Here is a 58,649-nt window from a genome sequence, read left to right as displayed (position 1 = left end):
GGGATACCCCTGTGTGGCAGGGCACTCCTTGCGTGCATCAGCACTGCGCATGGGCCAGCTCCACACGGGTCAAGGAGGCCCAGGGTTTGAACCAAGGACCTCCCATGTGGTAGATGGACGCCCTAACCACTGGGCCAAGTCCGCCGCCCGAGTTGGTTTCTAAGGTGGTAGAAATTTGGATATATTTATAAACTGAGAAGGAAGAGAGAGAAGAGAGAAGGACTGTTGAGACACAGAAGGGGAGAATAGTGTAATAATATTCTGGGGAGTCGCGATAGATGGGTGATGTGTGGGTGGAGGGATTGGACTGGAATAGAGCCTAGAGACATGAGGTTAACATAGCTATGGAACCATGTACGTTTAAATAGGAAGCTGAAGGAAATCATGACTGACTGGCCTCAGTTTGATTTGTTAAGACCACAGGGGTAGGGTTGGGGGATTCTCAAGGAGAATGATGACAGAGAGGGGACTGACCAAGAAGATGGAGTGGCATCCCTCTGCGCCACCTCCCCACCATCTTTCTCCGAGCCAAGCCCAGCCACCTGCATGAGGGTTAGGGACATGCCGGCAGACGAGGCAGAAAGCTATGGCATAAGGGAATTGAGACTGTGTGCTGGTCATTTTCCATCTGCCCTTCCAGACGCACCTCCACCCTCTCTATCCACATGGAATGGCCGTCATACAGAGCTGACCCACGTGGACGGCACGGGCGGACCCCCTTGGCCTCTGACTTCTACTTTGGTTCTCCCTAAGGGAGGCACCAGCAGGACACTAGAAAGTGTTCTGGATGTCTCTTCCCTGCTTTGGCTCTGGCAGCGGCTGTACCCCTCCACAACTCCAGACCCCTTAGGCATGTTCTGTGGCTCCTCGCTGGGTAGTCAATGGCTTCCTGCAGCCTGAACCTCCCCTGTTGATTCCTCCAACCCTACCCATACCTCTAGAAATAGTCGCTTCATTAAATTATCTTCATGATCCCAACTGTGGTCCCTTCTGTTTCCTGCTGGGACTCTGACTATTAGAGTACACCAGTGAAAGAGATCAGATGGTCCAAAATAAAGCTCTGACTGGGCATGGAAGGGAGAGAAGCCAGGAGGGGCCTGGAAGACTGGCAGAAAACAGATGGATCAAAGGCGCGGAGCTCTCTCTGAGTCGATGCTACAGGTGATGGCCTGCCAGACCTGGAAGGTGGGTGCTGGGATCAGAGGGCAGGACACTGGATTTTGAATGCTGAAGACAGTATGGATTGTGGTTAAAAACAGGGGTTTTAAATTTGGGACTCAGAAAGAGCTGTGTTAGAACCCTGCCTCTCCTCACTTTACTAAATGTGTCAGCCAGGGAAGAGATGTCACCTTCCCGAGAGTATGCGGCATCATCTGTGAAATGAGGATCCTAGTACCAGCTTTGCAGGTCTGTGTGAGGGATAAACACATGTAAGGCATTTGACACAGTGCCTGGCACATGGGACACGTGCTCAATAAATGTTGGCTCTGTATGTCTCACTTCCAGGCAGTGACTAAGTCCAAGGAGTGGTCATGGGAGGGGATGGCTGGAGTGAGATGAAGGTCAGCAGAGATGACGTAAGAAAAGAGGGTGAGGCTAGGTAATTGGAAGAATGGGTCATTGTGTGGCAGCTAAGTATCCTAGCAGGGTGGCAGGGCATGGGGTGGAGAGGAAGTCTGTGACCAGTGCTGGAGTCTTCTGGAATAGGGAGAAGTGACCGGGGAATCAACAGAGGTCAATGAAGGGAAGTGGACATGGCTCAACTGATAGAGTGTCCATCTACCATATGAAGGGTCCAGGGTTTGATCCCCAGGGCCTCCTGGCCCAGGTGGTGAGCTGGCCCACGTGCAGTGCTGCCACATGCAAGGAGTACCCTGCCACGCAGGGGTGTCCCCACGTAGGGGTGCCCCATGTGCAAGGTGTGTGTGCCCCGCAAGGAGAGCCACCCCATGTGAAAAAAGCACAGCCTGCCCAGGAGTGGCGCTGTACACACGGAGAGCTGATGCAGCAAGATTACAACAAAATAGAGACGCAGTTTCCCAGTGCCGCCAAGAATGCAAGAGGACACAGAAGAACACAATGAATGGACACAGAAAGCATACAACGGGGATAAAGGGGAAATAAATAAATAAATCTTAAAGAAACAAAAACAAAAACACAACAGAGGTCAATGAAGAAGTGAGATACAGGGTGGTAGAACCTGAAGACGTCAGCCCCAAGGAGACAAGGTTCTGTAAAGCCAGGTTAGAGTGGGTGTCTGCCTCGTCTGAGCTCCCATGGCTCCTTGAACAGGTCTTTGAGATGCCCCCAGTGATCAGCTCCCTAAGCCAGAGCTCGCCAAGGGAGGAACTGGACTGGACCCCTCCTGCAGTGCCTGAAGTAGAAGCGTGTATTAGCAAATGCTTATTGAATGACTTGTGCATGAGGAGGAGGGAGGAGAGGAGTCCCCCTCTCCATCCTGATATACCCTGGGCTTTGTTCCCTTTATGTCTGCATTCTCTTTACTTTTTTTTTTTTTTTTTAAAGATTTATTTTTTTATTTATTTAATTTCCCTCCCCTCCCCTGGTTGTCTGTTTTCTGTGTCTTTTTGCTGCGTCTTGTTTCTTTGTCCGCTTCTGTTGTCGTCAGCGGCTCGGGAAGTGTGGGCGGCGCCGTTCCTCGGCAGGCTGCTCCCTCCTTCGCGCTGGGCGGCTCTCCTTATGGGTGCACTCCTTGCGCGTGGGGCTCCCCTATGCGGGGGACACCCCTGTGTAGCACGGCACTCCTTGCGCGCATCAGCACTGCGCATGGGCCAGCTCCACACGGGTCAAGGAGGTCCGGGGCTTGAACCGCGGACCTCCCATGTGGTAGACGGACGCCCTAACCACTGGGCCAAAGTCCGTTTCCCTCTCTTTACTTTTAATGACCTAATGCTATTTTAAGAAAAAACACACTCATGCCATTTCAACAAACATTTCCAGAGGCATACACATGCTATTCCATTTACCTGGAATACCCTTGTCCACTCTACCCACCCGAAGACCTCCTGTTCCTCCTTCAAGAATGAGCAGAAACGAATCATCAGGTAGATGGAAAATACAACACAACAGTATACCACCACATAGCCATCGGAGTGTCAAAACTAAAGGGGGGGGGTGGACTTGGCCCAGTGGTTAGGGCGTCCGTCTACCACATGGGAGGTCCGCAGTTCAAACCCAGGGCCTCCCTGACCCGTGTGGAGCTGGCCCACGCACAATGCTGATGCGCACAAGGAGTGCCCTGCCATGCAGGGGTGTCCCCGTGTAGGGGAGCCCCACGCGCAAAGAGGGTGCCCCATAAGGACAGCTGCCCAGCGCGAAAGAAAGTGCAGCCTGCCCAGGAATGGCGACGCACACGTGGGGAGCTGACACAGCAAGGTGACGCAACAAAAAGAAACGCAGATTACCGTGCTGCTGACAACAACAGAAGTGGACAAAGAAGAACATGCAGCAAATAGACACAGAGAACTGACAACTGGACTGGGGGCAGGGGAGAGAGAAATAAATAAATAAATCTTAAAAAAAAAAACTAAAGAGGCTGATAACACCAAGTGTTGTAGGATGTGAAGCAAAAAGAACTGTTGTTCAGTGCTGGTGGATTGGTATAACAACTTTAAGTAGTTTGGTAGTTATCTATTAAAGCTGAACATATCCATACTCATGTCCAGTATTTCCATTACTAGGTATGCCCCAACACAAATTATACATTTGCTCACCAAAAAAACATACACAAGACTGTTCATAGCAGCAGCATTTGTAATCATCCCAAACTGGAAACAACCTAAATATCCCTCAACAGCACAATGCATAAACTAATTGTTGTATACTCATCCAATAGAACACTATATAAAAATAAATATGAGTAATAAACATGAGCCAACTACAGATAAACACAACATGGAAGAATCTCACAAACACAATGTTATGCAAAAGAAGCCAGACACTATACAACATATGTTGTTTGATTCCATTTATCTCAAGTCCAAAGAGAGACAAAGTTAACAATATCATTTTGTTGTGAAACTAAAAGTTAAAGAAAAGCCTAGAATCAATTTCTGTAAAAGAACAGCAGTCCCAGCTGGGGGATGAGGGAGTTTGTGATCAGGAAGAAGCTCGTGACAGAAAGATGGTTGCGGGGCTTCTGGGGTACGGGTAATATATTTCTTGACTGTGAGTGGCACAGGTGTTTTACAATTCTACAACTGTGTGATGTTCTTTTCTGAAAGTTATATTTCACAATGAAATTGTATCTTGTGGTGGTGGTATTTTAAACATGAATGAGCAGGCAACTACCCAATCTGTGGAGCCTGCCTGGGTCTCTCCAGCCTCTGTCCCAGGGCTGGAGTCACCTCAGGGGCTGGCGCAGAGCGCAGTTCAGAGCACGGCACATAGTTCTCGTGAAACATTTGCTGCCATGCCCCAGGCCCACTGGGCCTGCCTCCAGGCTCAGCTTTTCACCTTGTATCCTGATTATCAGGATCTGAGTGTGTCCCCACGCCTCCCCAGTTCCTGCTCCCCACAAGATGTCTTAGCTGTTCAAATGTAGGGATGGCTGGCTTTGCATTTCCACTTATCTTTCACTGTCCATCTCTCTCTACATCCTATTCTGGGAAGTTCTCTGAGACCTTCACTAGAACGGTTCTCTGCCTGGGTGCCCTCTGTCATTCTGTTGAACTCCTACTCATCCTTCAAGAACCAGCCCCAGCTCCTCTCCTCTGAAGCCATGGACCACTTTGCTCTGAGCACCGACGGGCCCCTATATCCTTTGGCCCCCACCGGTCCATGCCCTGCCCCACAGAATCCTGTTTCTTGCCTTCTGATGCTCTTCAATCTCCCTCGATTGTCCTCGTGGCCTGGGTCTGAGCCTTCCGGGCCTCACGGGCCTGTCTGTCGTCCCCGGCGTACTGCTTTGTCTCTGGAAAACCCAGAGGGACTCACAGCGCATGCGCTCAGGGAGGCTCCGGCCAGGGCACGCTTTGCCCCACAATTCCCGCCATCACCGACTTCCTGGCACACACTGCGCCTGCGCGGGGCACCACAGCACGTGCCAGAAAGAGTTGGGGCAGAGAAAGATGGACATAGAGGATAGGAGGGGCGCCTTGAGAGCTGCGGGAACCAACGCTGGGGCCTCTTACCGGGACAGACGCCGGGAGCGGAGCCTGAAGCTTGCGCCGTGAGCGGAAGGAGAAAGGCCCAGGGCTTAAGGGCTAAGGACGGGTCTTAGAATCTCGGTCCGCGGCAGGGAGCCCAGAGAAAACGAAGACCAGCAGCAGCCCACCCTCAGCACAGTAAACCCAAGTAGAGAAGAGCCCCAAATTGCAAAGGTCATAAAATGAAAGCCTATTCCTGGTCCAGAGAGAATCCTCTCATCCTTCCTCCCATCTTCCTCCCTTGTGTGTCACTAGGGGAGAAGTGCTCTCCTCATTGCTTCTTCCCCATCTCTCAGGCAAGGCACTTCCCCTCTGAGCCCATTTCCCCCCTTTACACAGGGTGGCTGAGAACTAATAGATCTTGAGGTGCCCAGTGAACTTAGCAGCACCCCCAGAGAAGGCAAGGGAACAGTTCAGGGTCCCACAGCAACTGGTGGGACCCGGATTTGACTCCCAGACAGGACTCCAGTCCTAGACTTCCCCTTCCAGCCTTGTACATCAAGCAGGTCAGGGGCCCATGAGGTTCTGAGGTGAGGACATGTGTACCCCTCCCTTCAGGAAGAGAGCAGCAGTGGAGAACCCCTGCCCACCCCACCCCCAACTCCCCAGGCCTGGCTCCCTCCCCCCTCAGGAAGGCAAACCCCGGGTATTGTGTAAGAAACTTAAGTTCCTGAGCCCTTAAACAAGGGGTGGGGAAAGAGCAGGAGACCACAACCTCAGCGGTAGCCACAGGGCAGCAGGAAGCAGCTTTTGGCCTGAGAGAGGAAGAACCCAGACCCAGGTTAAGAGAAGGTGAATGTCAAGAAGGTGTACCAAGGGGAGGGGGGAGGCACCTCAAAAGGGGTTCTAGAAAGAGAAGCCCTGTTGGCCTATCCTTTCAGCTGACTCATCTTGTTCATTGTAGCTGACCCAGCTCAATGAACTAGTTTTAAATACCGGGACCCTCAAAGACACACAGAAACTAGGAATGTTGAACAGGATCAGGAGAGTTTATGAGTTCAAGGCAGTATTTCCTCTTTTGACAGATGAGGAAACTGAAGCCCAGAGAGGAAGTAGGAGCTGGCAGATTTGGACTCAGCATCCTGCTCACCCTCCTGCCCCTAATGCTGGGCCAGGAAGACTCTGAAATGGGTACAGAGCCCAGGTTCTCATCACATCCTTCCCCTGCTTCATAAAGAAAGAGCCCTACGGAGTCTTGGTGCCCACCTGTGCCCCTTCCAGGGCAGTTTTATTGGTGCCATTTGTAAGGGCCATTCCCATCAGTCCCCAAACCCTTGCCTTCCCTTTCTGAGAAGGCAGTTGTTTTCTGGTCCTGGCTGGCTATAAAGTGGGGGGCAAGGTGAACAGGCCCCACATGCACCCCAGCTCCAGTGTCCACTGGTATCAGGGTGGTAAAATCAGAGATCCTGAGAGAGGCCCTGGGGCCAAGGAAGGGTGTGGTGGCAGGGGCCCAGGGGAGACTTCAGAAGGGGCTTATGTGTGTGCAGACAGCCCAAGGGGAGTCAGCTGAGCAGGGAGCCGGAGCCCCTGGCCTCCTGAGGCTAAGGGAACACACGACACACCTGTGGGTGGGGGTGAGCGTGGGAAGGAAATTCAGCTGGAAGTGGTTTAGACCTCAGTGCCCACATCCTGTGGGAGGGGCTGCAGGGGGCCTGGTCGTCCTGTCGAAGTCCTCCGAGCAGCTGAAGTGACTGTCCTCTAGGGGCGGAGACAGTCCTCCGGGAGAGAAGGTGGCCCGGAGGCCAGGAGGTGGGGTCGGCCCTGCCAGAGCCAGGATCAGGAGGCCTGGGTGGGGCGCCGCCCCCCCCCCTCCTCCATCAACAACAGGCGGCGCCGACCCGCCTCGTAGTCGGCCTCGTCCACGCTGACCAGCAGGCGGACAGCCTCCCGGCCCACAGCCTCGCGCAGGGCCTCAGTCAGGAAGACGCCCCGCAGGGCCTGGAGCAGGGCTCCACTCAGGTAGTCGCCCCAGAAGGCGTCCAGATAGGAGAGCTCAGAGAACTTGATGTCGCACACCACGGAGCCCAGGTCCCTCGAGCGCAGCACGGCGGTGGCCTGCCCAAACACGTCCAGCTGCCGCGCCAGCGCCTGGGGCCGCCGGGACGCCACGCCCTGCTCCAAGGCTGGCCCGTGCTCGCAGTACTCTGCTCGAACCCGGAGCCGGATGTCTGCAGGGAAGGAGGGAAGGTCAGGGAGGGAGCCCACACCAGACGCACTGCACGGGGGCCACCACCCTTCCTCCCACTGAATCCTCCCGGTCCCCTCCGGCCGGCCCGGGTGAAGCCCTCACCGCCGCCTCCACAGCCCTCCTTGATGTGGCCTCTGCCCCGCCCCTGACCTCACGTCCGGGCCTCTCTGCTTCCTCCAGCCTCACAGCCTCCCTGCCGTGCCTCCAACCACCAGGCAGCTTCCGCCTCCGCCCCACCTCTCCTGGGCTCGCCCTCACCAGTCAGGGTGCTCTTCCCCAGATCAACAAGACACCTGCCCACTCACTTCCTTCAGGTCTTTGCTCGAATGCCACTGGGACCTACCCCAGACCAGCCTATTTTAAACTTGAGCCCCCACCCCCAGCATTCCCAATGCCCCATACTCTGCTCCATTTTTTCCCTAAGGCACTTACCACTTTCTGACCTACTCTATAATTTACATTACAATCATACTAAGCATCTGTCTCCCCCCAGTGTGAACTCCATGAAGGAAAGGTTTTTGTCTATTTTGTTAACGTGTTTCTATAATCCACTGGCACAAAGTATGACCTCAATAAAGATTTGTTACAAGAACCGATGACTGAAAGAATTTGTGAGTGGACTTCCCTTTAGGCGACCAGCCTTTCCCCCCAACAATGAGATCACATGGAGCCAACAAACCTCCACACCCCCAAAACCACCACCAAGCTCCAGGCAAGTAAAGGGTCCAGACTAGACCCAGAACGTTTAAGGCTGGAACTGTGCCCACCTGACTGGGAACTCCAGAGGCTAAGAGAGTGGGGAGTAAGCCTGGAGCTACTGGGGGCCATGGTGCCACCAGGAGGGGAGTGAATGAAGCCTACCCAGGGCCAGTGCTAGAGAAAAGATTACTGAGTTCATCACAGGAGCCCCAGACCACACCAAGCCTGGGTTTTCAGTTACAATCAATTCCTCTTTTGGCTTAAGCCAGCCTGAGTTGGGTTTCTATCACTTGCAACCAGCAGTTCTGCTTAGTACAACCCTGCCCACAAATGCCCAAAAGAAATGGCAGCTCTGCGCAGGGGACAGAACAGACTGCTGAGGTGAACTCTCCCCACGGTCCCTGCAGATCGACCAGGGGTAGATCACCTCCCCTGGATGATGCAGCTCCAGCTCTGAAATGGGGCTGGTGACAGCACCTCTGCTCTACACCATGACACAGGGTGTCCTGAGGATCAGTCGGAAGCTGGAAACTATCACAAGGGCCAACATTTACAGAGCGCTACTTGCCAGGCACCACTCCATGTGCTTGACGCGTAGGAGCTCGTTTAATTGGCACAACCCGGTGAGCAGGCCCTGCTGTCCAACTTGGAGAGGACATGGACCAAAGCACAGTGAAGTGACTTGCCCGAGGGTACAGGGTCAGGCAGCAGCTGCGCTGGACAAAGGTCACCCTGGAGGGCAGGCTTCTGTATTGGGTGGATTCCAGCCCAGCCCGGGTTCCTGCCTAAACCCAGGGGCAATCCCTGCTCGTGGGGAGCTGTTAGGAGGATTAAGAGGTGAGCAATGGATAGACAGGAGCTGGCTGGCGCTGGGCCCAGTGCCGGGTGCTCCAGGAAAAGCAGCAGCCAACAGCTCTGGCTGCCAAGTGCTTTATTCCTGGGGATTCAGCAGGGTCACCCAATCGCCCCATGGGACAGGGGCCACCTTCAACCCATTTGACAGATAAGAAAACTAAAGCTCTGGGAAGGGAAGCCACAGGCCCTGGACTCCCTCACTTTTCCCAGACCGAGTCAGCAGGAGGGCAGAGGGTGGAAGGTGGGTCTCCTGTTCCCCAGGAGGTCTCGGATCCACCCACTTCCTCCTCCCTAAAAAGCCCTTCCCCTTCCTCCTTCTGCCTAGAGGGGAACCCCGCCTTCTGATGAAGACCTAGAGAAGCCGGCCAGCCTCTGCCCCAAGACACCCGAGGACTAGACGAGACCTCCCCGCCCCACATCCCGGCCTCCTCCAAGTGTCTGACAATGCCCTCACTGTGGGGTGGGGCAGCAGGGGGCCGGGAGGAGCAGCACCTGTCCAAGGCCCCACAGGGGCTGCTCAGCGCAGAGGCACAGAGCCAGGGGTGGAGTCCGACAGACCTGGGGCGAGTCCGGGCTCTGCCGCTCTCTAGCTGTGGGGCCTTGGGCATGTGACCTCACCTCTCTGAGCCTCAGTTTCCCCATCTGAAAAACATAAGCAGACAAACAAGAGGTCCCAACTGCACTGTGGGTCACAAGGATTAAATGAGGTAACTCGTAAAGCGCTTGGCCCACAGCCTACGACACAGAAACACCCAGAAACGGGAACTGTGATTTCAACACCCACCCTCTCTGCCCTCAGAGCCCCTCCTCAGGCCTTGCCCTCTCTCTCCTGGGCCCCTGAGCCAACCTCCTCCCTCCTGTCCCTCCTTCAATCCCTGCTACAGCTGCCCATACCTGGCCCTCCAGCCACAGTCAAAGTGCTCCCTGCACAGGCCTCAGTCAGGAAAGGACCTGCCTCTGCCCGGAACACCCACTGGCCCGCCAAGGCCCAGGTCTCGGGACCCCACTTCACGATGCAGTTCAATGCCCTGCTGTGCCCCTCTTCTGGGCACAGATCCCTGAGGGGCCTGTGGGGCTAGTTATCCGTCTATTCGCTTGGAGCCCCCGCCACGTTCCACCCCTGCTTGTTCTTTCATTCAGTGATGATTTACCGAGCACCTCAAGTGGGAGGGGGACACAGCCGACCCCTGTGGAGCACTGCCCCGGTGCCAGGCCCCATCCCAGGATGTTAGCTATGGCAGCCCACCCAAACTGCGGGGCCTTCCACGGTCTCTATTTTACAAACAAGGGCACCACAGTCTAACCTCTGATCTGGAACACACCATCTTGGTTCACAGAGGGAGAGGGCAGGGGACGGGAGACGACGCACGTTATCCAAGCCACTGCGCCAGCCCTGGCCCCAAGCCAGGGGCTTTACGAGCATTCTCTCCTTGCTCCTCACCACAACAGTTTGGTGACAAGAGCTGCCACTTAACACAGCACTTACCACGGGCTGGCACAGAACTGGCCACTTCACATGTACTGGCCTCTTTGATCGTCCCAGCAACCTTACGCCACAGTGCTATTATCTCCCTTTTGCAGATGGAGGAACTGAGGCCCAGAGGGTGAGTCACCTGCCCAAGGCCACACCGAGAGGAAAAGGCAGAGCTGGAATTCCAGTCAAGGTGCCTCCAGAGGCCGAGCTCTTAACCACCCCTACCTGCACACTGCCTCTCACACAACCATATACACAAACTGCTAATTAGAAGGCATCCTGAGGGAAGCGGACTTGGCCCAATGGATAGAGCATCTGCCTACTACATGGGAGGTCCGCGGTTCAAACCCCAGGCCTCCTTGACCCACGTGGAACTGGCCCATGTGCAGTGCTGATGCGCACAAGGAGTGCCGTGCCATGCAGGGGTGTCCCCCATGTAGGAGAGCCCCACATGCAAGGAGTGCACTCCATAAGGAGAGCCACCCAGCATGAAAAAAGTGCAACCTGCCCAGGAATGGCACCACACACACACAGAGAACGGACACGGCAAGATGATGCAACAAAAAGAAACACAGATTCCCAGTGCCACTGATAAGGATAGAAGTGGTCACAGAAGAACACACAGCGAATGACAGAGAGCAGACAACTGGGCAAGGGGTTGGGGGGGAGGGAGAGAAATAAATAAAAAATAAATCTTAAAAAAAAAAAGGCATCTTGAGACCCAGGAGAGAAAATTATAGAGCGGGAGTTGTAATTTGGATGGAAGGGATCAGACGCCTCTGCAGAAATAGCCCTTAAAGTGAACCATGAAGGAGGAAAATGGGAGAAGGGAGGAGCAGCATTCCCAGAGGAAAGGATGCATGGAAGTCCAGAGGCAGAAGCTGGGGTGTGTGGGCTAGAGGGGCCGGCATGGCAGTGATGCTGTGGAAGAGAAGACCCAAGTGGAGAACGAGGAGGGTGGGGCCAGCAAGGGTGGTCTTGGTCAGCAGTAGCGCTCTGCGGCTTGGAGTCTGGGGTCAAGGCAGGTCACCACCTTGCACCTCCAGGAAACAAGGGGGAGCACAGCACCTGCTCTTGCAGGCTATCATGAAGGTTATGTGAGCCAGTGAAGAGCTTAGGTCAGTGTCCTCAAAGCGTAACGGGAAGAGCATGACCTTCTGACGTTCCGCAAAGCTGCTCTGTGGAAGGTGCAGGGTGATGAGGAACGAGGGCAGGGTCAGGGAGAGCTGAAGGTGGCGTAGAGATGGAGATTTGGGCAGATCCCAGGGTGACGGTGGCCGGGGAGGCAGGAAGAACGCCCAGCACCCGTGGGGCCTGAGCTGGGGGCTAGCTGAATTGTTTTCTCTGGCCAGGCACACCAGGCATTTGCCAATGTCCGTGTCCACTTTGGCAGCTGTGGGGAAATGGCTCCCGCCCTTGGGGGTGGGGGGAAGCCTTCCTAGAGGGGACTGCTACCTGTCTTCCACACTCAGATGGCCCCAGCAGCCTCTTCTCTCCCTACCTCATGCCCCATCACTCCTTCCTATGGGGTGAATGATGCAGAAGGCAGTGGAGGGGCTTCCGTGGGAGGCAAGGTCTATGAGGGAGCGGGCTCTAGGCCTGCTGAGCAGTGTTGTGCCAGCCCCTGTGCCACGGGTACCAGGGACCCCAGAGATGACACTCACTCCGTCTTTCCTCCAGGAGTTCCTAGTCAGGTGGACCTGGGACAAAGAGGGACCACGTTCTCCGTGGCACTGTGTGTGTGCAGGTGGGAGTCCTTGGCCTTGGTAGTGAGAGGCAGAATGCTACAATGCACAGATGTCCCTGCCCCTCTGTTGCCACCCCCGCACCAGCCACCATCCTGCCTCTGCACAACTGCGGGAGCCCTGGCCTCCTGCCTTTGTTCTTGCCTTGCTCTGGTCTCTTCCCCAAGTAGTCTTGTTACATGTAAAGTTCTTCAACCCTGACTGAACTAATGGACTGAGGCAATGAGGAGAAGCTCCTGCAAACATTAGAGAAAGGTAGGCACACAGTGTATGTGTCCTAACGGACAAATACAACGTCACCTAGGAAGTGGTCTTGAAAAAAAACATGAAACCTGCATCTGAGCAAGGCTCTCTAGAACAAACTATCAATATTTAGGAAAGATAGGGAAACACGCTAAATCAGCCATACCGCAGGATGCAACTGCCAAGATCTAGTCTTTGGCAAACAGCAGTCCTGCTTTCAACAAGTACAATGCAAAGAGTTAAAAGAGAGCAAAGAGAGACAGCAGGAAATCCCATAGATTAGGAGACTTTAGAGAGTCAATATTTATGAAATAGTTGAAAATCTGAGCTCTGATTTTGAGTGATTCTTGATAATTACCGTTATTTTTTTTGTGCAATAAAGGTATTTTTTTTAAAAAAGGTAGTCCTTATCCTTTAGTGATGCACAGTGATGTGTAGTGATCTACAAATGAAGTAAGAGAACACCTGAAATTGCCTCCAAAATAATATGGCTGATAAAACAAGATCAGCCCTAAGTTGACAATAGCTGAGGCCCAGTGACAGGGACACAGAGGTTCATCACATTAGTCTACCCATTTCTGTATATTTTCCAAAGAAAAACTTGGAAGGAAAGAACATAAAGCTGGTCCTATCACTCCAAACTCTTCAACCACTTCCCATCATCACAAAAAAGGTCAAGGCCTTGGTTGGGGCTTTCAAGGCCCAGCAGACTCTGCGCCTGGCTCTCTTCCACCCTGACCTCCTGTTAGTCCCACGCTCTGCCTCGCTGGCCCACTCCCACCTGCTGACCCCTCCACCTGGAACAGCCTTCCCTAGCCTCCCAAATGGTTCTCACAGTCTCGCTTCAGGTCAGTTCTCGTCCTCCCAGAAGCCTTCCTAGATCACCCTACACTGAAAACACACAAAACAGCATTCCCCCGCCACCTTCTCTCCCCCTGCCCTGCTCCATTTTTCTTCACAGCTGACATCTGAAATGTCTGTCTCACTCTCAGTTTTCTCCTCCTGCCTGACTGTGGCTCTGTGAGGGCAGGAGCCTCCTGTCCTCGCTGCACCTAGCACACAGCAGGTGCTCTAGGAACACGTAGGGAAGGAAAAAATAGGCAAGCATGGGCTGAGAGGCCGCAGTTCAACCCAGGCCTGCCGGATACTTGTCACCCAGACTAGTAGCTTCCTTTCCCTCAGCCTGTTTTCTCATTTGCACAATGGAGGCTGTCACCCCTACCTCAGCACCTTGAGAATTCAAGGGCAGGGGTAGAATGTGCTGGCCTGGTACCCCGTGGATGGCCCGAGGGAGAAGCCCCTGTGATCTGGCCCAGAAGCACCCAACTCCCCTCCTCCCACTCTTGGGAGCTGAGTCTAGTTCTTTCCTTCAATGGAGAGCATCTAGCTGGGGTCAACACACCAGCTGTCACAGGTGAGAGGGGACAAGAACAGCAGGTCCCGACCTCAGAGTCAGGTCAAGACAGGCCTCTTCGTACCCCTTATTAAAGAAAAGCCATCCCCATTTATCAGAGGGGAAAACTGGGGCCCAAGTGGGGAGAGCCTTCATCTAGCCCCACCCCGCCCATGAGTCAGCAGTCAGACCTGCTTACCCGCCCCCCACAAGACCCAGCCACACCCCTCTGAACAACCTCCCCATCATGACCCTGCCCTCAAGAAAGAGATCTGAAGCCTCAGCATGACAGGGAGACCCACCCGGGCTCAGCTACCCTGGTTGCATCCTCCTCCGGCAGTGCCTGCCTCTGCCTGCCCAGCCAGCCTGGCAGCTCTGGTAATTACCACCTGACTCGGGAACAGCAAAGAGGACGCAGCCCTGCTCTTTCAGGCTCTTCCTCCTGAGGGTGCCCAGCACGGGTCTCTGCAGCCTCATCTGTGAAGTGGGTGTGACCACCTGGAGGGGCTGCCACGGCACTGGAAGGAGGCAGGGTGTGTGCTCCGTGGGCTGGAAAAGGCTCTCCAGATGGTGGGAGGAAGCACACCAGGCCGAGGCCTCGTGGGGGACCCCGAGCTGCCCACAGCTCTTCCCTGCGTATTACCACCCCGCCCTAGGCCTGAGCACCCTCACTGGTCTCCTGATCTCCAGTTTCCGTGGCAGCCTCTTCCCCAGAACCCTGTCAACCTGTGCACCTGCTGCTCTGCACCTTCATCACACCTCCCAAGGGAACCCCACCCCCTCCCTTCTCCCATCACTCCATCGCAGCATCTCCTCAGAGGACTTCCTGGCACTTAACAGTGCCCTTCCCCGGCTCTATTCTTCAGAGCTCCCGTCACTAGCTGATGCTACGTGATGCTCTGGTTAGTCTGCGGGTCACCTGTCTCCCCTTCTAACATGTAAACTCTTGAAGTCAGAACTTTCTCCACCTGGTCCACCTCCATGTCCTCAATGCCTGTGCCTGGCATAGAAATGAGTTTTAAGAAAAAGCAGGAAGGAATGAATGACTGAACCCTTCCCTGGCTCCCCATCATTCCCAGAATAAAGTTTGAACTCTCCCGCCAGTGTCCAGCACCCCACCCGCCTCAGCTCCCCTGCTGCTCCCACAAAGCCTCTACTCCTGACAGATGACACCAGGCTGCAGGCCACTCTTTACATGTACTTTGCATGTGCCAGGCATGCTCCTGGGTCCTCATCTATCTTGCTCCAGCTGTCCTTGAGGTGCTCCCTCCACAGGGAAGGTAAGACAGGTCAGAGGTCGCCCCTGCACACTCATGAGCCTCAACAGCCCACTGCTCACAGCACCCACCACACTGGCCCTGCTGCCACTCTCTTGGACATTTCCCCTGCATCCCGGGAGCTCTGGAAGCACAGGGACCCGATCTGATCCCCTCTGTGCCCCTGGCCTGAGCCAACACAGAGAAGGTGGTATGTAGGTGACAGAGAGCCCACCTGTACCTATGTGCTCCCCATAGGACCAGGCACCTCCACAGGAGAGCCCCCGCGCCCCTCACCAACCCAGCCGGTCTGCAGATCTGGTCAGCCCTGCATCCAAAGGAATTCCAGATTTCCTTAGTTCACCTCCTTCTACCCTGTCTAATGTGACTGCCCCAGTCTAACTTCCTGTCGGACTGCACAGCCTTCTCCCTCGTTTCGCTACTTCTACTTAACTTAAGTAACGTGCACCTAACTGGGCATCTACTCTGTGCCAGGCCCTGCTTTAAGTGCTTTTAAAGCATAATTCCCTTAATAACTGATTTTCAGACAGAGCAGAGTTCCTCTACAAAAGGCTATCGGATTACACCATGCCCCCACTTAAAACCCTTTGATAGCACTTCCTGTCACACCTGAAATAAAATCTAAAGTCTTAAACACACCAGGCCTGCCAGGCCCAGCTGCACAGGCCCCTGCCTGGCTCCTCCATCTGCCATCACCACTCACTCAACAGCCATGCCGGCCCGTCTCCTGTTCCAGACTTACCCATGTCCTTCCCTGGTTCAATCATAAAGTCGCCTCCCCAGAGAGGCCCTCCTTGACCACTGATTTCTAAGGCGCCCCTTATTCACTCCTCCTCCTAACACTCTGCTTATTTCCTTCGCAGCACTCATCTCCAATGACCTTCCCTTTCCCTGGTCTGGCACCCAATAACGTCAGCTCCTCAAAGGCAGGGACCTCATCTATGGCCCCTCTGCCATGCACTTCCCCTGCTGCATTCCCTGCCCCAAGCACACTGCTCGGTAATAGTGAGAATGAGGGCAAACCCTTAGGCATGTGCCAGGTGCTGCCCCAAATGAATTACATGGGTTAGCTGGTTCTTTTCTCACAACCCTCCCTAGTTGGGAGGTGCCATTATCAGCCTCATTTTTTCAGATGTGGAAACTGAAGCAGAGAGAGATTCAGTCACTTGCCCAAGGTCAGAGCTTGTAAGGGCCAAGGCCCAGATGTCAACCAGACAGCTTGGACCCAAGTTCCTTGTTTTTTACCCCAATAATATTCTGTCACTGCAGAAGAAGAAACTGTTGAATAAGTGGACTCCTGCAAATGTTTGCTGAATAAACCAAGGAAATAAGGGGCAAGGATTTATCAGGGAAGGCACCCAATGTGATCTAGTCTACAATGTAGACTAGCAAGACTACATTGTAGACTACAATGTACACGGCAACGGAAAAGACAAGAACTCGCTGTGCTGAATGACTGGATGAGCACTGCTGCCCCCCCAGGCCTGCCATGCCCCGCATGAATGCCCACTTCTCCAGCCCTGACCCCACAGCCTGCCCCAGGTACGCTCCCTGCATTGCCCCCGGCCCACAGACACCTACCACAGGTCACTTTGCCTTCCGAGGCGGGCCTGGCTGGCTCCTGCGGCTGCTGGGGAGCGGCGGGTTCCCCTCTCCGTCGCCGTCTGGCACCTCCACTGGGCCGACCCCGACTCCGCCGCTGCCGCTTGGTTGGGGGAGAGCCTGAGAAGAGAAAGATGGGGCAGACTGAGGAGGAGGGTGACAGGTGGGTGCCTGGCAAAGAGCTCAAGGCGCTGCAGGCAACAAAGCACTCTGCCTCCCTGGCCTCAGTGGCTCTGCCTATTAGAGGCGGCGTAAAACTGCCACCCAGCAGTGCCCGTCCCAGTTTGACCCTAGAGAAATGCTTTATACTCCCGCCCGGAGACCACCATGACAATAGCCACTAAGCATCATGCATGACCATGAGAACTTGAAGACAATATAAATGTCTGACAAGTAGAAAAAGGAACACGGGGATTTCCAGCATAGATTGTTTAGTGAAATAAAAAAGGTACAAAACAAGTGTCTGCAGTTTGCTGCACTGTGCATAAGATATTAAAGCAAATAAAGTTATATCTTATATTTCTTTAGTTTCATCAAACAGAACATGGGAAGAACAAACTTGACGGGAAGCAGATTTGGCTCAATTGACAGAGCGTCCACCTACCATAAAGAGATCCACGGTTCAAACCCAGGGCCTCCTGGCCCATGTGGTGAGCTGGCCCATGCACAGTGCTAATGCGTGCAAGGAGTGCTTTGCCACCCAGGGGTGTCTACAGTGTAGGGGAGCCCCACGCACAAGGAGTGCACCCTGCAAGGAGAGCCACCCTGCATGAAAAAAGCACAGCCTGCCCAGGAGTGCCGCTGCATACACAGAGAACTGATGCAGCAAGATGATGCAACAAATAGAGACAAAGATTCCCGGTGCTGCTGGCAAGAATGCAAGGAGACACAGAAGAACACACAGCGAATGGACACACAGAGCATTCAACAGGCAGAGGGAGAGAGAAATAAAAACTAAATCTTTAAAAAAAAAAAAAACAAACTTGAAATGGGGATAAGGTGCAACCATGAAAATTACTCTTCTAAGAACACTTTTTTACACAGTTTAAACTTTTGAGCCATGTAACTATATTACATAGTCAAAAATTAAAGGGGAGTGGATGTAGCTCAAGTGGTTGAGCACCAGCTTCCCATATATGAGGTCCTGGGTTCAATCCCCAATACCTCCTAAAAACAAACAAACTAAAAAACCAACTCTCATTGGGAAGCACATGTAGCTCAGTTGTTGAGCTCCTGCTTCCCATGTACCCATCACTCCCTGGTACCTCCTAAAAAAGAAAAAAAAAAAAAATGAAAAAGAAAAACGAATCAAAAAAGAAACAAACCATAATATCAAATATAAACAGAAATAAGTGAACCTAACTGTATTTAACTAATAACATGACTACAAAGAGAAATGAATTATTTCAAGTAACTTGGAAGAACATTCTGACTATACACTCTCAGGGGGATATACTCAAAAGACAAGAAGAACCACAAAAAAATCTTTTGTTTCATTTAGTAGATAGAACCAATAGTGGTAGTGACCTTATAATTTAAAAGCTATTTTACTATCATCATAAGATAAAGCAAACACATCCATCCATCCATATGTGATTAAGAACGAAGATTTTTAGAAGACAAAAAAGTCCCTGTATTGTTGATTTTGAATTGAAAATATTAATATGAACCTTTTTTTTTTTTAAAGCATAGTTCCTAACTCTGTTTACTAAAAAAAAAAACCTCTAGAAACATTGTGCATGCTCAGCAGCCAGATCTTGGTCTCTGAAAACCACTGCCTCAAAAAGAAACTAGGATTCCTTGAGAAACAGCCAATCCTGGGGCTAGGTGGAAGTATAAGGCCAGCCCAGGACATCTTGCAGCGTCACAAAGCAGGAAGTGCCCAAAGAATGATAGAGACACATTAAAAGGACATAGAAGCTAGCCAGTTTAACATAAGAGTGACTAATTGATTGTAACATAGTAAGGAAAGAAAAATGCATGAGTCTATAGTGATATTCAGAAAAAAGAAAAGAAAAAACTCCTATTGGGAGGAAAAACTCCTCTTGAAAGAATTCCAACTAAAAGAGGTAGAAAAGAGAACAGAATGAGAAGAATTCCCATTTTGCAACAACATAACTGGTTCTGGCAGGGATCACCAATGGATGCTAAAATCATTGGATGAACAAGTGCTGGGAACAGGCTGCATCAAAGTATCACCCCATAGATTTACTAGTCATAAAGGGATAGAAGGTGCCTTTACAATGGACGACTATGGCAGACACTACCTTCACCAAGTGATCAAACTTTCCCACTCACCATGGGACAGTCAAACTTTACATGCCTCCTGTGTGCTCCAACGTAAGAGCATGACATCACCTATGGGATTTCTCTGCCAAAAATGTGCCAACTGAATCTAAGCAAGACTCTAAACCCAATTCCCACTTTACAGAAAATACAGGAGACAGAGGAACAAGTTAAACAACACCATTAGGAAACAACTGGACCTATCCATAACAACCGAGATATCCATAAAACAACTGGTCTGATTAGGTCAACAGTCAATATCAAAGAGAAAAAAAGAAAAAGGTGGGGGGAGGGAGGACTTTCCACTCAATTTTAAGAAATTAAGGAGTCATAACAACTGACTGAATGCAACATGTGAATTATGAGTGGATCCCGAAAGGTGAGACTTTCAGAAAGACTTGGAAATGAACTCTTAGAATATTACACAACTGGTATTTATTTTCTTAAGTATGACAATGGTCCTATGGTCGTATAAAAGAATATCCTTATTCTCAGGGAACACCTGCTGATTTAGGAGTAGCATGTCCTGATGTCTATAATTTACCTTCAAAGAGTTCCAGAACAACAACAAAATTACATTTCACATGTACATCTCATATAAAGCAAAAGTGGCAAGATGTCAACAATTATTGAACCTCTTTGGAAGATATAAGCATATTCACTGTGCTAACTCAATTTGTCTATATGTCTGTAAGTTTACATAAACTAGGTGGAAAAAGAGATTGCGTAAATTAACTGATTGGCAATTAAAAGAAACCAATCAGAGATACTCAATATGAATAAATCTCAGAAACACATCCTGCAGAGACAGCCAGCAGCAGAAAGATCCCCACAATGTGATGCCACTTAGATGGAAGTGTAAGGCCCCATCAAATGATTCTCCACGTTGCTTCTGGACACAGACTTTTATAGCAAGAATCTAGACGGGCATGCACACACACAGCGAAAGTGAGGCAGAGTGACCCCTCAGGGCCCTTCCCGGATGGGCTGGGATTGGGGAGCAAGGGGGAGGTTCATCAGGACTTAGGGAGAAAAGAGAGAGTGTGGTCATGCCCATCCGCTGCGCTCACCTGTCTCCCACTGACCCTGCTGAGAATTGGAAGAGTTGCTTGACTGGCGGCGGCGGCGGCGGCGGCGGCAGCTGCCCTCTGTCCGCTTTGAAGAGTTGTAGCGTTCTGGAGAAACTGGGGGAAGAGAGGAATGGAAGAGAACATTCACAGCCTCCTTCTCTCAGGCCCAGCCCCCAAATCCCAGCCCCTGAGAAGCATACTTGCTCCACCTGGTACCTAAGTTCCTCCAGAGGGCAGAACCCAAGTATCCATCCTGTCTCAAACACTTAGCCTGCCCAGCTGTGGTTCAAATGCCTCCCCAGATGGAGGCCTCACCACCTCTTGGGGCCACCTAACATATCCCGACAGCAGCTGAAACTGTCAGGGCTATTCTGTAAATGGTCAGATTCCTGAAATGGCCCCTGTCCCCCCACCCCACCGACTGCCCCAAGCTCTCCCTGGGGCCCCCAGGGAGTGAGCAGGCCTTTCTGCAGACTCCCACACTTTCTTTCCAGAGCCTGACCACAAGATGTATTTCTCCAAAAACACAGATAGACCTTCCCTGATGCTGCCCTTCTCCTGCTTATCCAAATCCCACGGGCTTACTCTGGGCAGCAGAAGTCCATAATTCCCCCTCCCCAAACTGGACACTGTACCCAACAGTAAAACCCAGCTAAGGGCTCAAGAGCTCAGGAGAGCTACACATGCCAGGGGCTCTAGGCAGCCCCAAAACTTCCCATCCCTGATCTCTCAGAGGTTAGGGCATCAACTCTAGAGACAATTCAGCTGGGGTCTGAATCCTGCTCCCACGCTTCCTGGCTGTGTTATCTACAACTGTGTGCGAGGTGGCTTCTTGCCTCCTTCTGCTGGCCTCTCAGGATGTCAAACTTGTTTCCACTTCAGGGCATGCCTTTCCCTCTGCCTAGAATTTCCTCCCCTTCGATCTCTGCACAGCTGGTACTGCAGCCTCAAATGTCACCTTCTTATAAAGGTCTTCCCTGGTCACCCAAGCCAAGGTGCCCTCCCCTCACTTTCTTGCACATCCCATTCTCTCCATTCCATTACTCAGTGTTACTTTTTCTAAAATCCTATTTAAAAATATATTACTTCTTTCTCTGTTTTACTGTCTGAGTCCTCCACTAAAAGTTTCATAGAACAAACATCTTGTCAGCCCTATTACCTTATATTCCCAGGGCCTGCCACATAGAAAGTATCTGCTTCTTATCTGCAGACAAGCTGCTTAACTTTTCTGAAACTGCTACTGTCCCTGTAGAGTGGAGACAGTACCAGGACATCCTCATGGGATTAGTGAAAGGACACAAGGTTTTAATTCACATGACAGGCTTACAGCTTGTGTTCAATGTAAAATAAGCTGTCCAAAAACAGTAACCATAACCTTTTTTTTCTTTGAGGTACCACAGCTGAGGATTGAACCCAGTACCTTGTATGTGGGAAGCCGGCACTTAACCACTGAGCCACATCAGCTTCCGAATTGGTTTTTTTGTTTCTTTGCTGTTTGTTTTTGTTGTTGTTGTTGTTGTTGTTTTGGGGAGGCACCGGAACCCAGCCAAGAGCTTCCCATGTGGGAAGTAGGTGCTCAACCACTTGAGCAACATCCGCTCCCCATTACTGTCATTATTGATGTGACCAAATTCCACAAGCTCATCCCTCCCCTCTTACAAAGCCATCTCTCCTCCTTCCTCCTCCTCCTCTCTGATATTCTGAGAGGAGGAGGAGTGGGACAGGTCTGTCTGATAGGAGACATGGGGGGCCCAGCAGAAGCAAGGCCCTCTCCCCACTGGAAGCCAGGCAGGCCCATCACCATCCCATTCAACCATACCTGGCCGGCGCCGCTTACGGGCCAGGTGAGGCAGCAGGTCGTGGCGGGCCAGCACACGCAGGAGTTGTCCCAGCAGCCGCAGGTTGCTCTCGTCGCACTGGCCTCGGCGCTCCAGCTCCAGTAGCAGCTCCAGGCCGCTGCGGGCACGGGCCAGGCCGCCGGCGGCGCCGGGGGCCTCATCCAGCAGGAAGGCCAGCAGCTCCAGCTCGCACTCGGTCAGCTGCCCGCCCACCACTTCGAACATACGGTGCAGGGATAGCATCCCGTAGTAGTCCAGGCACTCATCCTCCTCCCAGCTCGGGGCCAGGGTCGACCCGGGCAGCGCCATACCCGGGGGGAGGGGAGCAGGAACAAGCTCGGAACTCGGGCCTAAAACCCACCCAGCGAGGAAGGGACGATGGTCAGCAATGCGAACGACCAGATCCCACCTCGGCCAGTGAGCCTCCCCGCCCCGCATCACCCAGAGGGGTAGTGCCGACTCCCTCCCCCCAAAACCGTCTCAGCCTCCCTCCCCTCGGAAGAGAATGGTATCGCCCAAGGTCCCCTAGTAACAGGTCGAGACGCCGGACCCAGCTCTACCTCCCACCAGTCGGGCCAGCCAGGCCCCAACGCCCCTCCCCAGATGGTACGTTCCGAACCAGCCTCCACACCCGACCAAGTAACTGGGTTCGAGCAAGCCTCGAGGCCCATCCCGGGGCACCCTGCCAACTATCCGAGCCACCGGGTAGGACTGCCCGGATGTGTCCCTTGGCTCCGTCCAATGGTACCGCCCGATCGCCCACGGCTCCACCCAAGTGGTACCGCCCGAAAGTGACCCCTCTGCTCCCTCCAAATGGGACCGACCAAAGCAGCCGTCCGCTCCACCCGAGTGGTACTGTTCGAACCCGACCCTCACCCTGCAAAGACGGTACCGCACACTCCTCGGCGCCCAGGTGGTTCTGTCTACCCGCCACCAGTCGCCCTTAGGCCTTCCTGGTTCCTCACCGGACGCCGGCGTCCAATGACTCCTGGGCGACGGCCGCAGCCACTTGTTTTGGATCTTTCTGGCACCTTCTCTATTATTACGCCTGCGTCACCTCGCCCCTCCTCGTTTCCCCAACTCGCGCAGGTGCGACCGTCACGCCCCTTCGGCGCAGGCGCAGAGTGAGGCCGGCAAGCCCCGCCCCCAACCCGAGACTGCTGCGTGGGCTGTGCCGCAGCTCGGCTGGATTTGGTGCTGGTTCTCAGGGGCTCTGCTACCACCCAGGACTTAAGCCGAGGGTCCCTGTTGCTCCACCTCTTGACCTGTTGGGACTACTCATCTCAGCGACTATAGTCCCCTCCTGATCACGACTTAGATGCCCACATTACCGCCACTGCCTCCAGTGCCCATGGCAAAAGACCACGATTACGACCGTCCGGGCTCCCAGTAGCGGCCTATAGTCCCCTTAGGCTAGGGGCCAAGATACCCCTCTATTAGACTGCCTCCCACTCCTAATGGCAACCAGAAACCTACATCCCAATGGCGCTTTCTCATAATTGCAGCCTGAACCCACCCTCATGCAATAAAAAAAAACCTATACGTTCCTTTCCGGATGAACAGGGTCCCTCCCCCTATTTTATGTTCAGAACTGACACCCACCCCCCTCAATACCTCCTTCCAGGTAGCAGTAGGTCGCTCCATGCGGACTGTGCTCCCTCCTGATTGCGTCCATCGCGATCCCCCAACACGGTCCCCCGGAAGTCTCGAACGTCCACCCCATACCCCTTCCAATCTCTGCCCTCCGGGGTCATAAGGCCACCCAGACTCCCCCACCCTAATCTGCACCTCACTCTGGCGGGACAGGTACCGTTGGGGAGTCCCTCGTCGGGACTGCAGTGTCTGCGATTCCTCCCGCGGCGCGGGGGGTGGAGGGGTCACCTTAGACGTGGCAGTGCCCCACCCCACGTAGGTGACAGGGTTGGTCTTAGGTTAGGCCCTCTCCCCAATCAGCTTCCGTCCCCCATGTCATCTACTTCTAGATAACGGGAGATCCAGGAGTTCAGGTACTGGCTACGCACTGGCTCTGCCCAGACTGCAGCAGTGACCTCAGGAGAGACCCTTTCCCTTTCTGGGCTTCGGGTTTCCCACCAGTAAAACAGGAATGTGACAATGATCACCTACCGAAGCCTGTTCCAGGACCGGACACACAGTAGGCGCCCGGTAAGCGACTTTTATTAAATCGACCTTAGAGCGAACGAGAAGAGAAAGCAATCTTACAAACTGGGAAATATTATACCCATGTTAAATGGATTATACAGCCATGGTGTATCAGGCCCTGTGCTGAGTGTTTTTTACGTGTATACTCTCATCAAAAGCCTCTCAACAGCTTTTCAGGTGGAGGTGATTAAGCCCACTTTTCAGATGAATAAAACTGAGGCCCAGAGAGGGAAGTATCCCAAGTGTGTCTGGCTCCAAAACTGTGTTCTTAGAGCATCTCAGTAATGAAACAGCTGTGAAACGACGCATCCGTTTCCGCGGGCACCACCCAGTCCACCCCACGGACCCTCGCACCTCCTTACTTCCCTCAACTTCCGCGCACTCGTCAATTAGAGAACCGCCCGAAAGAACTGCGCAGGCGCTTCTCCTCTCCCCGAGTCCCGCCCCCAGGTCCCACTTGAGTGCGTGGAGGAACTCGCCGAACCCCGCCTGACCGTCAGTGCGCAGGCGCAAAGGCTCGTGCCCTCCACTCCCAGCCCTGATTGGTCGCCAAGGCTAAGGGCGCCGCCCAATGAAAGGCGTGGATAGTAAGGGGTCCGACACGCCTCGGGAAGAGGGTCTGTGTCAAGAGCGGCGGGGTCTGCAGGAGGCAAGAAAGACGGGTGAGGGCGCCGCGGGGTGGGCGGGGGAAGAGAGCGTGTAGGCGTACCGGAAGGATAGCGGGAGAACGGAGGCACCGGGGGTGAAAAAGCCTTGGGGCCTGCGCTAGAGCGGGAGCGGCGCAGGGTGGATGGAGAGTGCTCCTTCCCTTGTGTGCTCTGAGCGTTGATTGAGCTCCCGTTGTGTTCGGGACCCTACGCTCCAGCTGCGCCCCCACTCCTTGTCGAGAACCCTCAGGCTGCCGAGAAAATGAATCTGGTAGGAGAAAAGGAATGTGTAGCAGCCAAGTTTAACGTCTAGGCGCCTGGTGAGCTATTTCCTGAAGAACTTTTATTGATCTACTGTTTGAAAAGCCCACACGCCCCCCAGTAGTTCACAGAGAAGATTGTGGGGAGGGCAGGAGGATGCAAACTAGGAAAGTCCAAATTTCAGGTCTCTCCAGCTATATTCTAAGAGGGGCATTTTTATTGGGTGACTATATTATGCAAGCTCTGCACTAGGCACTGCGCCTAGCCCCTGGGGAGAATGGGGCTGTAAACAAGGAAAAATTTAACTCTTAGGCCCCTGGTTGGCGACTTCCAGGAAGATCCTTTATTGACTCGCTGTGGTGTACAGAACCCTAGTTACTAGTACAAATTAGTCAGGGACTTGGAATGGGTAGATAAGGAAAGTTTAACTTCTGAGCTCTAGTGAATCATTTACTCAAGGGGCATTTATTGGTCAACAGTTGGAAGCAGGGCTCTGTGACGGGCTAGTATTGTGGAATTCATTGTCTAATGAAGAGTTAGATATGGTGAGAGGAAGTGGAATGTGTCCAAGGACACTTAAACTCCCAGGGCCTTGAGAGCTACTTCCTGAAGGGAGCATTATTCAGTAAATATTTACTGAGTGCCTACTGTGTGCTGAGCATCGTTCTTGGCACTGGCACATCAGTAATGAACAGACTGAAATCCCTGTTCTCTGGGGCTTAATATGAGTAACTCTTTTATGCAGGTCTGTAAGCTGGACTCCACTTGCCCTCTGGCACTAACAGATGAGTTTTGGAAAAGATGGAGAAGGTGGGGATTGGATTCTGGAGGGGGAGGTGGGGAGTAATTTGCCGAAGGGACTTTGAACCCTGGCTGTATGAAGGGGCCTGGATTGGGTTCAGCCCATATATGTAGAAGGGGAGATGAGATACATGGAGGGAAGTTTAAAAGTTAAAATCCCTCTTCCTGGGTCAGTGGTTTTGTTGATCATGGGGGCTCCTACTATGAATCACACCAGCCCTGCCTATAAGCTCTCCATCTGGTGAGGACCACAGAGAGAACCATTCCAATCCCATGAAATTTACTATGGTAGAGACCTCAGAGGATACCATAGGAACCCCAAGAGGGACAGAGCAGCCACCACTCTGAGGATGTAAAGTGGTTGTCAGAGAAGGCTTCACGAAAGAGATGCTGGGTTGGAGTTTGCCAAACAAGAAAAGGAAAGAAACTTTTTGCAGAGGGAATAGCAACATCAAAGACTTAGGATCCCAAAGTAACATTTCTGGAGAAGTCTACAAGTAAGGGTTTTAGTTAACTTTTATCAAGTGCCAGGGACTTTGTGATCAGTACTAGTTTTAACCCTATTTTCAGTTGAGGAAACGGTCTCAGAGAGAGGAAGTAAATATCAGAGCTCTCATTCAAGCCCAGGGCAGTCTGGTGACAGGGCCTGTGCTCTTAATCGCTTTGTTTTGCTACATCTCTGTGTGTATATATAGGAGGAGGAAAGGTGTTGCATAAAGAGGAAATGGCACAAGCAAAGGCTGAGAGGCCCAAAGGGGCATGGAGTGTTCTAGGAAAGGGTATGACTGGCGCTCTGGGTTAGGTAGGCCCCATCAGAGGCCAGATTGAGGAGTGCTGTCTCTGCTGCAGATGCCTGGCTGCCACTGGGCAGGTGGAGGCTTCTGAGCCACAGAATCATTGAAGACTATGACATAATCATTGGATTCAGACTTACCGATTGATAGAGGCTGGTGAGTGATGAGTAGAGCAAGGGAACTCCTAAGGCCTTCCCCCTTTCCTTCTGGTTCCTGGTCTCTCACCAGCCCCTGACCTTTTTTCTCCAGACACTGCCTTTCCAGGCAGAGTTGGTGGCAGAGATGGCTGAGGTGGCTGAAATGCCAGCACATATGTTGCCAGAGGCAGAGGAGATGTCGATGCAGATTTCTGAGGAAACGGCAGAGATGTCAACAGAAGTGACCGAGATGAGCCCTGGGGAGGCCCTTGCCTCCTCCCTCTTCTTCCAGCACCACCAGTTCATGTGCTCTGAGTGTGGTAGCCTCTACAACACCCTGGAGGAAGTCCTTGCACACCAGGAGCAACATGTGCCCACTGTCGCAGAGGAGGCGGCACTGACCTCCCAGGATGCTGACTTGGAGCCAGAGTTAGCACCAGGACCCCAGGATGGGCCTTTCCAGTGTGGTGAGTGCAGTCAGCTCATCCTCTCCCCCAGTGAGCTTCTGGCCCACCAGGACGCCCACCTCCGGGAATCTTCCAGCCAGATCCAGTACCAGTGTGGGGACTGCCAAGAACTGTTCCCCTCACCTGAGCTATGGGTGGCTCATCGCAAGGCCCAGCACCTTTCTGCAGCAGCAGCTGAGCCTTTAGCGCCCCCTTCTTTACCACCCCCAATACCACCTCCACCTGAAGTCAAGATGGAGCCTTATGAATGCCCTGAGTGCTCTACCCTCTGTGCCACCCCTGAGGAGTTCTTGGAGCATCAAGGCACCCACTTTGACTCCTTAGAGAAAGAAGAGCGCAATGGGCTAGAGGAGGAAGAGGAGGAGGAGGAGGAGGAGGAGGAAGATGATGAAGAGACAGAGGAGGAGGAGGAGGCAGCAGAGGCTGGTGACAATGCTGTCGGAGGCACCAAGTCTGCAGCTAGCCAGGCCCAGGGCTGTGGGGATTGTTCCCAGCACTGGACCTCAGCAGGGGCACGCCGGCGGCACCGACGGGCATCTCGTGGCCCAGCATCAGCTGCCCATCCCTTCCACTGCAGCCAGTGCCAGCGCAGTTTCAGCTCAGCAAATCGGCTGCTGGCTCATGGGCGGGCTCACGTGGGTGGCACACACGAGTGTACAACCTGCTCCAAGGTCTTCAAGAAAGCATCCTCGCTAGAGCAGCACCTGCGGCTGCACCGTGGTGAAGCCCGCTACCTTTGTGTGGACTGCGGCCGCGGCTTTGGCACAGAACTCACACTAGTGGCCCACCGGCGGGCCCACACCGCCAACCCATTGCATCGCTGCCGTTGTGGCAAGACTTTCAGCAATATGACCAAGTTCCTCTACCACCGGCGCACTCATGCCGGCAAGAGCGGGGCTCCCCCAGCTGCAGCTACAGCCTCCGCAGTTGCAGCTGAGCCTGTGCCGCCACCACCACCACCCCCAGCCCCACCAGCCCAGCTGCCCTGCCCACAGTGTTCCAAGTCCTTTGCCTCTGCCTCCCGGCTCTCCCGGCATCGCCGCGCAGTCCATGGGCCCCCTGAGCGGCGGCACCGCTGCGGCGTTTGCGGCAAGGGCTTCAAGAAGCTGGTTCACGTGCGCAACCACCTGCGGACGCACACAGGTGAGAGGCCCTTCCAGTGCCACTCATGTGGCAAAACCTTTGCCTCTCTGGCCAACCTCAGCCGCCACCAGCTGACCCACACGGGCGTGCGTCCCTACCAGTGCCTGGACTGTGGCAAGCGCTTCACGCAGAGCTCCAACCTGCAGCAGCACCGGCGGTTGCACCTGCGGCCAGTTGCCTTCGCCCGCGCCCCCCGCCTCCCCATCTCCGGCCTCTATAACAAGAGCCCCTACTATTGTGGGATCTGCGGTCGCTGGTTCCGCGCCATGGCCGGACTGCGACTGCATCAGCGGGTCCACGCTCGAGCCCGGACCATGACACTGCAGCCGCCCAGGTCACCGCCTCCTGCCCCGCCCCCACCCCCTGAGCCTCAGCAGACCATCATGTGCACCGAGCTGGGGGAGACCATTGCCATCATTGAGACATCCCAGCCGCTGGCACTTGAGGACACACTGCAGCTGTGCCAGGCTGCCCTGGGGGCCAGTGAAGCCAGTGGGTTGTTGCAGTTGGACACCACCTTCGTGTGACACAGCTGAAGGACAACAATAAAGGGATTTGGTTACAACAGCAAGTGTGGGTACCTCTGGGGAGTAAGGGGATCACCCCTCTGGCAAGCTGATCTGGCACTTACCGTGTACAAAGGACACATGACCTCTTTTACCCACTGAGTCCTCAGAACAGCCCTGCCAGGTGTCTGTTGTCACCTTCCTCTGCCTGAGGGAAACGGGAGCTCTAGCAGCACGATGCGATCTGCCCCAGGTTCCGCCACTGAGCTGCATAGCAGGGTGTGCCAAGGCTCCTTGCACCGCGTCACCCTGGCACCGAGCATCATCAGGTAACTTTACTGGACCGACTGGGTGCTGGGTCAATGCTGGACACCCCCACATACCTCTCCAGATCCTCTGCCTGTCCCCCCCCCAGTCCTAGCCTTCCCTGGACTTTGGATACCCAGACTTGGTCCTCCCTGTCGGGAGAAGGCACTTGACTGCTCTGGGCTTTCTTGATATCAATTGTGATAACACAGAAGAGCAATCTGTAGGTACCCAGGCACCCAGCTCCATCCTGGGTGATGTTGGAGACCTAGGAACAAGTCAGACATGGGCTTGGCCCCCCGGGAGCATGTGCAGTCTGGTGGGAGGCAAACACATAAGTACAGACAGCCTTGGTCTCTGAGTGCGTCTTGTGTTCATTCAGTCTGTGTGTCCTAAGGCTTCCCTCTTTCAGGCTGGGCAGTGCTGGTGGCCCAAGATGAGTAAGGCTCTAAGCCCAGCCCTTGGGCAGACAGATCTCAGCACCCCCTGCCTCCCACAGGATCCTCAGGGCTGACATGGGGATGTGCAGGGACAGTGGAATCCCAGAGTAGGGGCCATAACTCTGTGGTTAGAGGTCAAGTCAGGGAAGTCTTCCTAGAGGAGGTGGTCCTTAAAAGATAATAGGAGGGGAGTAGGTGTAGTTCAGTGGTTGAGCGCCTGCTCTGCAAGTATGAGATCAGGTTCAATCCCCATACCGCCTAAAAAAAACCAAACAGGATTCTGCTAGTGGAAGAGGAGGATATTCCAGGCAGGTGGCACTGCAAGAGGAGGCTATGTTCTTGGTCTATTTGGAGACCATCCGATTATCCACAGCTGAGAGAATGGCGAACATGTGATTGCCTGGTTGTGACAGGCCCCACGCTCAGCACCACGTGTGAATTAGGATCCCACCAGGCAAGGAGCTGGATTTCAACATTATTCCCCCTGGACAGATGAGGAAACTGAAGGACAGAGTCTTGCCCAAGGTTTCACACACAGCTAGGCTGAGGCTCTGCTAAGGTTTGAACCCAGTTGGTCTCTCAAGCCCATGTTCATAACCAGTTTCATGCTAAGACCCAAGCCCCGGGGGAGGTGGCAGAGAACTCATTGGATTCCAAGTGGAGGAAGAGAGCTGTCACGGCAGTGGGGATATGATGGGGCCTCGGCAGGTTGAAAGCCTTGAGAACAGGAAAGGATCCCCAATTTTCTCATTGGTCACCTGGGGGGTGACAGTCCCTGCCCCCCTAAGTTGGAGCAGATGATGTAGGTCAGGGCTGTAGGGAGGTGTGCTCAGCAGGGCTAGGAGCTGTCAGGGAGGGGGGCCTAAACTAAGTCTGGGACACCAGACTAAGTCTGGGGCAGTGGGAGCCTAAAAGATTAGAGTGAGGGGGGTAGGGCAGGATCATAAATGGGTGTTGGATCAGGGTGGAGGCCAGTGGGAGGTTGGAGAGGGTTCAGGAAGAAGACAGGAGGGCCAGAGCTGGGGCCGAGGCAATGGGGATGGGGATAGGGTGAGGGACACGCTGCGTGATGGAAGTGGCAGGCCCTTGTGGCCTACCTGATGAGAGTGGTGGAGAGGAAGGGGCCTGTGGAGCCCCAGATCCTCCCCATCCCAGTCTACCCACGTAAAGTATTCACTTTACAAACAAGGTAAAGTCCAGATGGTTTTAGGCAAGGGAAAGATGGAATGTTTTGAGCAGTACAAAGCTGCCCCTGGGGCTGGTAGAAGCAATGGGAGAGGCCCCACGCCCCACAGGAACACTCCTGAACTCTCTCTGGTACATATTAGAAACTTCTTCCCTTTCCCGCAAGTAGAACCTAGTGAAGGCTGCCTCACTGCTCCTTCCCAGGCCCCCTCCGCCCACACCTACTACCTGGGCCTTGGGGAGGATGCCTCTTCCACCACCTGTGGCTCCTACCAGGTTGAGAGGGGGAAAAAAACAAACTCTCTGCCTCCACTTTCCCAGGGTTGTTGCGTCACAACACCCCTAAGAAGTGACGGATGGCTCTCCTATTTTAAGATGAGGAAGCTTAAGGATCTGCTACAGCTTGGAGATGTCTTTCTGTCCCTGGCTGCCCTGAGACTGTGCAAGCAGGCTGTCCCCTCTGGGCCCTGAAGAGGCAGGCTGCCTGGGCTGTGGGAAAGCCCTCTGTTCAAATCTCAACTCTGTCACTTACACTCTGTGGCCTTAACCTCTCAAATCCCCAGTTTCCTTATGAGTCATCTGAGAACAACAGTCCGTCCCACCTGAAGCAGAAGCCCAATCCTGCTAGGTCTGCAGGGCAGGCTCCCCCAAGCCTCTTGATGCAAGCCATACCCAGATTATCACTAAGCACGTTTTGCAGAGGAGAGAGCTAAGTGCGAGAAAGGTGACAGCCCAGCTGGGTTTCACTCACACCCACTCCCCTAGCCTGGATGCAGCACATTTCCTGCCCTAGGACAATCCCCCCCAGGAACCCGCTCACCTCTGTGGAAACAAACTGCCAGAGAAGAAGCCAAGTTTTCATGCCAATAATTTATTGAACGGAGGTCTGTACACAGGCAAACCTTACTGTGGAAACTACGATGTTGGGCGCTCCTCCCACCCCAACCCCCAGCCCTCCAGGGTGGGGAGAGGAGAGAGGAGCCCTTAGGGGCAGAGGGAGACATGGCTTGGGAGTGGGGAGGAGCCAGATTGGATGGGGCAAATCGACGTTTTCTTTAAGAAAAAAATTATAACAATCTATTTACACCTGGAGGCCAGGGACGGGAGAAGGAAGCAGGGACTGGTCTGGTTCTATTTACAAGGGACACTGGAGGGAAAGGGGTTTGGAGAAGGTGGAAGCTGGGGAGGGGAGAGGGAGCCGAGGGGGCGGGAGGGCCTTAAGCCTCCAACCCCCTGTCCTGCCTGCCTTCTCTTCCCTCCCCACAACCAGTTAAAATCCTCTTAAAAAGCCCACCACGAGGGTGAAGCTGGTGAGGGAGGCCTGGAGGTAGGGACAGGAACTCATTTACCTCTGTCCCCTGGGCTAGGGGCCCAGCCAGGGCAGGAGCATGGTGGGCTATGGCTCCCTTCCCAGCCCTCCTTGGGGCTCCCAGATGGAAGGTGGTTGCCGGGGCCCTCAGGAAGAGTTAGTGAGGGCTGCTGTGGAATCGGTTGGCTGCCGGTCTGGGCCCAGCCGCGGCTCACCTAAAGCTGAAGAAAGGGAAGAGCGGATAGTTAGCTTTGCCTGTCCGATCCCCCCAAGAGGAAGAACTTAGGGTGAGGTGCTACTCTAGAAGTTGCAAACTGTCACTTTTGGTCTGGGTTTGCAAATTCAAATGCCAAAGGGCCAGGCTGGTATTGTAATTGCCTGAATCACACCAGACAGCCAGGCCCCACACGAAAGGGGGCAGCTCCAACTCAGCTCTACCTGACTGCTGCCACGAAGAAAGGCTGGCCCATTGTTGCCGAATCTGATTTTCTTTCTTCCTCAAAAGAAACAGGAAATCTAGATTTTTACATGAAATAGTGCTAATTTTTTAATGTGGACAACAAATTCAACATTTTGTTTTGTGCAAGCCACATACATTTCAGTGCTTTCCCAATCAGCATCTTAAATACGAACGAACACAGGCAACAATGCCCTAGGAAGCTGGTCTTCCACATATTATAAAATAGGATTCCTATACCATTAAATGTAAACAATCTTAAAATACCTGTGGGAACTCAGGGACTGTGAGAACACAGCCCCACACATCCATTTCAGAAATGTCACTTTCTGAAGTGACATCAGCAGTCACATCAGCAGAAGATGTCAACTCACCTTGTGAGGACGAGGTGAGCGTGGTAGAGCCTGCTGAGGACCGCAAGTGTGGAGGGATGAGAATGGCATTGAGAGATGGTTGAATGGAGAGTTCTAGAGACAGGAATCGACATGCCCAGTCAGGATGGAGCCAGGGCACCTGGAGTCTCAATTAGGGTTTGGAAGGGGTGCCAAATGGGGACCCAATTAGAGGCCAGTTGTTTATGAATATTTTTAGCCAAAGAACTCTTTCAATGATATAGGAGAAAGAGCCCAGTACAAGGAAAGTGCTATTGAAGCAGGTTCAGTTCTCCCTGAATCAGGGCATCTCCCCTGAGCCCCAGATCTTCATGCACCTCTCCTCCCTCAGCTCCCCACTCCCATCTTTGTCGTCAATTTTTGGCTGCCCACCCAGCTCCCCACATTCCAGGCTGTGCCCTCACCACCAGGACTGAAATTGAAGAGGGGGGGAAGTGGACGGTTGTTGGGGAGCTGGGTTCCAGGACATCGCAGTTCATCAAAGAAGCTGTGGGCGCAAGCTTCCAGTGGGGAAAGCCTTGAGGAGGGGGTGTACTCTAGCAGGCTAGAGCAGAGCGCGATGGCCTCAGACGGCGTTCGAGATTTGAACACCTAGGGGGAGGGGGGACATGGGTCAGGAGGGCTATATGCCACCCCCTGTGCCTGGCACCACTGCAAAACCCACCGCGCCTACCTGCCTGCCTCCCACAAACCCAGTTTCCAAAAGAGGAAACTGAGGCACAATCACTGAGAGAGGAGTTTGTATTCAGTAAACAGCCAGCTCAGGTCCCATGGCTATTTGGATCCTGCTGTGAATCTGTTTCCCCACCACAAAAACAGGAATCTTAGGAGTGAATGTAGCTCAAGTGGTTGAGCGCCTGCTTCCCATGCACGAGGTCCCAGGTTTGGTCCCTGGTACCTCCTAAAAACAAATAAAAACAATTCTCATTGGGGAGCAGATGTAGTTCAGTGGTTGTGCACCAGCTTCCCATGTATAAGGCCTGGGTTCAATCATCCCCAGTACCTCCTAAAAACAAAACAAAACAAAACAAAAAATGAGAATCTTGAATTTACTTGTGGATCCTCAACTTTTACTGTTGAAGATTCCAGGCTTTAAAATCTAATAAATTTTAAAAATCGAACTAAAGTTACTGACCCACTCCCTGGAAAGCTGTTCAAGGGGGACCCGGCCTTCAGCCAGGCTGCCTGAGCCACTAGCCCTGCCCTACCTTTGTCCAGGGGTGGGCTTTAATCTGGGGGAATTTGAACTCTGTGTAGTTAGGGTTCATCTCTCGGATCTGCTCTCGGGTTGGTGTTCCCAGCACCTGTAGGGAGAAGGGCAGGTCTGAGATGTGGTGAATTTCTCAGCCCTGCACCCCCTGCCCACCCTGGCCCTGCCCTCACCTTAATGATCTCCACTAGCTGGTCCACTCCACTGTCCCCAGGGAAGATGGGCTGGCCCAGGAGGAGTTCGGCCAGGACGCAGCCAGCTGACCACACATCTGAAGGTGAATTGGGGGAAAGGAGGGTCAGGGCTAGTGAGCAGTGCCACCGTGTCCCTTCCCTCACAAACACTTTTATTCCTCATCACTGTCCTGGGAGGTGTCATTTGCTAGGCTCAGAGAGGAAGCAACTTGCCCAAGGACCTACACAGCTTAGGAATACTGGACTTCTAAGTCTGCCTACCTTCACTGCACTCTCCAGTCTAAGTTTCTCTGCCACTAATGCCAGACTGAGCTAAGCCCAAAACTGCCAACCGACCTAGAACAGTGTTCTTTTGGCCACAGGAAGGTAAAGCCTTAAATTCTGGGCTGCCTTTCTCATTTCCAAGCCTCTTTCCTGCCCATGGGAAGAGCTGTAACCCACAGATCTCACCCCTCCCTAGTCTGTAACTTGACCTCCAGAGCACAAGTTACACCTAAGGACCATACAGTTTCTGCACACTGCTGATGAATGTTCTCTTCCAAACCCTGTCATGCTCATTCCCTTACTCCAGCCTTCCTCTCAAGCCTGGAAGGTGGTGCTGTGATCCCCACCAACAGGGAAGGAAACAGAGGCCCTGTGAGCAGGTCATGAGGAAAGCTGGGGGCAGAGGCTTGCCTCCTGACTCCCCCCACCCCAGGTCATCAGGCCCTCTCCCCAGGACAGAACAGAAGGCTGACTGGAGGTCCCCAAGCCAGGATAGACTCTGGAGTCAGGTCAGGTTTTAGATCCCACCCTCCAGGTCCCACTGGTGACTCCAGGCAGTGCCCCCACCATTCTAAGCCTTTAGATTCCTTGTCTGTAAAAGGGGCTAACAGCAGCATCAGCTTCCTAAGTTTGTGAGGACTGAATAAAACAACAGATATTAAGCTTTTATCACTGAGCTTCACATACATCAAACACACAGAAAGAACTGAGAACCTGCCAAGACCGCCATCCTCAGGCCCACCCTCCCACAACTCTGACCGATGGATGAAGTGTAATCAGTGGCTCCAAAGATGAGTTCGGGGGCCCGGTAGTAGCGAGAACAAATGTAGGAGACGTTGGGTTCCCCCCGAACCAACTGCTTTGCACTGTGGAAGAGAAGGGAAAAGTAAGCCCGAGGTAAGGGCTGGGGGTTCCCCCTCGTCCCTTCAGCCACCAGCATGACCCCGTTCAGGCCCACCTGCCAAAATCGCAGAGCTTGAGGACAGCAGTGTCGGGGTCCACCAGCAGATTCTGGGGCTTGATGTCACGATGACACACACCCTGAGAGTGGATGTAGGCCAGGCTCCGGAAGAGCTGGTACATGTACACCTGGGGCAGGCAGGGCACAGCAGAACTCCAGCTCAGCTCTCCACACAGAGCATGATACTGCTCCACCACCGTGGCCTGAGAAGCCCTGCCAGCCCACTTGCCCTGACCTAAGCCTAGGGCTGCCCCAAGACCGCAGGGACACCCTTGCTTTAAACCTTTGGTTCTCAAACCTAAGTGTGCACCAGAGTCACTTGGAGGGCTCACTAACAAAGAGACTCTGATTCAGGAGGTCCATGGTGGGGGGCCTGGTGTGTGCATTCGCACGAGTTCCCACATGTTGATGCTGGTTCTGGGCCATGCTTTGAGAACTACTGCTTTAATCACACATCTCAGTAGAAGCCAGATGAGTAAGACAGATGCATCACGAAGGCCTTGTTAGAAAGCAGGCCAGGGAACGAGGCACTCAGATTTCCCCTTGCCAAAAGCTCAGCCTCCCCGATACCATAGTCGAAACCACCCCCGACCTGACCCCTCTCCAGCTGGATTTTCCTACCCATCTCTGTCCCAGTGTCTAGAACCTAAGTGCCAAGAGAGCAGCCATCTTTGGATTTTTGATCACTGCTGTATCCCCCAGGGTCTAGACCAGTGCCTGGCAGGAAAAACTCAGTTTCTCCATCACACACTGGCCTGCTTCTTTGGCCCCCTCCTCCTTTGTTTGTGTTTCCCTCAGCCAGGGATGCTGCTCCCTCACCACACAGCTAGTCTCCTCCCAGAAGCCTTCCTTGTTCCTTCTCACCCCCAAATCTGGCTGAACTGGGTACATCCTGTTCCCATAATTCCCTATGCTAGCGTAAGGTTGCTGTGATGACGCCTGGATCCTTCAGCAAGCAGAACTCTTCAAGTGTCAGCCAGGCTCAGCATGGGGCCAGCATACAGGCAGCCATAGGACAGAGAACTCCCCTCTGGAGGCGAGGCCTCACAAAAACCACCCCTGGCAGAGCCCACATCGGCTCGCCCAGGTGCTGAGCCTTAAAGCCAGAGGGAGGAAGAGCCAGGCCCCAGGGAACCTCCAGCAAATTCTTCCCAAATCAGGCCACTCCAGCCTCTGTTCTCCTGAGCCTCCCTGGGCTTCATTCATTTACTCATCTGAGCACGTCCTGAGGATTTTTAACACCCAGGGCATGGCACCTGGGAATGAGCCTGCACAGACAATGGCTAAAGATACATTCTGGCTCTGTGGGCACTGGACCATCCTCCAACCCTAGCTCCTTCGCACCCCCCTCTGCCCTATAAGTCCTCTGGACCCTGACCTCAGTGTCTCTCCCTCTGCATTCGTGGTCCCCCCCTTCCCCCTGCAACCTCCTTAGCTCCCTGGTCAGCCCCCCTCCCTGATTCAGCCAGGCCTCAGGTTGGATAGCGCTAGCCCTCCCCTGTATTAAGTGAGCTCCATCTCTTGGGGAAGTATGGGTGCAGGGGCAAGGACAGGGTACATAAGGCCTCCAGAGACCAACATAAACTTGGAGAAGGGAAGCCACAGAGGGCAGAAGGAGCCAGAGCCCCTGGTTTTGTAGGCCTGGGCCCCAGCAGCTTGCCCGCCTGCCCACCTTGACATAGATGACAGGGATGGTCAACTTGGCCTTGGTGAAATGGCGGGCCACCCGGTACACAGTCTCAGGAACATATTCCAGCACCAGATTTAGGTAAAGCTCGTCTTTCTGCAGATAGCAAAGGAGAGGTGTGAGGCAACACTGAGAAGAGAGTGAGGAAGGGGGCAGGGGAGAAGATTTGTGGGGAATGGCAGGAGGAAGACTGGCTCTCATGGGAATGGCAAGCAGGAAAACAGGTGGAGTTAAGGTGGGGCTACTGCCCCCAATCACCCAAGTCTCACCTTCTCCCCACTGGAGTAGAAAAAGTATCTCAGCCTCACGATATTGCAGTGGTCCAATTTACGCATAATCTGCAGCTCTCGGTTCTTGGGAGCAAAGGGAGAGCCTCAGAATTCCACCAACTCTCTCTGCTCCCCTCTCTCCAGCACCACCTCACCACAGCTCCCCACCCCCACCCCGCCTCCAGCCCCTGCCAACCTCACCCCATTCCTACCAGTAGATCCAGACAGCTACTCCCCATGGCCCTATTCCACGACCCTCTGGGGCACCCCCCACCTCCTTACTCCCAGCCAATTCCCCTCATGTACAAGCTGGAGGCCTTTGGGCCAAACCCACACCACAGAAGTTTCCTTAGGCCCACTTTTAAAATTTTTTCACTTTACTGCAGACATTTAAAACTCAAAGACTTCATACATAAATCCAGCTTCTTTAAAAAAAATGAGAAGATCTGGTCACCTGGAGCCTGCCTCCCTGCAGCAGTGGACAAGCAGTGGCCACCCAGTTCACTTTGGTCCCCACCATTCCCTACTGATTCCCACAGAGGCTTCCAGCTCTTTGAACCCCTTGCTTGGATCCCAGACTCCAGGCTTGCAATCCTTACCTTTGGACCCAGGCCTTGGCCTCCCCAGAAGGCCTGGTCTGTGTCCTTCTGCTTTCACTTTTCCTCTCTCTCCGAGCCCCTCTCACTTCTAGGATGCAACTCGAATCAAGTTCTGGCTTACACCCTGGCGCTCCTCCTGCCAAGAATTCTCACTGCCGAGACCCAGGCCCCAAGCTGGTTCCCCCTCCAGCCTCGACTCACTTCTCTATGCAGACTAGCCTAGGCTCCAAAACGCCAGTACTTCAAACACCACTCACCCCTGACTTCCATCTCCTCCATCTTCTTCTATTCCCTGGGCCTCCACCAGCTCACTGAGCATCTTTGTATGAATGAAAAAAGAATACCCCTTTCCAGAGGGAAAGAGCCCTACTTTCCAGAGGGACAGAGCCCTGGACTGAGGCACATGGTTGGCTGGGTGTGGCACAGGGGGATTTCTTCCTTTACCTTTGCAGCCTTCATAACCATCAGTAATTGCCAGACCAACTTCCCTTCTCTTCCAGAGGAAGAAGTGTAATCTAGCTATTAGGGTACAGGGCTTGGGAATCACAGGTCAAATTCCAGTCCCAACATCTGTACTTACTACCTGACCTCAGGCAATTCTCTTATCCAAGTCTCAACACCACCCCCCTTATGTGAACTAAACAATACCTAACCTATAAAGCACTACACAGAGCAATAAATATCAGCTCCCGGGCTCTCCAGATCCATTTCCCATCTTCTATGCATTTCCTTCCCTTTTCTCTCCCTTTCTCCTCTGGGCCATGGTGCTCAGACCTCCTCTGAAATCCCAAGCACCCAGCTCTCACACTGGGACTCTCACCAGTCATGCCCAGTCCCCAAATATCCTTGTCCCCAATTTCCCCCAATTACCTTGAACCTCTTGTCCTGAAGAACCTTCTTGATGGCCACGAGCTCCCCAGTTTCAGCTAACCGTGCCTGGTACACGACCCCGAAAGAGCCATTGCCAATCACCTTGATATCTGTGTAAGCCACCTCCTGGGAGCGCTCTGGGCCCTGGCCTAGGGTGGCTACCACTGTGGTCACCTTCCCACTGTCACCTGGGAGACAAAGGGGACACACAATCGACTGACCTTTCCCCTCTGGCAATTAGCCACTCCTGGGCTTTTGGGGAGAAAGGGTCTCTGCAGGACCTTTGTCCCACCCCTCTCCTTGAGGAAGGAAGATGCTGGAGTCCTCCTGATGACTTTTCTCCTCTCCCCTTCATGTAACCCTAATTCTGCCTCCTCCACTATGTGAGACTATTGACACCTAAACTCCTTGGATGTTCAAGGGTTGGTTAACCCCAGGTTTCCATTAAGCAATAAATCACGGGATCCTCTTAATGTGGGAAAACACTTACACACACACACAAACCCATATTGAATCCCCTCACTCTGGGCTTACCAAACTCTGCCATCTCTGATTCAGAGAAAAGCTTGACCTAACTTCTTCCATTTAAAGGAACAGTAACCTTGAGCCCTGAGGTATTCCTACTCTGGGAAAGCACTTATCTTTGATTTCTCATTCTGGCGGATAGTGACCTTTAAGTCCTCCCCAGTGGAGCTGATAACTTCTCCACTGGTTCCTGCTGACAGAAATGAATGACCTCTCCTGACACAAGTGGTAATGCCCTGCCCCTTACTTTTTGGAAACAGTTACCCCTTACCCAAATACTTTCATGTTAGAAAAGGTGTCCATTTGACCTCATCTGGGTGGTCCAGAGTCCCATACCCCTCCTGTATGGATGGTCTCTTAACAAAGAAGCACCAAATTGTGAGAATGGTGATCCTAATCTCTATTCTTAGATCCTCAAGAATCCCTAAGCTCAAATTCCCAAATTCCATTCTCTTAAGGCAGCAACCTCCAGGCCACTGTTTGGGGACAGTGGCTGCTTTACTTGAGGGGAGCTGACGACCCCTATTCATTTTGGGGGCCAGCAACACCTTCTTTTGGAGGGAGATGACCCTACATTGTGACTTATTTCTGGATCACTAACTCATACCCCAGAATAACTGAGAGTTAACAATCTCTGTGCCATATTCTACGGGAAATTGTGACCGTCCCTCCATTCCATTTTTGTGAAGAGATCCACAAATCCTTGTTTTTTTTAATTTTTTAACAGTGACTGTGAACTTGCAGTGAAAAGTACGGTGACTCCCAATCCCTCTTCTGGAGGGCTGGTGACACCTGCTCTTATTTCTAAGAGGCAGTATTTTAAAAGGGAAGATGACCAGGACCCCAGGTTTGGAAAACTCTGACCATATTCTTTGTAATTCCAAATTCCTGTTTCTAAGTGATGTTGACTTCAACTCCCCTTTTTCTGATGGACAGCAAATTCAGAAACCCCTTTGTGGAAGAAGGTGGTGAAACCTTACTCTTCGTGGTTTTTTTTTTAGGGGACAATACATTCCTAGATCCCTATTTGCAAGCATCTTGGTCTCTAAGGGATGGATGGGACGTTAGATTTCTGGGGTTTTGAGGCCCAAAGACTCAAGACTTAAGTTCTGGAGGAACAAGGACCTGTGACCCCTATTTTTTTGAGGGTTAGTAATTCTGATCCTAACCTCCAAGCGATGATCCCTCCCTCCCCCCAACCCTTTCCTCTGGGTGGGAGAGAGCTCAGATCCCAGTTTGGGAAGGCACAGCGACCTCAGGTTCCTTTCTGGGTGAATAGATAGAACCCGAACGACGTCTGAGGGGCCTGGAAAACCCAGATCTCCACCCGCCAAGAGCGCCGTCAGTACTCACGGCCCAGCTTCACTCCGGGCGGCGGGAAGCTGGTGCCCGCGCCGGGGCCGCTGCTGCTTGTTCCGCCGCTGCCGCTGGGGCCACCCCCGGAGCTCGAGGTCCCCACGCCCCCACCCATGGCCCCGACCGACGCCTTTCCGCCGCCGCTGCCGCCCGGGCCGGAGGCCGAGCCCCCAGGGCCGCCGCCGCCGCCTCCACCGCCACCCGGCTCCGCGAACGAGCTGGTCCGCGCCCGGCCAGGGCCTCCGGGGCCGCCCCCCGAAGGCGCGCCGCCGCTCATGGCGCCGAGCGCAGGCCCAGGCTGCGGGGCTCGGGCTGCCCCCGCCGCCGCCGCTGCTGCCGCCTCCTCTGGGCTCCGGCCTCCTCCAGGCCGCGCCGCTCGGGCTCCGGCTCCAGCCCAGCGCCCGCCGCGGGGCACGCCGGGAGATGCAGTTCGTCTCTCGGGCGCGCCTTCGTCGCCGCCCTAGGCCCGCGGGCAACAGTGCGAGTCGTGTGGCACGCCGGGAAATGGAGTCCTGGGCATTTCGTCGACCGGACGACTGTGCCGGCGGCAGACCTGAAAGCACTTTGGGAAATGAAGTTCAAGCCTCACACGCATTCAACCACGACAACAGCGATCCCCGAGGTGTGCCTCAAAAATTAGTCGCAACTACTCTGTCAGTGAGCTGCGCAAGCCTGATGCACAACAGGGAAGAGTCCAGCCTCACAGTCTAGCTTGTGCGTACGCCTACCGGCTCCAAGAGCACTCTAGGAAATTGAGTCAGCGCCCGTCCTCCCGCAGAAATACGGCCGTGAGGCAAGCTGGGAAATGGAGTCGTTGCCACGCCCTCACCGCATTGCGGGTGTAAAGCGCTTCCCAAAGCACGTCGGGAAATGGAGTCCCACGTGGTTCCTCAGCCTCCAGTTCCGGAAATAAGCTAGGAAATGGAGTAGGTATTGCGAGCCCCCTCGGTGCGCTAGGCCGCAGGTCCTACCGGGAAGTGTAGTTGACAGCAAGGTTTCAGTGAACTTTTTACAGCGAGCCTTTGTGGCTTCTGGGAAATGGAGTTCAAAGCAACGTTCCCGTCGTCGAAGGGAATGGGTTTATCCTGAGCCCGAAGCATGCTGGGAATAGTCCAGACGGATCCTGACTTCCGGTGAGAAGAGACTACCTAGGCTTGCAGGGAAATGGAGTCCAATGAGTATCACCGGGGGCGTGTGAGCAAGAAAAGGAAAAACGGCAGTACCCTGGGGATACGGAGGGAGATCCTGGAATTGCTGGAAAGTGGGGTCCAAGAGCTGTAAGTTCCAGATGTCCGCATAGCAGGGAGAAAAAAAAAAATTCCCACCCCAATAGATTTGGGAAAGAAAATTACCAACAGTGTCTCAGAATACAACATGATCCGCATGCAATATAGGTCACACCAAGAGGCTGAGCCGAGGGTAAGATAGACGGCATCATCTGCTTCCCAAATTATGGGAACCGGGAAGGCTCAACGCCAGGAAGCCGACTGGAGGAAGCAGTCTCGGGTTTTGAGCGCTTAGCGAGTTGCCCCCTTTATCGATCAACACCAGGTAGGAGATTTGTCCCAAAGAACCCTGGGAGACAGAGTTCTTGTGTATCTCCTTCCCTCTTTCTCCCCGTCCCCAGAAACACTTGGAACTAGAATGAACGCGCTCTCAGCCCCTCCCGCTTAGTGGCCTAGTGGAATGGTGGGAAATGGAGTCTTTGGTTTTATCTCTAATATGAACCTGAGCGCATACTGTCCTACCCTTTCTAAAGCCGGCATTTCCCAGTGGACACCGCTCCCTGGGACTGGACAGATGGCAGCGCTAAAGCCGTATCGGACTACATTATCCATAAGGCAAAGTGCGGGCCTATCGCCTTTCCTTCGTCGCTGCAAGCAGCTGTACCGCCCACAGCTCGGAGCGGGTTTTTCTGGGATTTGTAGTTCCCCAGCCAATCGGCTCCTGCTGCCCTCTGACGGCAGCTCTGTGTCTAAAAGTAAAAATCAGAGCCAAGTCCCAGGACCTGAGGAACCAAACCCTACACGGGTTGGAAAAGACCCACAAAGCCGGCGCCCAGAGCGGAGCGAAATAGAGGCCGTTACTTAACGGCTAGAATCCGTGGGTCATGCGTAGTGGGCCACGCGTAGGCAACAGCTACCGAGGGGCCTGAGGTCCGTGGGAATCTTAAGGTGACGGTCCCAAGGAATGTATCAGGATATTTATAAGGACTGAGAACATTCATAAAGGGACGTTAGGACAAGTTATAAGTTTCTCTGTGTGGCCTGGAGAGGTGACAGGGTCTTGGATGGGCTTTAGTCACCAGTGAGCAATTACTGAGGACCACTAGAAAAGTTTAGGGCACGTGGGCTGTCTGTAAAAGGTCTGGGTAAGGCTGTGCAAAAACTACTGGCAACGGAGACCTTGGGAACCTGAAGGATTAGGGGTGCTTGAGAAGCATCAGGAAGTTGCTTTTCTGGGTTTTGGGGGAGATCTGAGGGAGGTATGGGTATAAAGATGCTCTCTAATGGGATGAATGAGCCTGTGAAAGATTGTGAGAGGGGAAGTGGCCTTGGCCCAATGGATAGGGCATCCGCCTACCAATGGGAAGTCCGCGGTTCAAACCCTGGGCCTCCCTGACCCGTGTGCAGCTGGCCCATGTGGAGCTGGCCCATGTGCAGTGCTGATGCGTGCAAGGAGTGCCCTGCGCCACGCAGGGGTGTCCCCTGCGTAGGGGAGCCCTATGCGCAAGGAGTGCTCCCTGTAAGGAGAGCCGCCCAGCGCGAAACAAAGTGCAGCCTGCCCAGGAATGGTGCTGCACACATGGAGAGCTGACACAACAAGATGAGGACGCAACAAAAAGAAACACAGATTCCCCGTGCCACTTGTAAGGATAGAAGCAGTAACAGAACAACACACAGCAAATAGACACAGAGAACAGACAACTGGGGGGGGGGGGTTTGAAAAATAAATAATCTAAATTAAAAAAAAAAACATTGTGAGAGAACTATAAAGGGCTTGGAAGCAGAGATATCAGAAGATATGGAAGTAACCAAGGGTGTGGTCGTACAAGAACTTAGAATTTCAGGCCTGCACATGAATTTAAGTGGGTCATTAAAGATTGGGGTTGCTGCTAGAGTTTTCAAAGCCAGGTGCCAGCCTGTGTGGCATCCCACTCAGCCAGAATCTGGGGCAAAAAGTCTGCTGGTTGGACTATGGTCTTGACCTGGAGAGCAGTTCTGGAGCTAAGAATCCACGTTAGACTTGGCTAGAATTGCTGTGAAAGCACTGGGGTTGTGAGCAGAGGCTAGTAGTAAGGGTCCTATCCCTTCCCCATCCCCATGATGCCATCCCCCTTTCTCTATCACCCACCACCACCAACTTCTCAGCTGCATCTGTGTTGCCAGGAGACATGCCTCAGCCCAACTTCCAGAAATAACCCAGTGCAGCCGTTCCCAGTGGCCCCCACCCCAGGGAGTGACTTACATCACCCAGGAGAGGGAGCAGTTGCCCACAGGCCACCACGGGAGCCTCGGTTTCCTGCCAGTATCCCAGCCCCAAATCCTTTCTTCACTGCCAACCATCATCTGGGACCACCCACCCTGGGCTGGCAAGAGATGAGGTTGAAGTGGGTAGCAGTCACCCGGCCAATGTTCCTTCTCCATCAGGGTTGCACAGGGTGGGATTTCATGGTGAAGCCAGTCCAACAGGCCCTGAGCCCTAACTACTCTCTCATGGCTGTGAGGCTTTGGGGAAATTCCTTTCCCGCTCTGGGCCTTAGGCACCCACCTTGCATCCACCTTCACTGCAGAGGTTGGGCTCATCTTTAAGGGCACTTCTGACCTGGATTCCTCACTTTCTTTTCTTCCTCACCAGAGCACTCCAATACCCAAAGTTTCTAGCATGAGCTCACCCCTCAAGTTCTGAGTTGTCCCTCATCTTGATCCAACCATCTTGGCTTCAGGGAGGAAAGCTTCCGTGTTGAAAGAACTTGGGACTTTGGAAACAGACCTCATTTAAAGTCCTAGCTCAGTTTCCTTCAGCTTCATGGCCTTAAGTGACAGTCATTTTTCACTGAACCCAACATCCTGAAGCTGAAGGAGCTCCTAGCTAAGCACTTGGCACAAAGTATCCAATCAATGGCAACTATGATGATAGAGCCAGTCCCTTCTCAGATTGCTGGCTTGGGGTGTTCATGGTTCCACTCAAAGATGACTAAAAAGTGCCTTCTACATTGGAAAGCACACAGCAGGCCTTGTCTCCAAAGGACTCCCAGATTAGCTTAGAAACACCCTAAGGAGGGTGATGTGGGCAGGATGCAAGGGAGTGCAAAAAACTATCCCTGGCTCTCCTGGGGAACTGGTGTATGAGGAGGAGGGTGGGTAGGATCCACAGAACCAGGGAGGAAGGGCATTTCACCCGCAATCAGAAGAGCAAGGGCGACACAACTGGGTGGGGTCCTGGTGGTAAAGAGTTAAAAAGCACTCGCAAGGAAAAGCAGATCCCCACAGAATGGGGGAGTGGTGTGCCCTGAGGTCAGGAGACTTTCCCAAGCCTGGATTTGAGCCTCTCAAATAGGCTCTAGCCCTCTGGCCACAGACCCACAGTCCAGACCCCTCCTTTAGAATCAATCAAGCAAAGGCAATGCCCTGCACCTAGCACAGATCACCCACCTAGCACCTAGTACAGATCACCGCATCAAAAGGTCCAAAGTTTTATTGTTTTGAATACATTCTCCAGAGGCCCCTCCCTCATTCCCTCCCTGCCACCCTCCATGTCCAATACAGAATAAGGCTTGACCACAGCCCCCCACCCCACCCAGGGGGCCCTTGCTGGGAGGCAGAGGGGGCTTCCAGTTTGGTTTCAGGCACCCCCTTCCCACCCCCCCAACCCCCTGCCCATGGGCCAGTCCTAGGAGCAGCTAGGGGTGAAGGGGTTGGACCGGTGCAGAGGTGGGGAGTGGGAGAGGGACAGCAGGCACTTATAGAGATTTGTGGCCCATGAGCGGCACCCCCTCACCCTCTTCCACTCCCCACCCCCCTACCACACAGAATTTTTGGTTCATCATAAAATTGTCCCTCCCCCCCCCGCTGTAACCTTGTGGGGTATGAGAAAACCCAGGCACTCATGGCCCCTGGAGGGGCAAAGAAGGCAGGGTTGGGGCTGGGGATGGTTGAGGAGGGGGCCAAGAGGGAGAGGTGCAAAAGGCAGAGGCCAGGGAGGGAGACAAGGCTTTACTTCCTAAGTGATTGTAATAAAAAAGTTCCTGGATATTGAGGCCAAATCCTCGGTTCAAATAAAAATCCCCCAGAATGGCAGTAGCCCCCTTAACTCCCCACTCCCTCCCTCCCCCTCCCCCACTTTGCCCGGAGCTTAGAAACCCACAGAGACAGGGGACAGCCCCCAGTCCTGGGCACCCACCCACCCCGACCGACCATTTAAAAAAAAAAAATTAAAGTTTTATACAAAATGTGGGAAAGGGAGAGGGAGGAGGCAGGGAAGAAGACTAGAGAGCTGCCCTCACCTCCAGGCCATTGGGGGGGGAGGGGGTTAAGGCAGCCAAAGAAGCATGGGTGGGGGGCACGTGGGTCCCCTGCCCACCGCCCTCAGGAATCTCGGTGCTCCAGGGAGAGCTGGGCCGTGGCGTGCTGGAGGTCAGAGCTCACCCGCCTTGGGGTGAGGGGACCCCCAGCCTCCCCGAGCCCCTCCCCACGCACCTTCTTGTCCTCGCCCTCATCCTCCAAGACCCCAGCAGCGCCCCCACCCCCTTCCAGGCGACAGTCTTCACTCCAGCGCCGCTTAAAGCGCAGCTTGAGGGGCATGCACTGGGCCGCCCCGGGCACCTCGCCGGGCTCGGGCTTGGGGGGCGCAGGCGGGGCTCGGGGCGTCTTGAACACCTCCCCGTCTTCCTCATCCTCATCGCTGATGTCAGTCACCTCCACCTCCTCCGACTCGCCTTCCGAGATCGGCTCCACCTTGATCTGCGGTGGCGGCTGCGGCGGCAGTGGGGCCAGCGCCCCCGCCCCCTCACCCAGCCCGCCTGGGCCACCGCCACTGCCAATGCCCACGCCGCTTTTGTCAGCGCCTGCCGGAGGCTTCTCCCCAGCTGCCCGCTGCCGGCGTCCGAGCGGGGGCGGCTGCAGCTTAAACTTGAATGGGGAGGAAGAGGAGGAAGAGGAGGACGAGGCCGAGGAGGGAACCGGTGGGGTCTCGGGTGCCAGGGGCGGCAGCGGGCACTTGTCAGGGCGCTGGGGCTGGGGCACCACCAGCCCAGGGTAGTGCAGGAAGGCGCGGGGGCTGAGGTGGTAGTTGTAGACGCTTTGGGTGTGGGCCTGCAGGTACCGCTTCATGTCCTCAGGGCTGAAGGAGAAGTGGGAGCCTCCCCCTGAGCCGCTGGGGCCCCCCCCACCACTGGGGTACATGGGGCTCAGCGTGGGCGAGGGTGTGTAGGCCAGGTGGGTGGGCGTCATGGGCAGAGCTGGGGAGAGCTGAGGGGGCAGCAGGGAGCCAGGCCCAGCCAGGGGAGACACAGGGAAGGGGCTCAGGGGCTCAGGGCCACCTCGGGGCCGGGGGTAGACACGGAAGACACCAGGGTCGTGGGGCAGGCGGGCCAGCGGGGGCCCGCGGAAAGCACCCAGCTCCGGAGGGCCAGGCGCTCGGCCCCGGGGGTCGTCTCCCAGTGGCTCCTCCAGCTCCGAGGTGCCATCGCTGCAGTCACTGACCGAGCCTCGGCCCAGGCGGCGGGCCACCACCGCCGAGAAGAGGGAGGACGAGGATGAAGAGCAGGCAGGTGGTGAGCGGGGGTCCTCAGTGGGGGACAGCACCTCGGAGGGCGTGGAGGGAGGGAAGCGGAAGTGGCTGCCGCCCGACGGCACTGGAGGAGCGCTCTGGGGCACCGCGCCCCCTGGCAGGAGAGGGGAAGCTTGGTGTCAAGGCTCCTGGCCAAGCCCGCACAGACAGACAGACAGCCCCTCTCTCCTCCCTGGAGACTGTACCTGCCAGCCCCTGTACTCACCAGCCAACCCCACATCGATGAAAGGGTAATTAACCAGCACCAGTTTGTTGAAGTTGAACTTGTAGGTGAACCTCTTCCCCTTGGTCTTGTGCAGAATGCGTTTGTTGTAATAATAGCTGTGGGGGCAGAAACACACAATTGGACGGTCAGTCACTGGGGCCCAAGTCTAGACTCCATCCATGCCTTTGGCATCACTTTGGGGCTGCTCACAAAGGGTGACCCCAGTGAGAGAGGTTGAGCTCCCAGAGGGGGGACCAGTGCTCCCCTCCAGGCTGCATGCTGTCCTCAGGGCACCACTGGATTACAGATGCGCTCCAAGAGGGACCAGCACTTGCCCAAGGTCAGGCAGCTAAGGACTTGGCAGAGCCAGAGTCAACCCCCAAGCCTCCTCCTGTGAGTCAGGGGCTCCCCGACAGGTGGGGACTGTCCACATTTGCTTAGAGGCCTTGGCCCCTCCTCACCGCAGGGCCCGGCTCAGCTTGTCGTAATTCATCTGGGGCTTGCATTTGCGGACACCCCAGAGCCGAGCCACCTCGTCGGGGTCCTTGATGACGAATTCCCCGTAGTCGCCCTGCCAGGCGATGACGCCCTGGTACTCCTCCTTCCGCAGCAGCTCCAGGATAAAGTGCCACAGCTGGATCTGCCGCGAGCCCGGGGACGACTCCGGCTTGTAGGCCCAGTCGGGGAAGGCGAAGCCTGGGGACGGGAGGAGGGAGTGGCCCAAGTCAGAACGCCACATCCGGGGCTCTGGGTCCCATCCCACGGTCCACCTCTTACTCCACCCTCCACGTGAGGAAGCTCCATCTCCCCTTGGCCAAGTCAGGACCTGGGTTAGAGGGAGACAGTGTGTGTCTGTCTGCATGTGAGGGGGCTAGACGGGCGCTGGGGGGAGGGCAAGCTGGAGCCTGCTCCGGCGACACCGGGAGAAACAGGAAACCGTCGGCGGCGGGTCCCGGGGCCAGTGCCAGGGGGCCAGGCACCAAGCCAGGCCGGCGGGCAGGGCTGCCAGTGGGGGAGGGGCAGGAAGGGGCGGCCGACAGACACACGTGGCCAGGCAGGCCAGAGCGCATCCCCCCCAGAACACATGGCACTCCCATTCAGTTGCCCCCCCCCCCCCGCACCCCAGCTCCTTGGTCCCCTCCTAGGAACACACACTGTTTCTTCCCAAGCCTTGACAGGGGCCCCTACTCCCACCCCAGGACCTGGGAGGATAAATTTTTTTTTTCTTAAAAGGACCAGGAGGGGTGGGGTGGCTGGTTGACGATGAGGTCAGCGCTTGCACACACAGAGGCTTCTGTCTTCCCTGGAGAGTGAAACCCAGACTGTCTGAGAGAGGAGCCCCCCCCAAGCCCTGGACCCTCTCTGCGGCACTACCCTCCCCAGACCCAGGCACATGGGCCCCACCTGCCCAGAGGGGCCCCCAGTCCAGCCCCTGAGCCCGAGCAGGCACCGCTGGAGCCCGGCGCCCCCTTCCCTCTTCTGCCTCCTCACCCTCAGCTTCTTCCCTGCCCACCTGCCTGCCCACCCGCCCCCAGCATTAACCTTGGGTAGAGGTTGGTGGTGGGCTGGCTTGTCCCTGGAGGGGATGGGCAGCCCGGGAGGGGGGGGCTGCGGTTGTTGTCATTTCCCAAACCCCAGGGTAATGAGGGGCCATCAATAATTCAGCACTAGGCAGCCGGTAATGGAGGGGTGGGAGGAGGGAAGGGGAGGGAGGGAGGGAGGCAGGGCAGGGGCCCTGGTGCAATAAGAGAAGGCCAAGGTGGACAGCTAAAGACTGGACCCAAGTCCCAGTCAGGCCTCCTTTCCTTGGCCTCCACTCAGGCAGGTACCAACCAGGCCTTTGGACAACACTGAGCTTCCCCCAAAGACACCCCAGCCTGGAATCCCAAAGGGGATCAGTCGTTTCTGTTCCCCCAGGGGCCCGGCCTTCCAAACCACACCTCACTGTGTGCCTGAGGGACCCAGGCCCCTGACCCCCAACCCTGGGTAGACTGGGATGGCCAGGAGCACATTCCTCACCTGGTCCCTGCCCCATCCAGAAAGCCCAGCTCCCAAGCAGCCCCTCAGGGCGCACAGACCCAGGTTTCGGCACCAGCAGCCCTTGCTGCTTTCAAAGTGACAGCCTCTGACAAACCCCTTCCAAAGACCCCCCCCACCCTGTACCTGCCCTGGGAATCCAGCATCCTCACCCTGCTAGGTAACCCAATCCCCAGGGTCTCCCTTCAGGGCTGAGGCCCTTGGGAACCCAAGTGACCAAGCTCCAGACCCATGAACCCTCCGACCCCCTCCAAAAGCTCCGGGTCCCCCTCAGGGCTCCAAGCTCCACCCTACTCCCACCTAAACCCCAATCTGGCTCCCAGACCCAGGAGGGGGGCTGAAGCCCCTGAGACATCAGTCTGGGGGTGGGGGGGTGTGCCGACTTCCACCCTCCCCCCCAAATTAAAGCCACCCTTCCCAGCCCACCAGCCCCAGCCTCCGTGTCCCGGTAACCAGGCAACGTCTGTGCAGCGACAGTCCTGGGAGCGGGGGAGCAGGAGGCTAAAAATAAACTTTGCAGAAGAGAGGGAGTGGAGAGACTACACGCAACACAAAGGGAACTCGGAAAAGAGGTGGGGGGCTCTGGAAAGGCCTCAAGCCGCATTCCGGGAGCTGTCCCAGGCCCCCTTGCTAACCCCCCTCCAGAACAAGGCCCCCACGGCCGGGACCCTGGCTTCCACTCCTCCCAGGGACACTCCCCACTCTCAGGCCCACCCCAATGCTGGCTTTCCTCATCGGACACAGCATACATGAGGGCCTGTTCCTGGCTTTGGGGGGGAGAAAAGAAGGGGGGGTGACGTCAGGGTGTCTCAATGGGGCTCTGTTCCCCAGGCCTTGGAGCCAGGAGCCAGGCACGGGCGAGGGGAGCATGTCTGAGTGTGTGTTGTATGTAGGTCCACGTGCTTAAAACAGGGCAACACCGAGCCCTGCACCATGAAAGCAGAGGGGTGCAGGATCTCTGGGGCATCGGGGTACAGTGAGGCAGGGGGAGGACAGCTGACATTGAGAGAGGAGTCCAGGAAACTGGGAGACAGGGTGCAGGGGTGGCAAGCCAGACAGGAAGGGCCAGGATGGCCGCGTCCCAGAAGGCACACCTGGGTTCCACGGAGGCGGGGTAGGGATTCTCCCAGACTGTGGAAGCTCGGGAGGGGCAACTCCTGAGCAGCCCCCAACTGCACGCGACTGCCTAAACTTTTCATAGGGGACTATGGGGGTCGGAAAGGAGGGGTGGTGGTAGAGGAAGGAGGAGCTGGCCTCCTGGGGGGGCCACCACCTCCCCCACTCCAGCCTGCCCTGAATGGCGCCAGAGCCGGGAAGAAAACAGGAAGTGGGAAACAGCCGCGGCAGAGGAGAGTGGGGCCGGGATGGAAGCTCGGATGGAGGGGCGCGCAGAGGACCGCCAAGAGACGGGCGGACAGACGGACCGATCGCGAGGCCATTCCGCACCCCCGCCCCCTCCCCCCGCCAAGGAGCCCACACACGGCTCGGCCCCAAGTCAGGGATGGGGGAGCAGCCCAGCCGGTCCCACCAGGCTTAGGCCCGCAGCGGGGAGGGAAGACGAGGCGGGGTTGTCTGGGCGCTTCGGCCCCCTCCTCGGACGAGGGGAGGCTCCGGCGGCCCCCCAGGCCCAGCAGCCCGGGAGCCACTGGAAGCCGAGGAGTGTGCGGAACGCACGTGACTGACCCTACTGCACTCAGCACCCCTGCCCCACCCCCAGTCCCCCTCCTCCGCCCCAATTCCCCGGCTCGGAGCCGGGCTCCGAGCCCTTTAAGAGCCGCCCCCACCCGCCAAGCGGGGAGGGGGTGGGTGGGCCGGTCAGGGCACACACCCGCACACAGGAGCCCTCGCCGCGGCCGCCGCCGGGGGAAGGAAACAAGTTTGAACAGCGGCGCCCGGCCCCTTTCCCCCTCCCCCGTCCCCGCCCCGGGCCGGATTCCGACGGGGTAGACGGGCAGGGGGCGCCTGGGACCCCTCCCCCCAGAGCGTTCCAGCGCAAAGTCCGGCCCGCGCGAGCCCGGGGGCGGCGGGGGAGGGGAAGGGGGAAAGTCCGAGTGGGAGGGGGGCTAATCCCGCTGCCCCCCGCCCGCCGGCCAAGGGGGGAGGGGAGCCTTGGCCCCTTAAGGAGGAGCAAGTTGGCGGGGAAGAGGGGGGCGGAGGGAGAAGACGGCCCGCCGAAAGCAAAGAGCTGGATAGGGGAGGGGGCCAGGGAGGAAGCCTCCGCGCCCCCTCACACGCCTCAACCCCGGGCTCCGGGGGGTGCGGGAGTCGCGCACCCAGGTCTCCCCCGGAGCCACCTTAAAGCCGCGCGTTCTAAGGTCGGAAACAAAAAGTTCCTTTTTCGAACGTTCGGGCTGCGCTTTGGAACTTTGCGACTCGGCGCGGGAGGGGGAGCGAGGAGCCGGCGGAGCCGGGCGGGGGAGGGGCGGCGCAGCCCGGACCCCGAATCCCGGGCTCCCCACTCACGCCCTCCTCCTAGAGGCCATCCCTTATTTCCCCCAACCCGGTGCTGGGCACGCGCCGCCGTGAAGGTCACGGACTGGACCGCGAAGCGCGGGACCGGGTATAGTGAGCGCCGTGGACAGTTCCTCCCCCCCCTCCGCACACGTCCCGGCCCCCAGAGTGCAACGTGACAGAGCGGCGGGGCGGAGGGACCCCGCCACTCCCGGGATCCCGGGAGTGGAGGGGAGCCCAGCCTGCGTGGTCCAGGCAGGGAGCAAGGACCAGGACCTGCAGCACCCACACCACTCCTCCCGGAGCCAGGAATTGGGGATCCCAGGCAGCACCCCCAGCTCGCGCCACAAGATGCAACAGGTCTCGAGTGCTGGGGGTTCCCCCGAACTGGGGATCACGCCGGCTCCCCCAAACCCATTCAGGCCCCCCCAAAGTTTCTCCGCCAGTCTCCCGGGGCAACAAGTCTCCCCCACACGTGCTGCCCCCGCCCCCACCTGTGTCCGCCGGGGTCTTCATGCTGGGGGGCCCGGGGCGCGGCGCCCCGACTCGCGGCCGCGGCTCCCGGCGCCCGCGCTGCCCCGTCCCGTCCCGCGCCCGTCGGGCCGCCCTCGCCGCCTCACCCGGCCTCGCCTCTCAGAGCCTCTCCCCTCCCCGCCGCCGCCTCCCGGGTTAATATCGCACTCCGGGGCCGGGACGCCCACGCCCCCCGGCCGGCGACGTCACCGCCGCGTCGCCATGGCGACACTGCGCCCGCCCCCTCCCCGCGCACTCACACACACACTTGCCGGCGCGCAGCCACTGAGGACCGACCGGCTTGGAGCTTAAAGGGGCCGCGCGGCGGGGAAGGGAGGAAGGTGGGGGCGGGGTTGGGATGGGGTCCCAGGGGTCATGACCCTTCTCGGAGGCTCTAAGGCTAGAGATAACTTAAATCCTTGGAATTCGCGACCTGCTGCCCCTCCTCCTCTCCTGCCCACTGCAGAATCCAGAGTTTCTTTGGGGGCCTGGAAGAGGTGTGGTGGGGCCCTCTTGAGGGGCGTCAGAAACTTTTGTGGGGAGGGGGCAATGACCTTCTGGGAAGAGGCAGAACCTTCTCTGCAGGGGGGTAGGGTCAGGACCTTGAAGGATGATCCAGGCGTCTGCATTTCCCAGCCTGGCCTTACCCTACCCCCCAACCCTGAGCCTGAATGGGCACAGCTGTCCAGGGGCGGGGTGGAGTGGGTGGGAAGCATTTCCCAGCATCGGAAATGGGGAGGCGGCTGTGTCCTCCTCTTCTCTGGGTATGGGGTCTTGGCTTTCCTGATACGCTGCGTCCCAGCCGGGAAGGAAGTGACCGGAGAGAATGCATTCGGCAGCCACCCCCCTCCGCCCCCCATGCACAGGCTGCAGCTGTTCTGGGGAGATGGCTGGGCCCGGAGGTATCCACACCTCCACTACTGGGGCAGGGGGTTCCGGAGGTAAGGCCAGGATGCGAGGGGGCGACCAAAGTCTGAACAAATGTTCTCCCAAGGGGCGCTGGGGGATCGCCAGAAGAGAGAAAGGCAGGGCTTAAAGATGAAGGCCAGAGCCAGAGAGCAGAGGGAAGTGTTAAGCCTCTGCTCTCTGGCTGTGGCCGGTAGGATAGATGGAGCCTGAGGCTCTGGGGAACTGGAAATCAGAGCCCAGATCGGCTGGAGGCAGGGAGCCCGCAGTGGCAGGCAGCAGGGTAGAGGGCAAAGAGAAGCATCATTCACAGGATGCCCTGGAGACAGTCTCAAAAAAGACTGAGGTACCAATGGAGGGAGGTAGGGGGGATCCTCAGAGAGCCTGAACCCCAGATGATGGGCTGGGAGGGCAGGCCTTGCAGGGGCCAGGCTCTGGATTCCCAGGACTTCCAAGCCCAGCCTCCATTGCTGGGTTCCTGGTTAGCTTTAGATCAATCCCTCACCAATGCTTCAGAAAAGTCTCAGGCCTCCTCCTTGGGGAGTGCCAGGCCCTCAGGGAAGCGTCACCCCCCTGGGGAATTATGTAACCTTGCCTACGGTCAGTGCTGCTCCCCCACGGGTGTTGTAACCCTCTGGGAGCAGTGCGGTCCAGTAATCATCATCATCATTGTTAATATTACAGCTCCCGAATTCCGAGCACTCATGGTGTGCCAGGCGCTGGGCCAAGCATTGTCCAGGGCATCTTCTCATGTAATCCTCACAAAATCCCAATGAGAGAATTACTATTGTTATCCCCATTTACAGATTAAGAAAGCGACGTGATTGGAGCAGAAATCGGTCTGCCAGAATCATGCAGCCAGGAAGTGTTGGAGCCAGGATTCCAAACCAGATCTATCTGATTCCTATCTCCCTCCCTTCACCACTCTACTTCATGACCTCCTTTACTACCTGCCCATACCCCCGCCCCTGGGATGAAAAGTTCATGTGAAGTTTCATGGATAATAGATCTGTAATTACCCCAGCAACCACCCCTGACTGGCAACATCAAATCAGAGCAAACCAGAGAGACCTGGGTTTCAACCCTACCTTTTCTTCCTGCCTGTGACATGCCTCGGCTTCCTCATCTGTAATATGGGGATATTCATTGAACCTATATGACAGGGTTATTGTGAGAAATCCATGATGTGGAATAAGAAAAGCAATAAACACTGGTTACAGTTAATAGCAGAACAAACTCTATACCCAATGGACTCCTCACCCCTCACCCTACAGACTCCCACCAACTGTAGACAATGACCACATAACAATGACAACATGAAATGGCCTATTAATGGCATAATCCCATCCCGACCCGATTGGACAGCTCAATCCCACTGTTTCTATGAAATGTAACCAGGGATGGTGGACAGGCCTCATGGATGCGTGTGAGCCATTCAGTAGGAATGTGACTCCCTGGTGACGATGTCCCCTGGGCAGCGTGACCTCCTGTTGTTTGTGCAAATTTGTCCACCACGGATACTGTATTTCCTCAGGGGCCAGTGTATCTCCATCATAGAAATGTGGACCCTCTTGGAAACTGCACTTGCTTCAAGAACACCAAGGCCCACCCCCGGACAGGGCGAACCCCCACCAGTCCTCTGTGAAACGCCCAGAGATTGTGGAATTTTGATAGAAACTATTCATCATCACCAGCCATTCCTCTAAGACCATGTCACCCACCCACGGCCATGTCAACTCCAAGGAACAAGGGGATACCCCCCAGTGCATTGTGCAAATCTCCACAAATGTCCCTGGCGCCCAGGGCAAGGTGGAGCCACTCTTGGAACCAGGACCCGCCTCCGATGAACAGTGTCACGGGCCATGGAAAAAACTGTCCAGACAATGAGGACAGTCCCCACCGCCATGGACCTCATAGTTCTCATTCCAGTGTACTGCCCTGACTTAGATAACACTGATCTTACTGTGGTCAGGCTAAGGTGTGCATATGGGCCTGTTCCCACAGAAGCCACAACATTTCCCAGACTTGTTACCTCCCAGCAAGGAGATTTTGTGATCTGTATAAATCACAGTCAGAACCACCCATAAACCCTATGAGTAAGAAGGATCCACTAATGTTCTACAAACATTGTACTTCCTCTAGAAAGACAAAGGCCGCCCCCCCCCCCCCAAACAGAGAGTATAGTCACCATGAACAGTGTGCTATGAACAGAGAATGTCCTGCACCCTCTACTCTCCTCCATCGCACAGGGCACATGTTTCCTTGACGACCTCCACCAGCCTCAGGGTTTTATGAACCGTCTCAATATAGGCTACTCCCAAATTTAGGTCCCTAGCCCAGGACTCTCCCCTGAACTCCAGTCCTGCACCTCCCATCGCCTGACCAGTGTCTCCATTTGGCTGTGTTGAGCTTGGCAAGTCAGAAGTGGTCCTCAAGTGGTTGAGGACCTGCTTGCCACATGGGAGATCCCAGGCTGGGTCCCCAGGGCCTCCTAAAAACAAAAACAAACAACAAGCGAACACATGAAAAAACCAACTCAGGTGGGAGCCGATGTGGCTCAGCGGTTGCGCACTGGCTTCCCACATACAAGGTCCCGGGTTCAAACCCTGGCCCCGGTACCTCAAAAAATAATAAACATTATTTAAAAATAAAATAAAAACCAACTCAGGGAAGCCAATGTGGCTCAGTGGTTGAGGGCCAACTTCCAAGTGCGAGATCCCAGGCTCATTCCCTGGCCCCAGTACCATAAAAAAAAAAAAGTGATCTTCCTGAGCTCCCCCAAACTGCCTCCTCCCCATTCTTCCCCTGTCTCAGGAAATGCAGGAAACAGCAACTTTAAATGTTCAAGGACAAACTCCTTGACTCCTTTTTCCTATCTGACATCCAATCTGAAGGGAAGTCCCATCAGCTCTCTCCTGGCTATCTCAGAATCAGCTACACCGTGGTGGTCTGGGGTCTCCTCACTGGTCTCCCTTCTGCCACCAGCCCCCACAGTTTGTGCTCCCCCTGATAGCCAGAGGGACTCTAGCAGATCAGATCATGTCCCTTTGCTGGCCAAAACTCTCCAGTGGCACCTCTGTTCCCTAGAAGAAAAAGCCAGCCCTTGCAGTGGCCTACCAGGCCCTTCCTCACTGACCTCACCTCCCACCTCTAACCTTCATTTCCACTCCACCTACCTGCCAGCATCTTGGCTATTGTGTGAACACACCAGGCCTACCCTTGTCTTGGGGATTTTGCCCCTGCAATTCAATCTGTCTGGAAGACTTTCCCCCCAGATGTCAGCACAAGTCAATCTCTCATTCTCTTTTGATTTTACTCAAAATCACCTTCTCGATTAGGCCCTGACTGACCACCCTATTCAAAATCGCAACCTGCTTCCCAGATTCCTATGTCCCTTCACTGTTATTTTTTGCCATAGCACTTATCCTCATTTGACATATATTTCAATAATTTATTTGCTTACTGTCCGGATCCCTCCTGTATAATGTTAGTTCCAAGAGGGCAGGGATTTTTGCCTGTTTTGTTGCCTGCAGTGTCCCCCAGGGCCTTGAGCAGAGCGTGGCACAGAGTAGGGGCTCAATCTATAATGAATGGCTATGCCCACCTTTAGACAGTGAACTCCATGTGCTCAGGGAAACGCCAACAAATGCAGTCCATACACACGGAGGAACCCTCATGAACAGATAATCCAGTGCAACGCCAGAAGGAGTATGAACACCAGTGTGGACCCCACAGGCAGAGGAAATCCCCAAAAAGGGTGTGATTGTCCTTCAGAATGTCGGCACCACAGAAACAGGGACTGTGGTTTAGTTTGTTCACTGCCTCCCCACCAGTGCCTACAACAGTGTCTGTTATACAATAAGCGGACAGTAAGTATTTGCTGAAGTGAACTGACTCCATATATAGCTGGTGTAAGCCTGCCAATGGTGTAAGCCCCATACAGACAGTATAAGGTCCATAAATGATATAAACATGACTCTTGGATGGAGAGTACAAACCCCAAATGGTGCAACACTCAAAAAAATGTCTGAACCCCAAGAGAGGCAGTGGGACTCTCGCAAACCCTATATAGACAAGGTGACCCTCATAAATGGTGTGAGCCCCTTATCGACAGTGACCTGATCATAAATGGCATTAGCCCCAAAGAGATAGTGAGACGCTCATAAATGGTGACAGCCTCAAATAGTTAGCGCAACCCTCAAAACAGTGCGAGCCCAAGGTAAACGATAAGCCCCTTGTAAAAGCTGTGAGATCCATCAAGAGAGGACAACCCTCCTAAACAGTGTAGACAGTGAGACTCCTGTAAACGGCGTGAGCCCCATCTAGATGGTGAGACAGCACATACGCAGTGTGGGCCCCATGCCAACGACATAGTCCCTCATTAGTGTGGTCTACCACAGAGGCAGTGGCACTTCTTCAACACTGTGTGAACCCCTCCATCAAGAGGGTCAATTCCCATAACTTGAGTAAACCCCACATGCACAGTGTAGACATCCATATAAATAGGGAAGCTTCCCATAAGCAGTGTGAACAGTGCATGTGGCCTCATGCAAGGCAACCCATGAGCCCATGTGTCCTACATGGAGAGTGCCTCCTGCCCTGGTGGACTGCTACTTGATGAGTGCAGGCTCACTAATGGGGACAATAAACCCCAGTGGCTATATGGCAGTTTCATTTCATCATGGATAATATAGCCCTTTCCCACAGACAGGGAGAAAACCTATGGCCCATTTAAACCCTCTGGGACTTTGCAACCTTCATAAAATCATATAACGCCCCCCCAAATGTCTTAATTCTCCCATAAAAAGTCACCCAATCCCCTTCCAACATATGTATCATGGACACTGGGACTCCTTCAGGGGCCCTAGAATAAAGACAAAATGGTAACAAATAATCAACAACAACAAAAAACAAACAAATAAAAACCAAAAATGGTGGGAAATGGATGTGGCTCAACTGATAGAGCG

At 54.9% G+C, this 58,649-nt stretch overlaps 4 protein-coding genes across 13 annotated transcripts; 1 reads left to right on the top strand and 3 right to left on the bottom strand.

Moving 5' to 3' along the window:
- Positions 1-3,756: 3,756 nt before the first annotated feature.
- DEDD2 (death effector domain containing 2) lies at positions 3,757-24,441 on the bottom strand. Of its 7 annotated transcripts, XM_058280336.2 has the most exons (6): positions 24,353-24,441; positions 23,963-24,025; positions 21,820-22,188; positions 20,001-20,114; positions 16,624-16,764; positions 3,757-7,336 (listed from the first exon to the last, which is right to left on the bottom strand). In XM_058280336.2, the coding sequence occupies exons 3-6, from the start codon at positions 22,145-22,147 to the stop codon at positions 6,945-6,947; spliced, it is 975 nt and encodes a 324-aa protein (XP_058136319.1). In that variant the 5' UTR covers positions 22,148-22,188; positions 23,963-24,025; positions 24,353-24,441; the 3' UTR covers positions 3,757-6,944. The 7 variants fall into 7 exon arrangements, with proteins under 7 accessions (XP_058136319.1, XP_058136315.1, XP_058136320.1 ...); XM_058280332.1 differs by having other exon boundaries at positions 23,453-24,423; XM_058280337.2 differs by lacking the exon at positions 23,963-24,025 and having other exon boundaries at positions 24,353-24,420.
- A 114-nt stretch (positions 24,442-24,555) lies between these two features.
- On the top strand, positions 24,556-29,421 carry ZNF526 (zinc finger protein 526). 3 transcript variants are annotated; one of them, XM_058280327.2, is made up of 2 exons: positions 24,556-24,660; positions 26,751-29,421. In XM_058280327.2, exon 2 carries the CDS (start codon positions 26,784-26,786, stop codon positions 28,773-28,775), a length of 1,992 nt encoding a protein of 663 aa, XP_058136310.1. In that variant the 5' UTR covers positions 24,556-24,660; positions 26,751-26,783; the 3' UTR covers positions 28,776-29,421. The 3 variants fall into 3 exon arrangements, with proteins under 3 accessions (XP_058136310.1, XP_058136312.1, XP_071065385.1); XM_058280329.2 differs by having other exon boundaries at positions 24,569-24,965; XM_071209284.1 differs by lacking the exon at positions 24,556-24,660 and adding an exon at positions 26,552-26,657 and having other exon boundaries at positions 26,751-28,815.
- Positions 29,422-32,009: 2,588 nt separating this feature from the next.
- GSK3A (glycogen synthase kinase 3 alpha) lies at positions 32,010-41,158 on the bottom strand. The gene is made up of 11 exons (XM_058280331.2): positions 40,776-41,158; positions 38,898-39,085; positions 37,429-37,512; positions 37,145-37,255; positions 35,470-35,600; positions 35,271-35,377; positions 34,227-34,324; positions 34,052-34,147; positions 33,248-33,434; positions 32,826-32,918; positions 32,010-32,215 (listed from the first exon to the last, which is right to left on the bottom strand). Exons 1-11 carry the CDS (start codon positions 41,053-41,055, stop codon positions 32,142-32,144), a joined length of 1,449 nt encoding a protein of 482 aa, XP_058136314.1. The 5' UTR covers positions 41,056-41,158; the 3' UTR covers positions 32,010-32,141.
- Positions 41,159-45,461: 4,303 nt separating this feature from the next.
- On the bottom strand, positions 45,462-52,948 carry ERF (ETS2 repressor factor). Of its 2 annotated transcripts, none has more exons than XM_058280326.2 (4): positions 52,884-52,948; positions 48,237-48,471; positions 47,776-47,891; positions 45,462-47,664 (listed from the first exon to the last, which is right to left on the bottom strand). In XM_058280326.2, the coding sequence occupies exons 2-4, from the start codon at positions 48,266-48,268 to the stop codon at positions 46,367-46,369; spliced, it is 1,446 nt and encodes a 481-aa protein (XP_058136309.1). In that variant the 5' UTR covers positions 48,269-48,471; positions 52,884-52,948; the 3' UTR covers positions 45,462-46,366. The 2 variants fall into 2 exon arrangements, with proteins under 2 accessions (XP_058136309.1, XP_058136308.1); XM_058280325.1 differs by having other exon boundaries at positions 52,758-52,890.
- Between the last annotated feature and the right edge of the window lie 5,701 nt (positions 52,949-58,649).

Source organism: Dasypus novemcinctus, chromosome 18 (genome assembly GCF_030445035.2).
Source record: "Dasypus novemcinctus isolate mDasNov1 chromosome 18, mDasNov1.1.hap2, whole genome shotgun sequence".
NCBI lineage: Eukaryota > Metazoa > Chordata > Mammalia > Cingulata > Dasypodidae > Dasypus > Dasypus novemcinctus.
This window is presented reverse-complemented; position numbering and strand designations above follow the sequence as displayed.

Bases quoted from the DNA above. Each gene is read 5' to 3' on its own strand.
- DEDD2 (XM_058280332.1), bottom strand. From the start codon at position 23,561: ATGGGGTGGACGTTCGAGACTTCCGGGGGACCGTGTTGGGGGATCGCG. The intron at 20,115-21,819 runs GTATGGTTGAAT...CTCTTCCCCCAG, and splicing joins CCGTAAGCGGCGCCGGCCAG to TTTCTCCAGAACGCTACAAC. The intron at 7,337-16,623 runs GTAGGTGTCTGT...CCTTCCCTGCAG, and splicing joins GGAAGGCAAAGTGACCTGTG to ACATCCGGCTCCGGGTTCGA.
- ERF (XM_058280325.1), bottom strand. From the start codon at position 52,779: ATGAAGACCCCGGCGGACACAG. The intron at 48,472-52,757 runs GTGGGGGCGGGG...TCCCGTCCCCAG, and splicing joins GAAGACCCCGGCGGACACAG to GCTTCGCCTTCCCCGACTGG. The intron at 47,892-48,236 runs GTGAGGAGGGGC...CTGCCCCCACAG, and splicing joins AAGCTGAGCCGGGCCCTGCG to CTATTATTACAACAAACGCA.
- ZNF526 (XM_058280327.2), top strand. From the start codon at position 26,784: ATGGCTGAGGTGGCTGAAATGCCAGCACATATGTTGCCAGAGGCAGAG.
- GSK3A (XM_058280331.2), bottom strand. From the start codon at position 41,055: ATGAGCGGCGGCGCGCCTTCGGGGGGCGGCCCCGGAGGCCCTGGCCGG. The intron at 39,086-40,775 runs GTGAGTACTGAC...TTTGTCTCCCAG, and splicing joins GCCCGGAGTGAAGCTGGGCC to GTGACAGTGGGAAGGTGACC. The intron at 33,435-34,051 runs GTAGGGCAGGGC...CCCTCCCCCTAG, and splicing joins AAGCCCACCCCTGGACAAAG to GTGTTCAAATCTCGAACGCC.